At 35.3% G+C, this 72,089-nt stretch overlaps 2 protein-coding genes and 1 long non-coding RNA gene across 4 annotated transcripts; all 3 read right to left on the reverse strand.

Moving 5' to 3' along the window:
• Positions 1-35,338: 35,338 nt before the first annotated feature.
• On the reverse strand, positions 35,339-38,954 carry LOC122600003 (patatin-like protein 2). The gene is made up of 7 exons (XM_043772633.1): positions 38,609-38,954; positions 38,284-38,465; positions 36,973-37,150; positions 36,706-36,864; positions 36,202-36,507; positions 35,700-35,872; positions 35,339-35,585 (listed from the first exon to the last, which is right to left on the reverse strand). Exons 1-7 carry the CDS (start codon positions 38,738-38,740, stop codon positions 35,456-35,458), a joined length of 1,260 nt encoding a protein of 419 aa, XP_043628568.1. The 5' UTR covers positions 38,741-38,954; the 3' UTR covers positions 35,339-35,455.
• Positions 38,955-45,865: 6,911 nt separating this feature from the next.
• LOC122598873 lies at positions 45,866-48,090 on the reverse strand. 2 transcript variants are annotated; one of them, XR_006323766.1, is made up of 4 exons: positions 47,696-48,090; positions 47,527-47,604; positions 46,462-46,504; positions 45,866-46,010 (listed from the first exon to the last, which is right to left on the reverse strand). It is a non-coding gene; the product is annotated as an uncharacterized LOC122598873 (long non-coding RNA). The 2 variants fall into 2 exon arrangements; XR_006323765.1 differs by lacking the exon at positions 46,462-46,504.
• An 8,810-nt stretch (positions 48,091-56,900) lies between these two features.
• On the reverse strand, positions 56,901-59,784 carry LOC122600900 (arginine decarboxylase-like). Its single transcript, XM_043773678.1, has 3 exons — positions 59,604-59,784; positions 58,349-58,903; positions 56,901-58,057 (listed from the first exon to the last, which is right to left on the reverse strand). Exons 1-3 carry the CDS (start codon positions 59,643-59,645, stop codon positions 57,041-57,043), a joined length of 1,614 nt encoding a protein of 537 aa, XP_043629613.1. The 5' UTR covers positions 59,646-59,784; the 3' UTR covers positions 56,901-57,040.
• Between the last annotated feature and the right edge of the window lie 12,305 nt (positions 59,785-72,089).

Here is a 72,089-nt window from a genome sequence, read left to right on the forward strand (position 1 = left end):
GCGACGATAGTGGTAGCGGTGACTGTGTGGTAGCAGCGGCTGTGGTAGCCGTGGTGGCAGCGACAGGTGACAACGATGGCGGTGGTGATGGCGGCAGCTGGGGTGTGACCACTGTCATCTGAATGTATTTTATCGATGTACTTTTCCTATCGTCTTTAGTTCATTCCGTTCATGTACACTACTTTATAACTAGAATATGTATTTTAAGAGTGTGAAAGTCATTAGTCCGTAAGGCATTATTAACGGAATAAGTGGACTTATGTTTTGTTCGAGCTTTATGAGCATTTAGACTTTAGAAAAGTTTCGCATGGACTCGATAACAGGAGGAATACTAATTGTCTTGTGGAAATGTCAAAATAAATAAAATACTTAAAATTAAACCAATTAAAGATTTAATAAGTAAATATAGACAAATTTATATCCGTTAGAAAGCTATTGAAAAGTTACATTTAAAAATGTCAACGAAATGTTTTAACGGGTCTCGAGCTTCTTTAAAAAGTCGGGTCAAATGGGTTTTTTAGAAAGTCAACTAAATTTGAAAGGCTAGGAAAGGGCAACAAAACCCTCCTAACCCTAATCCTAACCCTCATTTCTCTTCTCCCTCTCCTCTCTTTGGCCGCCCCTCTCTCTTTCTCTAGTATTCCGGCCAGCTGCCACCATCCACCACCGTAAACCGCCGCCGGCCACCACGAACCACCATTACTTTCCATCATTTTCTTTACTTTTCTTTTAGATCTTGGTAAGTTATGGTTGTTCTTCATCAAAAATCCGTTTTTATTGTATTTATATATATTTTCGGATTATATGAATATATATATTTAAGAACCCGAAGTTTTTATAAGAATATATATATAAATCGGCTTTTGTTTATATAAATACAGATTGAGTCCGAAAATTTTTATTTTTCTATATATATTTTCGGGTATATAAGTAAATATGTATATATATATCCGAAAACCTTTGAATCCGATTACTTGACCGAAAATACATATATTTCGGGTATATAAGTTTAGATCCGAAAATATAAACCCGAAATCTTGTCATATCCGAAATCTTTTGATCGGAAAAGCTTCATATTGTTGGTATGATTCTTGTTCATGTTGTTATAAACCGAAAAATGTATAGATCCGTGAATATTAAGAAATTTTCAAGTGTTTTTGGTTGTTCTTGGGTAGATCTAGCTTAGATGCGGTTGTAAAAGTGATTGGAATTACGTATTGTGTTTGGATCTAGACTTGTTCTTGAGTTTTGGTTCGGTCAACGCCGGTCAACCGTCGGTCAACGCTGGTCAAACCGGCCAGAATTTATCTTTTGGTTCAAAATTTGGTTTTTGGTATCATTTGGATTTTTGATTGTTCAAAGTTAAGGGTTTGGATATTAGTTGGACTTTTCGTCAAAATTGTATTAAGATTTAATTTATTAAAATTAGATTTTGGTCATGTTTGTGTTTATTTGGACTTTTGATGGTCAAAATGGGTTAATGATTTTAGAAGGTCAAAATTAGGACAAGTAAAGTCAAAATCAGAATTTTTGGTCAAAGTTAATTTTGGTTTGGTTATTTAGTGTCGTGCTTATAATTGAATCCAAAATTGTCGTAATATCAAAGTGATATGGACTTATGTATATATATATACAAATATTAATGGACTTAAAAGGATTATATAATAATAAATAAATAATGACTTATCGGACTTAACAAATTCCATAAAGACTTTCCATACGAGGACTTGACGTGATATAAACACTAAATTTGACATTATTAAATTAAATATTTCTTTTGAACAATTTTCAAGAGCAATAAGACTATTAAAAATATTATGACATTTGACAAGACATAATGACATTTCATAAGACACTAGTATGACACATGGACTTGTGCAATTAAGTAAGTACTTACGGAGTGACTTGTGAACAATGTAAGACTTTTTGACATATAGTGATCTTATTTCAGGTATATCTGACTGTTCGTGTTCTTGTTCGTTGATCTAGGGTACTTATACTTGTGCTGCTTTCAGGTGAGTTTCGTAGCCCCGCTTTTTACAAGTTTTGGGGTGGAAAGTATACTTAACTTTAAAACAGTTTTGCCGATTTCTGTTTATGTTCAATATTGAGCCTGTACGTATAGAGTTACTTATGCCATTTGACGTGCTTTGATCTTGTTGGTATGTGTGTGATTATGTGTTTGTTTGATGTGCTTTGGACGTGCTTATTGTATGAGTTGAGACTTGGAATTAAGACTTGAGACTTGGACTAAGGCAGGTACCGTAAGACCGGACTTTGAGACTTTGGGTCTCGTGACTTTGAGACTTGTGACATTGAGACTTGTGACATTGAGACTTGAGACTATTGACTGGCTATGGCGTAACTCTGCTCATTATATATTGAACAGATACTTATTTTAACTTAAAATAATCGACAAAAGACTTATTTTTTTGGCTAGACTTTTTGACATAAAACCTACGAACTCACCAACCTTTGTGTTGACACGTTTTAGTATACTTTTCAAGTACTCAGGCTAATCAGGGATAAAGACTGCTATGCTAGGCTTGGACTTCAAAGATTAGTGCACCTTCATTTATTGTCAAACTTTAAGGCTAAATGGCTTGGATTATTTCTTTATGGACTTGGTTGTAATAAATTATTTTAGTACTATTATGACTTTGAACTCATGTTTTTGGAATATATTATTATATTCTATTTTATTTAGTAGTATTTATGTAATATCATGTCGTGTTGTACTTTTCATGACACCTCATGTTTCCGCCAACGGTGAAGTGTTACAGAATGGTATCAGAGCCATGGTTGTAGAGAATTAGGTGGAAAAGCCTAGACTTAAACCTAAAAACCCCGTATAGCATTTACCATAGGAAACATAGATGCATTCTAGACGTGCTAACGTCACTTATATTTTGAGTTCAAGTTCTATTGAGACTTATTATCCCTGTGCTTATTTTGTCTATGGCTGTCATTTGGTGACTGTGTACTTGTGGTGACTATGTGCTTTTGGTGTTATTGTGATTATTTATGTGTATTAGAGCAAGATGAAGTGATAATCATAGAAAAGCCTGATCAACAGTTCTATGATTACCGCCATGCATTGCGACAGTTGTAACAACCGTCTTAGAAATGTTCTAAATAAGTTCTTTGGAACGTACTTTCGCCACTAGAACGGCTATAGAGTTCAATTTATTTAAGTTCTTGAAGTGCTTTAGACCTAAATTATGTGCTTATATGAAGGTCAATTTGATCTTATTATATGACGAGTTTATGATTAAGTACGATAAAATATTAGAGTTCGGTTCGTAAACGTTCGTGTTCATAAAAGTTCCAGTTCAAAATGTTCGCAAATAGTCCTTGCATTTATTGAGTTCATTTATTATGGGAATGTATAAATAGAAGGAGATGGAAACCCTAGAGAGAGAAAGAATTGCTATTCATTTTCTTCCATCTTTCACTTCTCTCACTAAAACACACACTCCAAACACCTAAAAACACACACAAAAGCATCTCTTGATTTTGGATTGTTAAATCAAAATCGTTTGTACTTTTAGCATCCTTGTCATAATCAAAACATACTTCTTAAATCAAATCTCAAGTAACAACAACATTTGATGAGTTTTTGATCAAATTAAAAGTGTACTTTTTCAAGTTCATGTTCTTGATGATTTGGTCCAATTTGGAATGAAAAATCGTGTTAATAGTTAATGGGTTTGTGTCTAAATGTGTTTAATAACATTTGTGTGAACAAATTTGGGTCATAACATGCTTTAATCTACAAAACCCATTTTTGAAAATGAAGGTAAAACTTGTTATTGAGTGCCACGACTTGGTCATGTTATAAATGGTCTTGAAATCATTAAAAGTGTTGTTGGTTAATGTTATTGTGCATATACGTGCTAGTGCTATGTCCAAACAAGCCCGGAAATCGATCTAGACGTTCGTTGGTGTACTTGAGCTTGTTCAAGCTCGTGTGGAGGCTAGAACGGTCCTGAAGGGACGATCTTGGCCCCAAGATCGTCCTAGGGCAGCTCTCCTTGGTACCTTGTGCTTGCTTGTTTGATCTTGTGTGGTGTTGTGATGTTGTTGGTACACTTATTGGGTAACTAATCCTTTGGATCGGTTTCGCTCAAATACTCGTACTTGAACTAGAAATTGATCTTGTACCTTTGCTCTTGTGTTGATCATTGGGACGATCTTGACTTGACAATTGAAACGATCTTGAACTTTGTCTTGTGAAACGATCTTGAGCTAGGAACTATAAAACGATCTTGTACATGAAACATCTAGGACGACCTTGCACTTGAACACCCAAAACGATCTTGACCCTGAACAGACGAAACGATCTTCACCCTGAACAGATGGAACGATCTTGAACCCAGTCTCCCAAGACGATCTTGACCTAGAACAAATGAAACGATCCTGATCTTGCACTACCCTAGAACGATCTTGTACTACAACTTAATATGCTTGAACTTAAAACGATCAAATCTTGTACATGATCTTAGACCTATCCTTAGCTTCAACACCATTTGATGAATCACATTCAAGACTATATTTTGGCAGTGAAGCTAGTTCCTAAAACGATCTAGAACGATGTGCATCGTACAAAACATTAAAGTCATGATCTATCGTAATCATTAAAGTACGAGTTCTATGAACAATTAAATTGAGTTCTTAAGGCAAAAGTTCATTATTAAAGACACATTCAACTCATTAACATTGTAATCACTTATGTGTGAGTTCAAAGACGTTCAGATCGAGTCCAGTTCAAGTACTTAAAGTTCATTCAAACTCTTTTTGAGTCAAAACGTTCAAAGATCATCAAGGACCAAATCATCAGTTCATCAAGGACATTTCAGTGATTAATTAATCACAAGAACTAATATACGTACTTATTTATGATCAATGACATGTACTTAGGCTTCCATCAAGACGTACTTGGAATTTGATAGATATAACCTATCTATCTCTATGCTTGTTCTCTGTGCTTATACTACTGTGCTTGTACCAGATCACTGGGAGTTCATTATTCCCCCTTTCGTACATTTTGTTCAAGTCCTTTTATCGGGGACTGAAAAGCATGAAAACTATTTTGTACTTGTACATATGTTCTTGAACTATTCTACGTACTACTATATGATCTTGAGATACTTACGAAATGATTCTTAACTATTTTACGAAGAGTATTTAGGTCTTGAATGGGCAGGATCCTTAAATACTTTCATATCTCTGTACTTGATCTTTAACATGTTCTAGTTCGTACTTGTACTTGTTCAGTTCTTGTTCACTGCTATCAATTAATATCCCACAGTTCAGGGATTGAACCGTAGGTAATTATGGACAGCGCTATTTAGGGTAGGCCCACCCTCATTCTCCATAGTTCTGGAGGATGCATATTACTTGTTCTTGTTCTGACCTAGATCTTACTTGACATACTTGAACTTTATGAGCATATCTTTACATTACAGTTCAGTTCTGGCCAATCAGGTTAGCAGTGACAATATATATTCACAGTTCATTATATGTTCTTGTTCTATTCTTACTATTACGAAGTACTTATACTAAACGTGCAGATCTTATGACCTAGTTATTACTATTACAAAGTACTTTGGTTCAATGTACAAACCTTGTGATCTTGTTCTTGTGATCTTGTTCTTATTATACATATATACTTATATGTAAACTAAAACGTACTATATGTGAATCTCACCAACTACTTTCGTAGTTAACCTTTTGAACTTACATGCTTTTCAGGCTAGGCTAAGTAGATCTTTAGCATAGGAGTCTTCCCTTTTAAGCTCATCCTTTTGGCGATTGTTCGAGCGTTCAAGATCAGGAGCTGTGAAGATCTTTCCTTTGCTTGTTCAGTTCAGACTTGGTATTTAAAGACAATTTGTTCTGTCTTTTGTTCATTGACTATTCTGGGCATATCCCATGTTCTGTAATAACTATCGTATTTCTGTTCTCTTTTAATGATATTGGCTGTGTTGGAACTTATATTGTGTGCAATTGTGCTTATCTGTGCATCCCGTATATTCCGCTTTAGCGGGGTGTTACAACAGTTATTGACATTAGTGATTGCACTTGTAGTGAGAGTGTGGTAGCTACCCTGGGTTGCTTAATGGGTGTTGGTTAGGTGGAGGGTTAGCCGCTGGTACACCCTGTATACATACCCGACCAATACCTAGAGAGCATACCAGTACCGTGATCCGACCTTACATTAGATGTACTAGGGGTGTGGAGGGTTAGCCGCTGGTACACCCTGTATACATACACCACTAGTGCAACGGATGTAGGTGTTAGATTCGGACCACATTTTTACTGCGATTTAGGGTTATATATTATTAGTATATACATATGTATTGCATTGACATGAATTTTGTGACTAGTTTAAGTTCTAGATAGCATCCCTTAGACCATAAGACGAGAGAGCTTGTTGAGTGTAACATGTGACATAGACGTTGACATTTTCGAGCCTTTCATCGCGTGTGACGTTCTAGAGATATACTAACGTGTGTGGAATAATGGTAAGATGAGAGCTACTGCGAACGGAGACGATTATCGCGGTTATTCAAGTCATCAATGTTGTCCTGACACAAAATACACGAATTGCGACGAAGGAAGGACCAACTTGTAATGAAACAGAGGATGCGCATTATGAGGAGGCAGTGAACATGGAGACTAGTGAATACTATGCAGACGCTGATGAGAGAATTCGTAATGGAAATGCACTAAAAGAGCCTAGAAGTGGTGAAAGATGTTTTACTTACAAAAACTTCAAGGATTGTTGTGTGCAAGATTATGACGACAAAGGTGGAGCAGTCGAGTTTATTCAATGGTTAGATAGATGGAAGTTGTGATTGGCATTAGTGGGTGTACTCCTGTTCAGAGGGTTATGTGACAAATTTTGTTACTTGGGATGCGCTGTCTTGGTGGAATGGTCAGTGTCGAGCCAGAGGCTGAGTAGTGGCCGAAGCGATGCCATGTTAAAATTTTAAGGAGTTGTTGACGAGAAAATTCTGTATGGCAACTGAACTGATAAGATTATAGCGAGAACTTTTGGAGCATAAGATAATTGGTGCTGATCATGTTGGTTACGCTACACGTTTCAATGAGTTGTTAAGGCTCGTTTCATATTTGGTTAATCCCGAGAACAAAGGAATCGAGAAAGTATCATCGTAGGTTGATCCCACAGGTTAGGTCGACTATGCCTGTTGTTTGTCCGCTTACCTTAGAATAAGCTGTAATGAGATCTGAGGCTGTGACTGATGAGTTGGTTTAGTGTGTTGGGCGACAGGTTCAAGTGGAAGTTTATCCTAATCAATTATAGATTATTGGACCCGTCAAAATAGAGGCGATCAAGTTCAAGCTGCTAGAGGTCGTACTTACGTACTAAATACAACAGAGACTCGTAACGATTCGATTGTGCTACAGGGAGCTTCTTCTGAATGATCTTTATGCTACTGTTCTTTTGACTCGAGGGCTGATTATAGTTTTGTCATGACTAGTTTTGTTTCCATATTGAATATTAGACCGAGTCTTACATATATATATTTTTTGACGCACAAATGGTTAACTAAGAGCTAGTTAGACTAGACCGGGTCATTCGTTGTGCACATTAGTTCTTATTGACTATGCTCTCGTTATTGACTTAGTACTGATGTGTGAAATCGAGTTTAATAATTTATAACAAGATCTACCGTTTACTGTCTACCACATACTTACGGGCAGTGTACCCGTTCATATGTAATATAGTTAATGGGTAAGACCAGGATCGAACACAAGGACTAAATGTTGTACATAGGTTGTAAAAATGTATATCAAGAGAAAGTTTGGTTTGTGACCAAGTTGTCACTTTGCGTTTCAGAAGGCTAATTAATCGACAAGTAAAATAAATTAAATACTCGACCGGTGTCAATCGAGAGTATGCGAAAATAGTTTGAGTTGTAACAAATAATTAAAAAGCCATCTATGTCGAATCCGCTACACAAGAAGTTTAGGTTGCATATGGTTTAAGCTCAAAATTCAATATTGTTGGTGACAATAATCGTGACAAGACTAAACACACCCGGCGTGCACTCCGGTTGTAAAATCGACTCAATCACCTAATCAATTTAACTCCTTGCAACAAGTGGTACCACCAACCTTATTACGCTTCCTTGAACTAACTAGTTTGTTTGACTACTTAAATAACAATTTTATCTTTGTGAAAGAAACGTGGTACCACCAACCGTTAAATTCACTTAACAAAGTTATTTCTATTAAACTTATATTCTTTACTATCATACCATGACCTAGCAAAAATTGTTCCTAGACAAACAACTAAAATAATACTTGCATTCAACTAGTACCACTATTGAAAAACACAAATATCACCAAGAACACAAATCTAAGTGGAAGAAATCACTTCATTAAGATCTTGACAGAATGTTAAGTAAAACCAACTTGAATTCAAAATACTATGCAACCATAACTAATTGTTTCACTTCATCTTCATAGATATATAAGGGTTTAGCTCCTCATAATGTTAAAAGCTAAAGATTGAAGTAGAAAGGAAGACATGATGTACCCAATATAGAGAACAAATACAAACCGAAGTTACAATCGAGCTACAATGAGTAACAATAGCTAAAATTAATCTTCAAGTCTTCAAAATGATGTTGGAGTAGTGAAAAACTCTTTTTTCAACCCTTTAAATTCGGCTGGAGTATAAGTATGTGAGCTAAAGTGTCCAGAGTAGGGTTTGGGTGGAGTGGTGGATGGTATTTATACCCAAGGAGAGAGAAAATGGTGATGTCAGTCAGAACTCGCGCCGCTATGGTCTTGGGTCGCGCCGCTAGCTCCTTCAGGCCAAAGTTCTGACTTCGAAAGTGCCCAACTCGCGCCGCTAGTCTTGACACTCGCACCGCTACTGGATTGAAAACCCTGTCTCGCGTCGCTAGATACCCTCCTCGCGTCGCTATCTCCTACAGGTTAAAGTTCTGTCTTAATTTTTCTCAGGTCGCGCCGCTAGGGACCCTCCTCGCGGCGCGAGGTCTTGCAGAATTTTGCCGTTTCAGCTTCATTCTTCTTCGGTTAGTGCATATGGACCATTTCTGAGCTGTTTTCTACCATATGGGGCAATATACCCGCTGTAGGCCTGAAACAACTAGCAAATACCATAACGTACCACAAAACAAGTATAAATGGCTATAAAACTAGTACAAAACGTCTAATTCGGTATGGGGAAACATGTTCAATTTGAGGCTTATCAAACCTCCCCACACTTAAACCTTGCTTGTCCTCAAGCAAGCATGCACTTAAACAATCAAAGACTCAAATTGTCAAAAGAGAATATAGTTGAGAGAGAAATTTCCTACCAAGCGGCGTTGAATACCAAAAGCAAATGCATTTAAAAACTAATGAGCGAAGTTTTAGACGAAATCAGAAAATTCTACTAATCTGAAGCAAAACCATCTTTCGGTTACAATTAAAATCCTTCCTATGCTCGTGCTTACCTCTTTAACATTTCTGTCGTTCCAATTGACCTTAAGCTCGTTCTTATTAAGCTTATAATCCACTAGCAAGCTTCAAAATTATTATTGGCAACATAAGCAATATTCCACAATGATTATTGGTATATTTGTCCACTTAAACACCCACGCTCTTGGTTTTCCATAATGTTTTCATTACGGTATACTTGTGAGCCCCTCGACAAAACATACTCCTACGGTCTAGAATTGCAACTCTATCCACATATTAGGTGATCGTACGAAAGTGCACTTTAAGCGTTCGGCCAGCGGTTCGCTACGGATACGTGAGTATCGTTAAGAGACATACACCAGAACTCAAGGTTGGGTTGCATATCCAGAGACCATGCTCTAAACACTAACACATACGAGAACAAAATGTTTTTATAATTTAATACCCGTGAGTTTCTATGAGACCCGTGTAGCGAACTTTCGGACCTTTTGGACCTACTTATTCGAATCTCAAAGCCCACATTAGCATTAGACCATTAAAAAAATTGTTTTGCACGTGTTCCCGCATATGCCACCCGTTTTGATGCCGCAGCACCCCAGGCACCCCGATATAAAAACCCAACATAATGACTAGAACCACAACCTATAACATAAGAATTAAGGGCCGGATTCTGCTTTTGACAACAGTCGGGCGCAGACCATATGTTAAGTCAAATCACCACAAGCATATTTAATACATTCCAAGCACTTTGTGCACACAAGTTGCAAATTTCGAATGGAAAACCTCAAGCGGTGCCTACCAATATATCATCTAGTGAAGCTATTATTCACATTTGATTTATCATTAAGGTACAATTAGCAAGCGACCTAGATTATATTGAAGTTCAGAATGAGCCTATTTCCCCTTGGAATGATGAAATGCCACAAGCACTAGAAAAGGAAAGCTAAAGGTAAACAATCTTAAGTTCTATCCTAGATTAGCAAAATCTTAAATTAACTTCATTTTTCGTCTTTGCGCAAAACTTAAAGCCTCAAAAATTTAAAAACATAACCAAAATGCTAATAAAGTAAGGAACTTTCAAAAATTTGTCATTTTTCCGATTTACCATTCCCCCTCCCCACATTTAAGTTGTACATTGTCCTCAATGGATGAATAACTAAGGTGAACAAAATTGGAAAAGAGGAAAAATTGCAAAATGTAGAAAGGAACAATGAAAAACCTCCGAGTGAAAGCATGGTATTGCCAAAGCAAAGGTGAAGCCAAAATTTAAATGGGTGCTGAACTGACTGCCAGCATAAACCCGCTTGTTTGTTCCAAAAATTCCAAAAGCGATTCCAGAGATGCAACTTGCAACCATACAATCACCTGGCAATCAAAATAACAAAATAACGAAATACTAGATAAACCATTCACAATGTCTCATCGCCTACACGGCGGAATTACAACCAAATCGAAACATAAAATGTAACTGTCTTATGAAATTCAGAAGGAAGAGAGAAGAATAAGAGAATCAGTTCTCATCCATGTCTTGATTTGAAGGGACACCATCTCCAGCATTAGGATCCGCCGGCTCACCAAATATACCCCTGTAAAAGTCAAAAGCATGCCCCGAGTAGCGCTCCCCACTCGTATGCCTATACGAGCCAAACTGGGGAATATCCGGAGCGTCTCCTGCTGTCTCACTAGTCCCGGCCGCACTCGAACTCGAACCCGGCCAACCTGGTTGCTGCGGAATGGGTTGACCAGGGTGTGGACAGAAGAAACCAAAGGTGGTGCTGGCAGGCATAAAGATGGGTGGAGGACTAAAATCCCGAGTAGGCGGTGGTGGTGGTTGAGTCTCTAGTCGAATCATATGATCAATATAAGGCTTCCAATACTCGTTCTGGTAACCCAAGCGGGTCACCTGGCTCCACATCGTCCGTGTCCCATCCACAAGCATATCCTGCATGTCTCGCACCTGCCTCTGCTCCATCAAGATCTGATCAAGCTTATTCCCCCAATCTGCAAAATCATAAGAAAGAGAAGGGTTAGGTGGTGGCTGCTGCGCCCGAGATGGTGAGTCCATCCTCGGTCTCTGTGCAAGTGGCTCCTGCTCCTCATCTGAATGTAAGTCACTCGGGTTGGTGGTCCTTATTATTTTCGCCTTTTTCATTTCCTTGATGTCCAAAAGGGTGGTCTCCACTCTAAGCGTAACCTCTGACCGACCCTCTGGAGTATCACAACCGAGCCTTTCCACCATCGTGGTTATAAAATGACCACATAAGTACCTATGCTCCTTACACCGATACATGTGTCTAGCCAAAATGTATGGAGCACAACAAAACCAACCAGAAGTGGGGAGCTCCTCGAACTGTCTGAGCAACCATAAATCATCCACAGTGACCTTATCAGTGGCGTTTGCCCTGTGGAGGAAGGAGTAGGTGATCATCTTATGAAGAATCTTCAACCTTTTGGACCGAATGTCCGACACTTTGCTTACCCCAGAATAAAACTTTTTATTCCCAGAAATGCTGAACCAATACGCGTCAAATGGCATGTTATCATCAAAGGAAGAAGTGTGAAATGAACTCCTATCCACAAACGGGTATACTGCTCCATCCTCAATTTCTGAAACCTCGAACATCCCACATAAATACCCAAACTCAACAACGGTACAGTGGCGCTGCCTACCCCCCAACCGAAAGTGGATTACCCGATCTTCCAAGAACTCGTCAATAGGTAGGTCTTGGACTTGGAGTGTAGAGTAAAACTCTTGGCACCATTCTTTAACCACTGTTTTCCTTAGTTCAAAAATTCGCTTCCACATAGGTATTCGCACCATCTCCTCCCTTGGTTCAGACCAAAACTCAGTTAACAGTCTTTGCTCAAAGTACTCCATAAGACCGGCTTCCCGAATCATATTCCAATCTATGGTCCTAGGAGAAACCAAATCAAAGTTTTGAATTTCACATAACTTATTCAAGTAGGCTTGACGCTCCCCTTTTGAAGAATTCGGGAACTTAAGCCAAGAATGGGTTGGTGTTCTTAGTGTCCTGAACACACTGCTTGGTTTCTCAGAAGGAGCATTGTAGCGTTCATCCACGTAATCAAACTGATAACCGCGGGGCCAAATGTTACCCTCATATCTCTCCGTACCTTGTTGTCTCTGTAAAATCAGCCAAAACATACAAAATAAGTTAAAAGAGACAACTTGGAAGCGATAATGAAAAGCTACGGAGAAGAAACGACGAAAACGGGCCAAACAGAACAACCTCGCGCCGCTAGTAACCTAGCTAGCGCCGCTAGTCTGTTCAGAGTTTTTTTTTTTTTTTTTTTTTTTTTTTTTTTTTTTTGGTGGGAATTAACTTTTAAACAATACTATAATCACAAATTTGAATTACAACGCTTAAAACTAACTAAATCTTAAAAATCCCCAATTTGAATTACTAAGAACCCGAATTAAGTTTTCCAAGATTTATTCAAAATTAGTTAGTTCTAAGTGGAATAAACAACAATGTAAGTAATATTATACAACATACTAACAATATTTAAGAGAAAATTAGAGAAATAATTAAAACCCTAATTAATTGAAATAAATTTAAAGAGAAAAGGATGAGAAACTTACTCTTGACATGATGATGATGATGGAAGAGAAAGAGCGAAGATCTTGAGAAGTAGAAAAAGAAATCACAAATTAAGTGTGTGTGTGTGTGAGCCGTGTGAGTGATTTTGGAGAAGAAAAAAAAAAAATTTTGAGAGGGAAAAAGAGAGGGTGAAAAGAAACAATCGGGCCCTGTGGCTTTTTTTTTTTTTTTTAAGTGGAAGAAACTTACCTGGACCACCTCGCGCCGCGACCTGAGTGGCTCGCGCCGCGAGCTCACTCGACCAAACTTTCTGTCCCCAAAAACCCCATATCGCGCCGCTAGATAGGAGATTCGCGCCGCGAGTTCTGTTCATGCGTCCCAGTAGCGCCGCGATTTTTTTTCTTGCGCCGCGATCTTCTTCATCAAGATTTTCTGTCCAAAATTCTCAATTCTAGCGCCACGAGTCCCCTACCTCGCGCCACGATCTTCTGTTTGACAGACTTTTGACCATTTAACACGTCACACACCAGCTCATTCACAATCGATTTTCACCTGTAAATCTCAACGGGAAACATAAAAAAAAAACCTAAACTACTGACAACAACAAAAATTTAAAAACTCACGGGTTGCCTCCCGCGAAGCGCTTTCATTTTTTTAACGAGTCATTAGCTTGACTCGATCAAACCTCATTCTTCAAGCGAAAAGTGGGAGCTCCTCGATCAAGGCTCCCTCCCCAACTTCTTCTTCATTATACAACTTCAAACGATGCCCGTTCACAATGAAAGAGCTTCAATTCTCTCGGTATAATTCAACATATCCGGATGGGTACACATGCTTGATAACAAACGGGCCATTCCACCTAGATGTGAGCTTTGGTTGGTGGATTTTGAACTTGGAGAGAAACAACAACACCTTATCTCCCGCTTTGAAATCCTTCCTCTTAAGCTTCTTATCGTGCCAAACCTTAGTCCTCTCCTTGTACATCAACGAGTTGTCATACGCACCATGCCTAAGCTCATCTAGTTCATGGAGTTGTAATAACCTTAACTCACCGGCCTCTACTAAATCCATATTGCAACTCCTCAATGCCCAAAATGCTTTGTGCTCGATCTCTACCGGTAGATGACAAGTTTTTCCATAGAGTAGCCTATACGGGGTTGTGCCAATTGGAGTCTTGAAAGCGGTTCTAAATGCCCATAAGGCATCATCAAGCTTCTTTGACCAAGACTTTGGATTTCCATCAACCGTTTTCTCTAAGATTCTCTTCAAAGCCCGGTTCGTGTTCTCAACTTGCCCACTAGTTTGTGGGTGATAAGAAGTTGAGAAACGATGAGTGACCCCATATCTCTTCAAGACCTTTTCTAATTGACGGTTGGCAAAATGTGTGCCCCGGTCACTAATCAACGCCCTTGGCATACCAAACCGGCTAAACAAGCCCTTCAAAAAGTCAATCACCACCTTGCCATCATTAGTGGGTAATGCTTTTGCTTCCGCCCACTTGGAAACATAGTCAACCGCAACCAATATATAAAGACACTTATTCGATGGTGGGAATGGACCCATGAAGTCGATTCCCCACACATCAAAGACTTCACAAACTTGAATCGATTGTTGTGGCATTTCGTCTCTCTTGGTGATTGTTCCTTGCCTTTGACAAGCATCACAGGTTTCCACTAGTGTTTGAGCTTCTTTGAAAATGGTGGGCCAATAGAAACCCGCATCAAACACCTTTTTCCCGTTACCGATGCTCCATAATGTCCACCGGTAGGACCATAGTGACACTCATCCAAAATCTTTCTAGTTTCACCACCCCAAGCACATCTCCTTATCATGCCATCCGCACACACCCTAAACAAATACGGTTCCTCCCAAAAGTAATGCTTGATTCCCGAAAAGAACTTCTTTCTTTGTTGAGAACTCCATCCCTTGGGCAAAATTCCTGCACATAAGTAATTAGCAATATCGGCATACCAAGGTGCCTCTTCATCCTCAACCTGCATCAAAAACTCATCGGGAAAAGAATCGTTAATCTCATGCTCCTTCAACTCCTCAAGGTGAGGGTTTTCGAGCCTACTCAAGTGGTCGGCGGCAACATTTTCAGCCCCACTTTTGTCTTTGATTTCTATATCAAATTCTTGCAAAAGCAAGACCCAACGAAGCAAACGGGGTTTAGCATCTTGCTTGTTGAACAAATACTTCAAGGCTGAATGATCGGTGAACACAATGGTTTTATTCAATACCAAGTAAGGTCTAAACTTATCAAAGGCATAAACCACCGCCAACAATTCCTTCTCGGTTACAGTGTAGTTTTGTTGGGCGGAGTTTAGGGTTTTGCTAGCAAAGTAGATTGGTCGAAAGTGCTTCTCATCCCTTTGGCCAAGAACGGCCCCCAAAGCATAATCACTAGCATCGCACATAAGTTCAAAGGGTAAAGACCAATTCGGTGAAGTCATTATTGGAGCATTTGTCAATTTGTCTTTCAAAAGAGAAAAAGCGTTTAAACATTCATCGTTAAACTCAAAATCAACATCTTTTTCCAACAATCTAGGCATAGGCCTTGTAATTTTCGAAAAATCTTTGATAAATCGCCGGTAAAACCCGGCATGACCTAGAAAACTTCTTACCGACTTCACATTGGTGGGTGGAGGTAATTTAGTCATGACATCAATTTTGGCTTTGTCAACCTCAAGACCCGCCCTTGACACCTTGTGACCCAAAACTATACCCTCTTTGACCATAAAATGGCATTTTTCCCAATTAAGCACCAAATGTGCTTTTTCACACCTATCAAGCATTTTATCCAAATTACTCAAACAACTATCAAAAGACTCACCAAAAACCGAAAAATCATCCATGAAGACCTCTATGGAAGTTTCTATCATATCTTGGAAAATGGCCAACATGCATCTTTGAAAAGTACCCGGTGCATTGCATAAGCCAAAAGGCATGCGACTATAGGCATAGGTTCCAAAAGGACAAGTAAAAGTGGTTTTCTCTTGATCATTAGGATCAATTGGGATTTGAAAATAACCAGAAAAACCATCTAGAAAACAAAAGTACTCATTACCCGCCAACCTTTCAAGCATTTGGTCCATAAAGGGTAAAGGAAAATGGTCCTTTTTGGTTGCCTCATTCAATCTACGATCGTCAATGCAAACTCTCCAACCGGTGACCGTTCTAGTTGGAACCAACTCATTTTTCTCATTAGTCACCACGGTCATACCTCCTTTCTTTGGTACACAATGTACCGGACTAACCCATGGACTATCCGATATAGGAAAAATGATACCCGCATCAAGAAGTTTAACAATTTCCTTTTTTACGACATCTTTCATGTTTGGGTTAAGCCTTCTTTGCCTTTGAATCACCGGTTTTACATTTTCAAAGAAATTTATCTTGTGTTTGCAAAAATCGGGACTAATTCCGGGTATATCAGAAGTCTTCCAAGCAAAGGCCTTTTTATGGGCCTTTAGAATGGTCATGAGTTTGGTCTTTTCCTCATCCGAAAGTGATGAGGAAATAACAACGGGGAGTAGAGATGTACCTTCCAAGTAAGCATATTCTAGATGATCGGGCAATGGCTTGAGTTCCAGATCCGTTGGAGGATTATCAAGCGAAGTAGGTAGCTTACCACTCGGGATTGCCTCAATTTCTTCAAACTCCTCTTCATCCAATGGAGTTTCATCCATGCTAATAGCCAAGATCTCCGCAATCTCTTCCACTTGGTCACTAGCAACATCCGCTTTACCAATGCTAGCCCATCGTTCATCTCTTGTGCCATCTTCAATACCTACGAGCTCCAACATCTCAACTTCGACCGCATCATCTATCACATCAATCTTAAAACAAGTATCATCAGAGGAATAAGAATGTTTCAAAGCTTTTTCAATTTTAAACACTATTCTATCATCCCCGACACCCAAGGAAATTTCCTTGTCCTTCACCCGAATGATAGCATCTGCGGTGTACAAGAATGGTCGGCCCAAAATGAGGGGCACCTTGGTGTCCTCTTCCATCTCTAAAATTACAAAATCCACAAGAAAAACAAATTGGCCCACTTGCACTTGTAAGTTTTCAACCACCCCCATCAGGTATTGGAACGAATGATCCGCAAGGCGGATGCTCATTTTAGTGGGCCTTAATCGCCCTAATGAAAGCTTTGTAAAAACTGAATATGGCATCAAGTTGATGCTAGCCCCAAGGTCGGCTAAAGCTTTGCAAGATAATTTAGTACCAAAAGAACACGCAATGAGAAAACTCCCTGGATCGGCAAGCTTTGGTGGAAGCTTGTTTTTAATCACCGCCGAGCATTCTTCATTCATGAAGGTTGCTTTTGCTTCATCTAGCTTCTTCTTGTCCGTTACTAGCTCCTTGATGAATTTGGCATAGTTAGGCATGCCCGAAATGAGGTCAACTAGTGGGACATTGATTGTCACCGTCTTGATCATGTCAAAGAATTTGTTGTATTGGTCTTGAAGCTTTTCCTTCCTCAAGCGTTGAGGAAATGGAACCTTGGGCTTGTATGGCTTGACTTCGGGTTCCTTGATTGATGTAGCTTTAGGAACCGAAGTTGTCACACCCGGTGGTGACTCCATCTCCACTTCATCATCAAATTCTTCATCGAAATTTTCTACACTAGGAGAAGCATTAGAGACAAAAGAATTACCTTTAGGAGGAGCGGTTACTTTACCGGACCGTGTTGTTATTGCATTTACGGTCTCATTTCGGTGTTGGGGTCCTTTGTACTTGTCATCCCCACTTCTCCACGACCCTCCTTGGCTTTGATTTGGGTTTTGTTGGGTGTCACTTGGGAGTGTACCCGGCTGCCTTTTAGAGTTCCCCATCCTATCCAACCTCTTTTCTAAATTAGATATCAAGGCATGGTTGTTCCGGTTGCTCTCATCGATCTTTACATGCAAACCCCCAATCTTATCATTCAAAAGTTTCGAATAGTTCTCCATTGAAGCATTTCGCTTCTCTTGGGCCTCCTCCCTTTTTTCTTGTTTATCCAAGAACTTGGCCATCATGGCCGCAAGAGATGGGGTGTCCTCCCCATTGTCATCAATCTTTGGAGGTGATGGTGGTTGTTGTTGTTGTTGAGGCGGTCCTTGGTTGTCATCTTTTTGCCACCTATTTTGAAAATTGCCACCACGATTGTTATAAAAAGAATTAGAAGAGTTTGAAGAGTTACCTTGGTGACGGCCTTGGTAGTTGCCACCACGTTGGAAAAGCGGTTGATATTGACCGGATCTTTGGTTGTGCACATAATTTACGTCTTCCCTAACCATTTGATCACATTCATCGGCGTCATGTGGTCCACCACAATGGACACACCCCCCGGCCATGATCTTAACATCACGCTCTAATCCTCCAAAATTGTTTTCCACCGTCGAAAACCTCTCATCCATGTGCCTTGAGAGCGCTCTGATCTCGCGGGAGGGGGAATGGTACGAGGTAAGTCCTCGATTTTGGTGTTAAAAAGGTCGGGTGGATTATTTTGTTGTCCGGCCATGTTGATGTTTGGTTTTGGTGATTCGGGTGGAGTAGGTGTTCTATCGGAAGTCGGTTCTTCTTTTTCAGAATAGTAACCCCACTCGGTACTTCCCGACTCGTAATAAGTCTCGTGCGGTATGCGGTCGGGTCTAGGTCTAGGAGTGGTGTCTATGTAGGTGGGTGCGGATGATGACGGGTGTGATGTTTGTGGTTTGGTGTGCTTTTTGAGTTTGTCGGGGTTAGATGTGGCCTTCACTAACGGTTTCCCCGAAGCTCTAGTGCTCATCCACTTCCTGAGAATAACCTGCGATCACAACACAACAAATGGAAACCTTAATAGCACCTGAGGTACAATGAAGCAAACTAAAATTAAAATAAAGCAAGTAACTTTTCCGTGCAAAGCACGAAAAAGGATCGATTCACAAAATTTCAACCACAAGTACGAAAAATTAGTCCCCGGCAGCGGCGCCAAAAACTTGATGTGTGAAATCGAGTTTAATAATTTATAACAAGATCTACCGTTTACTGTCTACCACACACTTACGGGCAGTGTACCCGTTCATATGTAATATAGTTAATGGGTAAGACCAGGATCGAACACAAGGACTAAATGTTGTACTTAGGTTGTAAAAATGTAAATCAAGAGAAAGTTTGGTTTGTGACCGAGTTGTCACTTTGCGTTTCAGAAGGCTAATTAATCGACAAGTAAAATAAATTAAATACTCGACCGGTGTCAATCGAGAGTATGCGAAAATAGTTTGAGTTGTAACAAATAATTAAAAAGCCATCTATGTCGAATCCGCTACACAAGAAGTTTAGGTTGCATATGGTTTAAGCTCAAAATTCAATATTGTTGGTGACAATAATCGTGACAAGACTAAACACACCCGGCGTGCACTCCGGTTGTAAAATCGACTCAATCACCTAATCAATTTAACTCCTTGCAACAAGTGGTACCACCAACCTTATTACGCTTCCTTGAACTAACTAGTTTGTTTGACTACTTAAATAACAATTTTATCTTTGTGAAAGAAACGTGGTACCACCAACCGTTAAATTCACTTAACAAAGTTATTTCTATTAAACTTATATTCTTTACTATCATACCATGACCTAGCAAAAATTGTTCCTAGACAAACAACTAAAATAATACTTGCATTCAACTAGTACCACTATTGAAAAACACAAATATCACCAAGAACACAAATCTAAGTGGAAGAAATCACTTCATTAAGATCTTGACAGAATGTTAAGTAAAACCAACTTGAATTCAAAATACTATGCAACCATAACTAATTGTTTCACTTCATCTTCATAGATATATAAGGGTTTAGCTCCTCATAATGTTAAAAGCTAAAGATTGAAGTAGAAAGGAAGACATGATGTACCCAATATAGAGAACAAATACAAACCGAAGTTACAATCGAGCTACAATGAGTAACAATAGCTAAAATTAATCTTCAAGTCTTCAAATGATGTTGGAGTAGTGAAAAACTCTTTTTTCAACCCTTTAAATTCGGCTGGAGTATAAGTATGTGAGCTAAAGTGTCCAGAGTAGGGTTTGGGTGGAGTGGTGGATGGTATTTATACCCAAGGAGAGAGAAAATGGTGATGTCAGTCAGAACTCGCGCCGCTATGGTCTTGGGTCGCGCCGCTAGCTCCTTCAGGCCAAAGTTCTGACTTCGAAAGTGCCCAACTCGCGCCGCTAGTCTTGACACTCGCACCGCTACTGGATTGAAAACCCTGTCTCGCGTCGCTAGATACCCTCCTCGCGTCGCTATCTCCTACAGGTTAAAGTTCTGTCTTAATTTTTCTCAGGTCGCGCCGCTAGGGACCCTCCTCGCGGCGCGAGGTCTTGCAGAATTTTGCCGTTTCAGCTTCGTTCTTCTTCGGTTAGTGCATATGGACCATTTCTGAGCTGTTTTCTACCATATGGGGCAATATACCCGCTGTAGGCCTGAAACAACTAGCAAATACCATAACGTACCACAAAACAAGTATAAATGGCTATAAAACTAGTACAAAACGTCTAATTCGGTATGGGGAAACATGTACAATTTGAGGCTTATCAGTACCTTTTTAAAAGGGGAGTTTTGACGTTATTGTTGATATGGACTGGATATCTTTGGTCGATGCAACGATACTATGTAGTACAAAAATTATTAGAATTCCCTTATAACTTTTGATTCAGAAGGTTAGGTTTCAAAAGGGTTGTAACTTTCACCATTTCCTTATCTTTTGCATGGTCTATGAGAAATCGACGCTAAAGTTTTTTTACATAACCCATTTTCCTATCCTTACCTAATGGCAAGATACTTTGAGTTCAGGGCGAGAAGTCTGAGTCTTTTGAGGGTCGCGTTATGAGTGCGTCTGTTAATGAGGTTAGCTTGACATATGTCCCCGTCGTTCGTGACTATCAGGATGTTTTCCTTGATGATTACCCGACTTACCTCCGTCTCGACAACCTGATTGTTGTATTTGTCTTGTTCCAAACGTAGCTCTTGTAGCAAACTTCCCTATAGACTAGCAACAACTGAATTATAAGAAGTGACTACACAATTAAAAGAGCTTCAGGTCAAGGAATTTATTAGACCTAGTCAGTCACCGTGGGGAGCACTGGTTTTATTCGTCAAAGAGAAGGATGGTTCATTTCGTATGTGTAACGACTATCGTGAGCTAAATGTATTGAAAATGAAGAATCGTTATCCCCTTCTTAGGATTGATGATCTATTCGACTAGCTCCAAGGTGCAAAGTGTTCCCATAGATAGACTTACGTTCAGGGTATCATCAATCACGTGTACATGAGGACGACATACCAAAAACAGCTTTTAGGACAAGATACGGACGATTCGAAATTACAGATGCCATTTGGATTAACTAACGCTCCGACAGTGTGCATGGAATTGACAAATGGAGTGTGCCGACCGTATTTGGACAAGTTTTGTTATTGTGTTTATCGACGACATTCTGAATTACTCAAAGATAAAAGAGGAACATACTAAACATTTGAGAAAGGTACTGGAATTGTTGATGGAAGGAAAAACTGTATTGAAAGTTCTCTAAATGTGAATTCTAGCTGAATGAGGTACACTTTATGAGACATGATGTGAGCAAGGATGGAATACATGTAGATCCTAGCAAGGTTAATTCAGTTAAGAATTAGAGAACGCCAAAGTCATCTACTGAGGTTAGACAGTTCCTTGGTCTGGCAGGTTATTATAAAAGGTTCATTGAAAAATTTTCTAAGATTACGCTGCCGCTAGCGCAATTGACGTAGAAAGATAAGCCGTATGTTTAAGACGAGAAACAAGAAAAAGCGTTTCAGATTTTGAAGGATAGGTTATGTAATGCGCCGATTTTGAGTGTGCTTGAAGGATCTGATGACTTTGTAGTATACTAAGCTGCATCGGGTTAAGGATTAGGTCGTGTGCTCATGCAAAGAGGCAATGTGATTGCGTATGCCTCGCGACAACTGAAGATCCATGAGAAGAATTACACAACTCTTGACTTAGAATTAGGAGCAGTGGTTTTTGCATTAAAGTGTTGGAGGCATTATTTGTATCGAACCAAGTGTGTAATCTATACGGATCATAAAAGTCTACAACATATCTTCACGCAACAAGATTTGAATATGAGAGAACATAGATGGCTTGAGTTATTCTGTGATTACAATTGTAACATTTGATATCAATAGGGGAAAGCCAACGTTGTGGTTGACGCTCTAAGTCGTAAGGAAAGAGTTAAGCCTAGACGAGTACGTGTTAGGAGTATCACAGTGCAAGGAAGTGTTAGATATCAGGTCATGGGAGCACAGACAGTGGTTGTTGGCGATGAAGAACTTCTTAAGAAGGATATGTGAAGTATGGAACAACATTTGGATAAAAGGGACCGATGATATACCTATACGGAGCTCTAGCTCCGTACCCGAAGTAGAAGCAAAATACGAAGTTATCTTCGTACAAGTAAACCCATAACGGAGCCTACCCTCTGATTAATATGATTATCCCGGAGCTCCAAAGGTAACAAATACCCAGCTCCGAGGAAATACACAAGAAAGATCAGACGAAGATCTATTCCACAACTATCTTATTAAAGATATATACTAAAGCTACGATATACTCGGACATAATTAGGTAACAAGATTACCACAAATCTCCTCAAGAAGGAAACAAGATATTTACAAAGGAGGAAGAGATTTACCCTAATTCTCTTACCCTCCTCTCTAAGTTATCCACCATCTATATAAATAGAGGAGGAACCTCACAGCATATTCATTCTAATCATCCTTAAACCCTAAAGTCGAGCACAAATCGACTTATTAACCCTAACAACTTATTCGACTTCCGAATAAGTCTTTTACATAGTTCCAAAATCCTAACATACGGTTTATTCATCCTCCGAGTAAATCCTAAGTCAAACGAATCGACTTAGCCATCAAAACATCCGGCGTAAAGCGATCTCTCCGACCCTCTGACCGTAAGGGAATCGCCGTTCAACACCCACAACCCAACTCACACCTCCGGTTGAGTCATAGTGCGATTATTTGATCAAACAAATTGGCGCCATCCGTGGGACCCTTTGTCCTCAAAACCGAACCTAGCCACGATCAGAATAAGAGCATTATGTCAAACTCAGATTCCCTAACGGAAAAGCACGGGTCGAAGACAACTCATGGTGACAACGAAGACAGTGACAAGGACCTCCCCGCTGCGATTGTCAGCTTTGCCGGTGGTCAGGAAGGTGATCTCGCGCCTTCTCTCGAGCAAGCGCCAGCCCGGTCAACATACGCTGAAGTACGCCGTCAGGTAGGGTTGGAGGGAGCAAGGAAACCATGCTTACCTCAAAGCAAGCAACAGGTTGATAAACGATATCACAAAATCTTCCAAATGTCAGAGGCGTTGGGCGATGCACACGTCGTCACAACATGGGCGGCCGAAAGAACACCGGAGGCGCAAAGGCATCCATGGGAGAACCATGGACCTGGTCAGGAAAACCAGAGCCCAAGGGAGCAGGATCCCCAGGTCTATATATCCGAACTCAAAAACTCGGTTAATCGGACAAGGGAAGCCTAGCTACGCCAGAATATCGGGACGGTCCGTCAGGAGCGCTACATGCGGAAAAAGCGACAAGCGAAGGGAGCGCTTTGCCGGTGGCACGCACACAAAACATACCCGTACCTGAGCTACCTAACAAAGGAAGCGCTGCATCTGGTCCGAAGCTGGAAGGCCTACTCCATGGCATGGCGACATTGGAATGCCAGGAAAAGCCGGTGACAACCTCGAAGGGCCCGCCGGTTGGAGCGCTTGTGTCACATCAGCAAAACATTATCCAGACCTGATACGTGTCAAAACCGCGAAACCAGGTCCGTAATGAGCTCGCCCAGCAGCCCCCGACCATCAAAAATGGGGGGTTCGGGGAAAAGCTGTTAAGTCAAGGATGGGGTAAAGAGCTCGACATCCCACCCCGTCCTGAATGGGGGTTAGCCAAAGCAGCAAGCCTGCAACATCAAAACCTCCCTACCAGGGAACGTAAGCGGATGAAGCCAGAGTTGGACGTTTCGTGCCCGGGCCGACACAATTTTTCCCGGGGACCCTCGGACATAGGCATAAGCAAAAAGTCCAGCGGGTTGATAAAAGAAGAAACGGAGACGGTGCTCCCGTATGTAAATGCCTCAACGCCCTAAAAGTCCAGAAGGACAGAGTCGGGCAAAAGGAGGAATACTTCTGAACACATGGAAGGACCTCCGGGCCCGACATTTCAGGGAAATACATCACCTACAAGGATGTTGGAGGAACCCAAAGGAAAGATGTCCACATTAATAGATAAGGAGATTACCGAAGCTTATGTACAGGCAAAGTATGACGTGTTACGCGCGATCATAAGACGGCTAAGGGAAACAGGTCAAGTATACGAACCAGAGCCCGTTTCCCCAGCTCAGGAAAGATGTCACCCTGCGTCAGGAAACCTCCAAGAAGAAAATGCCCCTTCATCTAAAACAAATAATGCAGACTACCTGGCTATAGAAACAATACCAGATATCCTGACAAAAGAGGAAGAAGCGCAAGTCGGAGGGATACGCTATAACGGCGAAGGAGACCCAACCAACTTCCTAAGCCGCTTTTCCAGGATTGCAACAATACGAAGATGGGATCCAAGGACGATTTGGCGGGCCTTCTTCTAGTCTCTAACTGAGAAAGCAAAGGAGTGGAGTGAAAATTTAAGGACCTCTTGAGACATTGGAGACATTGAAGCTAAATTTGTGTCACGATTCGGCATATCAAGAAATCGTAGAAAGACACACCTAGTAGCACACGACATAAAACGATACAAAGAAGAAACAATTAAGCAATTTATGGCCAGGTACACAGCGGAAACCCAAGAGATAAGTGGGCTACCCGAAACCCAAAGAATATCAGGACTGATCCATGGACTTCGGACACCAACGCTAGTCGAAACTCTGACGGAAAATTTACCAGAGACATACAACGAGCTTGTAATGAGGGCCCACGCTTGGGTCGACAAAAATCAAGACACAGCCAACAGTGAAGGCACTAGGGGGAAGAAGATAATATTAATGAAACTCAAAAAGTCACCAAAACAAATTCTCGCAACAGAAGCGGTGGCATAAACATTCCCTACCCCACCTAGACTAATAACCAAGAAAAAGGATCAGAGCAAGTATTGTGACTTCCACAAAGATCATGGACACAACACGGACTCATGCTGAAACCTGCTGCGTGCTATAGAGGACGCGATAGCAGCAGGAAAATTCAGGCATCTGGAAAGGAGCATAAGCAAAGAAGGCATAATTTAACGCCAACAGGCGATCTTGCGGGAATACTGGACTGAATTAAAAATCAGACACAATGTTCAAGAAAGAGCTTCCCGCAAGATGGAGAACAAGTGCATTCAAAGGACCTAGCCTCCAGCTAATAGCATAAGCAAAACCGAGGCCAGAAGCACTAAGCTCCTACAAAAAGTAAAACCTCCGTATGCAAGACTAAGGGAATTCCCGGACCACAGGAAGCAACGATGGAAAGCTAAAGAAGTACGGACCTTACTACGTAAAGGCCCTCCGCACTTTGTTTTTCGAAAAATTACTTTCTAACTATATCGATCAGAACACCATGCGCAAATTATACATGTATATTAAAAGACTTTATGAGGAGTTCAGGGGACGCCCGATAACACTCCCATAAAGCAATGTCATAAGACGACTGGCATAAAATGATTTAGTTAGAAGGCGACTGTCATAAGACAATACACGAGCTTCAAACACATATTGTAATAGCTTGGTCCATGGACAAAGCCTTAGCAACAAAAAGATTAATAAGGCAAGTCCAAATAAGGCCTTAAGGAATAAGTCTTGAAAAGGTTATGCCAGTAGATAGCCTGATCAGCATCTTGAAAAGGCATATACCATTAGATAAATCCGTAAACAAACAAATAAGGCTAAAATTCACGAAGGTTATTGGAGGTACAAGTCAAAGAAAAGGAGGACAGAAAAATCGAACAAATAAAATGTTTGGAATAAAGTTTAAACACTTCAGACATTCGGAACTTGCATCAGCTGAGAGGGAGGAGCATCAGGATCTGCAGATAGGGAACACAAATATTGAGAATTAATGTCCTCGAGATCACTCATGGCCTTGTTGAGAGGACCTGCGGTATCCCACACAACTTCAGAACCATGCAGGGATATACGCCCTTCCGCAGCAAGAACACGGATAAGCTCCGACTCGGCATCAACCCTATTTGCATTATAGAGGCTTGAAATCCTTGCACCCACCTCGGGCCCATTCAGATATGCTTTGCAGACATGCGGGATCACCTCAGTAATGAGCTGCCTATATTATCCTCCCAGATCAGCAAGGGCAGCACGGTCATTCACAAGCATCGCATCCTTTGCAGCCAAATCCTCTCTCAGCAGAACAACTTCCTCTTTCTTCGAGCGATCTCCCACACGAACAGCTTCAAGTTCAGCACTCAATCCGCTCAGCCTAACCTCCAAATCAGAAACCTTGAACTCCAAAGATACATTCTCTGCTTTCAATTCTTTAATCTGCTGCACCGACGGACCTCCTTCCTCCAGAATCTCGCAAAGCTTCGAATCCAGTACGCTCCCAACGATCGTCGCGCAAAAGGACGATTGGTTGAAAAACCTGGATAGCTGCAATACATCGAGATTCCCCAGTTTCGTAGCCCATTCAGAAGGGACAATGGAGCTAAGGCTATGGTGGCAAGCCAACCAGTCAGGAGCTTGGGTCAACGGGTTAAAACCTGCACGAAAAATCAAAGGAGGGATAAAGAACAAGAAGATCAGTATAAAGCAAAATCTAAAAATATCATCAGTGAAGAAAGCTACCCGAACCCTCCTTAGATTTCCTCGCCCTCTTTGCGGAGGAAGGGACATCAGACCTCCTCGAGGAATTCTTTTTCCTACTTATCAAACGTGCAGCAACGGTACCCTGCTCATCATCAGGTTGATCATCTCGTTCCCTACTGGAAGGGCAGTCAGAGATTTCAACAATATGAGGACGGGTTGGAACAGCTTCGCGGGAAATGGCCTCGCCCGCCTGGCATATGGCCTCTAGCCCTGCCCGGTCACTAGCTAGTGGACCGCTACCCCCACCAGAGGTCCCTGACCTCGAAGCATTTAGAGAAGAAGCAGGCTTCACAATCAACTGAGCGAGAAATGATTGCCTGTTTATCATTTGTTTGAAAGCCATCCTACAACGATATGATAGGGAATGACTAACTTTAAACAACACTAGGGAGCAGGGACAGCTGAATAAATTCAAAAAAAGAGGGAAATACAAGATATATCAAAGCAGAAAAAACAGAGATCTATATGCGAGACATCGATAAATAAAGAGGCAAAATAGATCAATAAAGGTTGCGGATTATCAAAAATAACCCGCAATTAGGGTTTTAGGGACGATAGATTCAGGTCAAGACAAATTCAATTACGGCCACATACCTCAAAGCAGCTAGGCAGTCATATGGAAAAAGAAATGGGAAACTCGTCGGAAATCGCGGCCGCCGAAAAAACGAAAAGGTATTATTTCTTTTTTTTTAATATTTATGAGGAGTAAAAAGTATTTCGGCAACAGCCACTACTTAAAACCCAAAACCGTTGAATACGTATACAATACGTATCCCATGGTTGTCGGCCCAATAAGCGTAAGTTGTTTAAGATGGCCTCCAATAGGGATGACCTACGGAATGGAATTAGCAGTTGAGTCTAATGCGACATCCTACAGATAGTATCTCCCATTAGACTGGGGGGCTTGATGATATACCCATACGGAGCTCTAGCTCCGTACCCGAAGCAGAAGTAGAATACGAAGTTATCTTCGTACAAGTAAACCCATAACGGAGCCTAACCTCTGATTAATATGATTATCCCGGAGCTCCGAAGGTAACAAATACCCAGCTCCGAGGAAATACACAAGAAAGATCAGAGGAAGATCTATTCCACAATTATCTTATTAAAGATATATACTAAAGCTCCGATATACTCTGACATAATTAGGTAACAAGATTACCACAAATCTCCTCAAGAAGGAAACAAGATATTTACAAAGGAGGAAAAGATTTACCCTAATTCTCTTACCCTCCTCTCCAAGTTATCCACCCTCTATATAAATAGAGGAGGAACCTCATGGCATATTCATTCTAATCATCCTTAAACCCTTAAGTTGAGCACAAATTGACTTATAAACCCTAACAACTTATTCGACTTCCGAATAAGTCTTTTACATAGTTCCAAAATCCTAACATACGGTTTATTCATCCTCTGAGTAAATCCTTAGTCGAACGAATCGACTTAGCCATCAAACCATCTGGCGTAAAGCGGTCTCTCCGACCCTCTGACCGTAAGGGAATCGTCGTTCAACACCCACAACCCAACTCACACCTCAGGTTGAGTCATAGTGCGATTATTTGATCAAACAGGGACGATGGTGGCTTGTATTTTGGGACAGACTATGGGTTCCTTTCACTGGTGAGTTGAGAACATTGATCATGAACGAAGCTCATAATTCAATGTATTCGGTACATCCGGGTGCTGACAAGATGTGCTATGACTTGCGTGAGTTTTTATTGGTGGCATGACATGAAGAAGGATGTCACTGAGTTTGTAAGTCGATGCCTGACATGTTTATGGGTGAAAGTGGAATATCAGAATTCTGCTGGATTAATCAGACAACCAGAAATTCCTGAATGGAAGTGGGAATGTGTGACTATGGGTTTTATCACAAAACTGCTTAGAATAAAAGAGTCATGATACAATATGTTTGGAGCGAGAAACGAATGTGTGACTATAGGTGATTATTGATAGACTAACAAAGTTTGCTCATTCTTTGGTCATTTACGAGAAAGATCTCACATGGAAATTGGTAAACGAAGTATGTGAAGGAAGTCGCGTCGAAGCATGGTGTACCGGTCTCAGTTCTTTCGGACAGAGATACTCGCTTCACTTCTCAATTTTGGCAAGGGTTTCAGAAGGCCTTTTGGACTAGACCAGACATGAATACGACATACCATCATCAAACAGATGGTCAGAGTAAGCATACCATCCAGACTTTAGAAGACACATTGAGAGCGTGTGTTTTAGATTTTAGAGGTAACTGGGATGACCATCTACATTTGATAGAATTTTCTTACAACTATAATTAGCACGCGAGTATTAATATGACACCTTTCAAGGCATTATATAGACAAAAGTGTAGATTGCCTGTCGCGCGGGCTGACTTTGGTGATAGACAGTTGGTTGGATCTGAATTTATTGAAGAGACCATTGAGTAAATAATGCAGATTAAAGAGCGACTTAGACTAGCACGCGAACGTCAAAAGTAATTTACTGACGTCAGACGTAGACCTTTAGAATTCAATATCGGAGATCGTGTACTTCTTAAGGGTTCCTCGTGGAAAGGTGTGGTCAGATTTGTCAAGAGTGGAAAGCTCGGACCATGATATATCAGACCTTTTGAGATACTGGAAAGAGGTGGCGAGGTAACTTATCGATTAAGAACTTCGGAAGAGCTTAAGGGAGTTCACGACGTATCTCATGCGTCACATCTACGAAAATGTTTAGTCGAGAAGGAGCATCATGTGCCTATGGACGAAATCCGGATTGATGATAAGTTGAACTTCGTGGAAGAACCTTTAGATATTTTGGACCACAAAGTGCGGAAACTAAAGAAAACCAAGTATACACTTGTCAAGGGTCATTGGATTTTAAAGCGAGGGTCTGAGTATATTTGGGAACGGGAAGATCGATTTAAGATAAAATAACCCCAAATTGTTTAATGGGACTAGTGCGAGTTGAATTTCGGGACGAAATTCTTTTAACGGAGTAATGTTGTGACAACTGTCATCTGACCGTATTTTATCGATGTACTTTTCCTATCGTCTTTAGTTCATTATGTTCATGTACGCTACTTTATAACTAGAATATGTATTTTAAGGGTGTGAAAGTCATTAGTCTGTAAGGCATTATTAACGGAATAAGTGGACTTATGTTTTGTTCGAGCTTTATGAGCATTTAGACTTTAGATAAGTTTCACGTGGACTCGAGAACAGGAGGAATACTAGTTGTCTTGTGAAAATGTCAAAATAAATAAAATACTTAAAATTAAACCAATTAAAGATTTAATAAGTAAATATAGACATATTTATATCCGTAAGAAAGCTATTGAAAAGTTACATTTAAAAATGTCAACGAAATGTTTTAACGGGTTTCAAGCTTCTTTAAAAGGTCGGGTCAAATGGGTTTTTCGGAAAGTCAACTAAATTTGAAAGGCTTGGAAAAGGCAACAAAACCCTCCTAACCCTCATTTCTCACACACACAACCCTTTCTCTTCTCCCTCTCCTCTATTTGGCCGCCACTCTCTCTTTCTCTAGTATTTCGGCCGGCTCCCACCATCCACCACCGTAAACCGCCGCCGGCCACCACGAACCACCATTACTTTCCATCATTTTCTTTACTTTTCTTTTAGATCTTGGTAAGTTATGGTTGTTCTTCATCAAAAATCCGTTTTTATTGTATTTATATATATTTTCGGATTATATGAATATATACATTTAAGAACCCGAAATTTTTACAAGTATATATATATAAATCGGCTTTTGTTTATATAAATATAGATTGAGTCCGAAAATTTTTATTTTATATATATTTTCTGGTATATAAGTAAATACGTATATATATATATCCGAAAACCTTTGAATCCGATTACTTGACCGAAAATACATATATTTCGGGCATATACGTTTAGATCCGAAAAGATGGGTCTGAAATCTTTTGAATCTATGATGAATGAGCCGAAATCCTTCAAGATTCAAAAATATAAACCCGAAATCTTGTCATATCCGAAATCTTTTGATCCGAAAAGCTTCATATTGTTGGTATGATTCTTGTTCATGTTGTTATAAACCGAAAAATGTATAGATCCGTGAATATTATGAGATTTTCAAGTGTTTTTGGTTGTTTTGGGTAGATCTAGCTTAGATGCGGGTTGTAAAAGTGATTGAAATTACGTATTGTGTTTGGATCTAGACTTGTTCTTGAGTTTTGGTTCGGTCAACGCCGGTCAACCGTTGGTCAACGCTGGTCAAACCTGCCGGAATTTATCTTTTGGTTCAAAATATGGTTTTTGGTATCATTTGGATTTTTGATTGTTCAAAGTTAAGGGTTTGGATATTAGTTGGACTTTTCGTCAAAATTGTATTAAGATTTGATTTATTAAAATTAGATTTTGGTCATTTTTGTGTTTATTTGGACTTTTGATGGTCAAAATGGGTTAAAGATTTTAGAAGGTCAAAATTAGGACAAGTAAAGTCAAAATCAGAATTTTTGGTCAAAGTTAATTTTGGGTTGGTTATTTAATGTCGTGCTTATAATTGAATCCAAAATTGTCGTAATATCAAAATGATCTGGACTTATGTATATATATATATAAAGACAAATATTAATGGACTTAAAAGGATTATATAATACATTATATAATAATAATAAAATAATGACTTATCGGACTTAACAAATTCCATAAAGACTTTCCATACGAGGACTTGACGTGATATAAACACTAAATTTGACATTATTAAATTAAATATTTCTTTTGAACAATTTTCAAGAGCAATAAGACTATTAAAAATATTATGACATTTGACAAGACATAATGGCATTTCATAAGACACTAGTATGACACATGGACTTGTGCAATTAAGTAGGTACTTACGGAGTGACTTGTGAACAATGTAAGACTTTTAGACAGATAGTGAGCTTATTTCAGGTGTATCTGACTGTTTATGTTCTTGTTCATTGATCTAGGGTACTTATACTTGTGCTGCTTTCAGGTGAGTTTCGTAGCCCCGCTTTTTACAAGTTTGGGGTGGAAAGTATACTTAATTTTCAAACAGTTTTGTTGATTTCTGTTTATGTTCAATATTGAGCCTGTACGTATAGAGTTACTTATGCCATTTGACGTGCTTTGATCTTGTTGGTATGTGTGTGATTATGTGTTTGTTTGATATGCTTTGGACGTGCTTATTGTATGAGTTGAGACTTGGACTTAAGACTTGAGACTTGGACTAAGGCAGGTACCGTAAGACCAGACTTTGAGACTTTGGGTCTCGTGACTTTGAGACTTGTGACATTGAGACTTGTGACATTGAGACTTGAGACTATTGACTGGCTATAGCGTAACTCTGCTCATTATATATTGAACAAATACTTATTTTGACTTAAAATAATAGACAAAAGACTTATTTCTTTGGCTAGACTTTTTGACATAAAACCTACGAACTCACCAACCTTTGTGTTGACACGTTTTAGTATACTTTTCAAGTACTCAGGTTAATCAGGGATAAAGACTGCTCTGCTAGGCTTGGACTTCGGAGATTAGTGCTCCTTCATTTATTGTTAGACTTTAAGGCTAAATGCCTTGGATTATTTCTCTATGGACTTGATTGTAATAAACTATTTTAGTACTATTATGACATTGAACTCATGTTTTGGGAATATATTATTATATTCTATTTCATTTAGCATTATATATGTAATACCATGCCGTGCTGTACTTTTCATGACACCTCATGTTTCCGCTAACGGTGGGGTGTTACATGGGGCGGCGGTGGGGGTGACAATGGTGGTGAATATATAAAAATAATTGATGTTAAATGGAGTATTATAGTTATTTTAAGAGCTGATAGATCTTATTGTAAATTATTTCACTAAATGTATTATAGATATATTCGGTGAAAATGTTTAACTGAATGAATAAAAGAAAGATTTATTTGAATAGTAAAAAGTTATAATTTGAAAAAAAAAGTGATATTAGACCGGTTTGCGATGTTATTAATATTAGATGTAAATTTATTAGGTTCATAATTTGTGATGAAAAAAAAAAAATGTTGTTAGCTGCTTGCTACAACCATTATTTCGACTGTCAGGATGAAGTTATCTAGGATCAGATTCAAGAGGACAGCTAGAGTGGCCTGATGGGTGGTCGATGGTTCTAAACTATATCAATCCACTTGTCTTAGATCCCATGAAGCGTGACGAGGTTAAATGGCTAGAAATCGATGGCAATGCAAAAGAGTTTTCTGTTGTCTTGGAATGATATTATCCACGAGGTTATGAAGATGGTGAATAAAAGAACTACAACTAGCGTGGTTACTAAATTGTTGTTAGCTGCTTCTGTTTATTTCACGTGGCAAGAGAGAAACACGAGACTGTTTTCTAACAAGAGATCTTTCGACCAGCTTGCTACAACTGTCAGGATGAAGCTATCTACGATCAGATTCAAAAGGACAACTAGAGTGGAGGATCTTCGCATTGCTTGGAATCTTCCTCTGGCTCAAATTAGTTAACATAGTCATGTTGTATATTTAGTATAACGTCCTGTATTTAGTTTTCCAATATGTTTTGGTGTTTTTTTTGGATGTTGAACTTAACGTGCATGAGTTGTATGTCAATCTAGTACTCAGCTAGATTGTCTGTTCTTCATTGATTGTATAAAATTCGAACTAGTGGTGACGACCTTTTATCGAAAAACAAAAAATAATTGTAAATTAAAGTCAACATTAAACATAAAAGTCAATTTTAAAAATCACAAGTTGTGATTCGTTGATTACTTAATAGATTAGTTGTGTATGTTATTTAAATCTGGTTCATATCTTGTAAAAGTGCGTAAGTAGTCCTAAGTCGTAACCATGCAAGTCCATTGATGTGGGTTGGGCCAGGTTCTATCACGAATATATATCCATGTGTGGGCTTTTTATTTGTATTTTGAGTTAAGCCGAGCTCAAATCATCGAGCCCATTGGCCATTGCTACAAACTTGGACTATTATTATTAGATTAATTAATTATTCTAGTTCAATATCAAATTGAAACTAAAGACTTAGGGTCTGTTTTTTTTAATAATTAAGTGACTGTGAATGAATTAATTAAGTGACTGAATAGATAACTGATGTTTGTACGAATTAAGTCAATACAGTTGTTTTTTGTTTATTAAGTTAAACATTTTTGATAACTAATTAATGCATTAAGTATTTTTGATTAAGTCACGACTTTTCAATTGAGAGACTAAACAAACACTATCTTAGTCTGGCTCTAGTCGAGTCTTCGAATTGATGATTGAGTCAAGCACGCTCAAGCTTAATAGTATATCAATTCGACTCGATTAATCGACTACCCTTATAGTCTGCGCACCGAAAAATAGTTCATTGTGTATTCGGTTGGTCATCACTCAGAAATACAAACAGTTGATGTTCTTGAAAGCCACCAACTACAGTTGGTTTTTTAAGAAACACGAAGAATCTATTGTTTTCATACAACTTGCATGTAATTTATATATTTTTTTGTGCAACTAGAATTTTGTAGGGATAAATGCACGTCAAAACTAAAAGAAATAAAGAATCATCTATATATCAAACTTAATTACCACTAATAGACTCCATCTTTCAATTGGTGAAAACTTTTACAAATAACTAAAACAATCTTTTATTTTTATCTATTATTGGTAATTTTGGTAACACATTATTAGTTTTGACTTATAATTTAGACAATTTGTATTATTGGTAATTTCAATAGATGGATTTTATTTTAAGTAACGTGACCAATTGAGCAGTATACGATGACACAAATTTCAAAACACCAATAACACAAATTTCGAAACACTATAATGACATCCAATTGAGTTATTAGTTAGATAAAAAAAAATACGGTGTTCGAATGCAAAGGTTTTTTTTTTAACAACGAGTTAGTAGTTAACATTCGAAACACCACAATGACATCCAATTGAGCAGTATACGGTGCTCGAACCACACATGTCTGGGATAAAACTCAGGACTCTCAAAAATCCTCCCTAATAATCCACTCCTACAAATATAAGAAGTGAGATTCGAATTATAGTGGATTTCTACAAAGTCAAAGACCTTACTAATGAGCCACCAACGCATTGAAAAAGTTGATTTTTATTTTATGCATTTATACCAATTTCTATACTTTATAATAAAGATGAAATACACATGGGAGTTGGAGCCTTCCAATACCTTTCAACAAACAACGTACTACTCTAAAGAAGAAATCTTATATTTTGTTAGAGCAATAATATTCTTGCTTTATGATCATGAAATTCATTCAACATAATTCATCTTGATGCCTTAAAACCCATGAAAGGCTTCTAATTTAACACATATCTTAGAATAAAAGAGACGTCTTTTTAAATAGTGGCAAACATTTAACCAAACATACCCTTTTAAAAAGATAGGAAATGTCACTAAAAGCATAAATAAAAGTAGTCATGAGAAACACACCAAAACATAAAACTTATTTATTTATAATGAAAGTCTAGATCAAAGCAATCTTTTCATTACTTTTGTCACCACTTCATTTAGTTTAATTTCATGATGAATACAATCTCTTTTTATGCAATGCTTAGTTTCTCAAGTGCCATAGGCTTCATTTCTGACAGGAAGTGTAGATCAGCTGGTTTAGATACTCGTGGCGATCTAACATCACGAAGACGCTTCTCATGAGAAAGTTTTCTGGCAAATCTGTACACGAAAACATACTCTTAACGACATAAGTAATACAACAAGTGAAATATTTTTGATATTTTAGGTTAACTGAACACTGATTAATGGGTACATATCTATATACACACATACTCGGTGAGAGCCTGCTTGTTCGTTTCGTCCTTGTATGGGACGAATCTGCCAGTCTCCAAGTTAACAGTTGAAACTTGTTTTTCAAGCAATTCTTCACCAGCTTTAGACAAATACGCCAAATTTTCCTTTGTAGCTTTATCAAGTGTAGACATTGTCCTTTCTAATCCATCTTCCTGTTTTTTATAAAACTTCTTAATTGAAACTTTCAACAATGACTTTAGCCAAAGGCGGTACAAGAAAAAAAATCACGAAGGGGCAAAATTAAAAAGTCCGTGAAAAAAAAAAGTATAAAAAGGGTCAAAATGTTAAAAACTTACAGAAAATATTAAAAAATCCATGAAAAATTAAAAAATACATGACAAAATCTAGATTTTGAGGGGGCATTGGCCCTCTTTGCCTCCATGTGGTACCACCCCTTATTCTAGCTAAACATATAGATATAGATTATGGGAAGTGATAAACTCACATGAACTTTTATTCATTCATAACAATTGCTGCATACCTGGATGCGTAGGTAATTTGCTTGAACATTAAGGGCTTTGAAAATGACGGAAAGATGGATATCAACCATATCAGTGCTAGCTTGAGTGAATATATCAAGCAAGGGTGTAGAGCCACTGCCATTGAACCACCATCCGAAAAATCCCCATTTTGAAGCCTCGTTTGCATTATATTTTCCTGTGACTTTACATTCACCAGTTCCTATAGATATGATCAGATATCTACGATACTCTAGGGATTTAGGTAAGGGAAAGTCTTGATTTTTACGAATGAGGTTCTTGGCGATTTCACCCATTGCAATCAAAGTCTGTTAAAGAAGAAAAAGAAAGTACTGAGATATGAGCTATTTATTTTACTATTTATGTGATTAAATAGAAGGTGGTTTCTAAAAAGTACGGAGTAAGACATTTATAGGACATTACTAATTAAGAGAATTAGGCCAAAGTTGGTTTCCATTTTCTTAAGTTAACCCTTAATTTTTAACCCAAACATTAAGTATTCTTACTGGATTATTTGCTGCTACACCACCATCAACTAGATTAAATTCATGCTCCTCTCCTTCATGTTCTGTCTTAAATTGATGTGGTGGAAGATAAGTTGGTGCAGCCGATGTTGCTATGCAAATATCCGACAACAAGGCATTCAAATAAGGTTTTTCGTTCATCTACATATTAACATGAAAAAAAAAAAGACAGAGCAGACAATTATTTGTATAAATCTTAGGACAAATAACAATATTGTATCGTGACCAAGAAAGTTACATAACCAGAACCTCATAAGTGGAAAAGATTGTTGGCTGGAGTGTCCTGATATCAAAGGTAGGAATAGCGACATTAGTTAACGTATCTCCTAATCTGATATCTCCAAGCTTATCCCTTATGGAGTCATGGAGGTGCTTCCCATTATATAATGGGCCACTTAGGTTCCTTATTAGCTTCGTGACCACATTGCTGTTGTTCGAAAAATAAAAAATATGTCAATGTTTTGAGTAAGTAAGGATCCATAAAGTAAACTAATGGTAACAATGCAGTGAAACAAAAACCAGTGCAGAGAAATATGAAAAAAGAAAAAAGTAGAAAGAGATCGAAGCAAAGATAATGCTGTACTTTGAATGTCATGGATTAAAATGTTTTAATTCTCTTTCGAGCATTTGGAAAAGAAACAAACTGCAATATATAACAGTAAAAGTATTACTGTAATTAGTAATCGAATCTTTTACAAAAAGGTCTAATGGGTAAGTTTCTTCTATAGTAGCCTGTCCTGTCTTTCTTCAGTTTCTTGTACCTTACTTTTGTTGATATATAACCTGACTTGGACTAAATACGGGTACAACAGCGACTAGGCACTAGAATTTTGTCACAATGGTTTTGTTATCCTAATCTTTTTACAGTTTTTACCTCAATATATTTATAGGAAAATTCTGCATTGATCCTGTGCACTGCTGATAGGGCGGTGACATAAATAAGCTAGAAGCCTAATTAACATGATTGTGATGCAAGGATATTGTTGCTGAATTAAAACTAAATCTTTCATTTATTTTAGCTATTACCATCTGATAGAGATAGAGACAGAGTGTCTATCCCATATACTATAGAATCAGAATTTAGCCCCATTAATTTACCTAAGACAACTATGTTCTCTGCAAGTAAGATGCCACCTTGAGCCCTTGTAACGCTTTTTCATTGATTCCATTCTATTTATAACTCAGGTTAATTAAGATACTTACTCTAGTCTCAGTTTTGACTAAATACAGGCTGTAGCTAAATTACATCAAATACTTGTACACTTACCATAAATTCAAAGGGCCGGCTTTTGATATGGAATCTACAGTTTTTTTTTTATGCACGTTAACAACAACCTTAGAATTGTATTTAGCATTGTATCGAAGAGCTACCCGATGAGAACACAAAACAGGACTAGTTTAGATATGAGAATGGTGATCAGAGCTATTTATGCCCCTATTACCTGTGTCTCATTAAATTTGGTGTTCTACGCCTGATCCTCACCCTATATACATATACATACACGTGTGTATGTGTGCGTTAGTATTTCAAAATTTGAATTTCATGAAATTAATTATTACCAATCTTGAGGGAAGATCTTGGGGCATTGTTGGAGGTAGTACTCTTTGATGTCTCTAGCAGCGAACAAAGGGCGGTTGTTCTCATTTGGAGATGCTAGCATCGCAGTAATGAGGCCACCAGTACTTGTCCCGGAAATTATGTCAAAATAGTCTGCTATTCTTGCATTCTCACCATCTAATTTCTAAACATCAGACCGTAATTCATATATAAGTAACCAGGGTTGTAAACAATAAAATTAAAACAAGACTAGAGATACCTAAGAAAATAATACTCAACGCCAACTGTAGTTATATATCTTCAAAAAAGCATGTCATGCACTCATACCTGAAGCTCAGTCTCAAGATATTCGAGAATTATAGCCGGGATAAGACCTCTAATTCCACCACCATCGATGCTAAGAACCGTGATCAAATCCCCATATACAGGGGGCTGTACAATCGACTTTTGCCTCTGCATCTCGTAACCGCTGCTGATATTATTTTGTGTAGATTTGTATACTTTTGTCAGTGACAGATGATCATCTGTTTTTGCAACTGGTGAGTATTCTACTCTGGTGGCATTCTTATTTATAGGCCCATGGTCAACTTTACTAGAACCATACCACCTTTTTAAGGTTCTTAAAGTTATGTTTACTTTATTATATTGAAAGGTGCTAAAATTTAGCTTTCCCATCCCAGAAATGTATGATTAATTATCGAACAAGGTGAAAAAGAAAGAGTAAGTTTTGTGTTGATATTTCTGCACATGAAATGTACTTTAACTTATAGGATTTAGGATGGATATGGATATATAGGCGTATAAAAGGAATATTATAACAGCTGTTTGGTATAGTACATACAGATTAAGAGCTGTGTTGTGCTTTAGATGCTCGTCGGTTTTGACATATAAGGTGAGTAATGGTTCTTTTCGTGTTCCATCTGATCCACTAAAGATAGCTGGAAAGGGAATTGAATCTGTAGGGAATTTTTTCGGAAGTAGTAGAAAGTCACAAATGATTAATGCTCGTAAGTAGTTTGTTTTAAAAAGGAAATCATATCCAAACGAATGATCTGTCCATTTTGATTTAATCTTTTCCGGAAAGATAACAGAGAACCATGCCAGAATAAGCCATCATTAGGTTTTAAAACATACATTCTGCTTTCAAGAATATAAGTTAAATATACACGTTATATATTTAGCCTGACTCGAGATTTTGCTTCTTTAAGTTGTTGCCACTTCAGAATTGGCATATTCCTAGTAACTTTCTCAAAAGTGTCTAAAGGTCTAAGTTTTTTTTCCTTCATCCTTTTAGTTAACAGAAAGCTAATTATCAGAGTTGTAATGTATGTTTAAACTGTAACCACTTAATTTCATATAATAAAAAACTTAATGCTTCAGCATCACAATAGGACACTAAAGTAGACCCATAATTTCGAATGGGCCTAAAAAGACGAACGGGCCGAAAACTAGCCCACAAACAAAGTTCAACAAATTAGAAATAAAAACTTAAAGATCCAAAAAAACTCATAAAATACAGCGTTCTTGGATTCGAAAGATGACCAAGTCTCCTTCGATCAGGTCCTTTCCACGGCGTTCTCCTTGTTTCAACCTTTGTTTTGACTGGTCTCACCCCCAAAACGAAGTCTCGTAGCCCAAGTTACAGTCATTTAAGTAAAGGGTGTTTACAGTTCACTCATGCGATCTTGGAGCCTCCAGAATCAACGTATATAACTAGACATGTAGCCCAAAAATTATGAAAACCATTATTTGCAAGTAGCATCAGCCTAACCATGGTTCTTGTATCATTTCCGCGTTCTTCCTCTCTGCGCATATGGGTCTTTGTTGAAGAATACCAGATATTAGCTAGCTAGCTAGCTACTTAAAACATTCTTCAAACCGCGTTTTTAACAGCTCATTGTCATGATCACTTCTATCTTAATTATCTTGATCACTTCGAGTTTGAGGCCATTTCCCATTAGTCTCGTAAAAGATTAAACCATATTACTAAACTGATCAGGCTAAGTTGGGTCTTCTCGATCAATATCAATCCATGCATATGTGGTCAACAACTTTTTACCAAGTTAAAAAAGTCAATGATGAATTGATGATGGAAGACTTCCTAGTTAGTTCTTGAGATTATGCTATAATTTGTTTATGGAACAAATGCTTAGAGCCTAATTAAACCATTGAATATACATTACTAATGCTTAACCCATTGCATGATTATTCAACTTTAGTGCAACACAAATTTCTATCCTTGACCAAATTGACATTACATTTAAACATGCATCATCATCATATAAAACTAATTAAACAAATAAGCAATAAGCACATTTTGTTATTAAAGATTATGCTTGACAATATTGCACCATCTTCACCATATACAACTGTTATTCTTCTTCCAAGTTGAAAGTGCCTCCAGATGGTTTTACGATCGGTAGGAAACTTGCATTGAACTCTATTCAAGCAGACACAATGATGTAGACTATAATTTCACTCGCATTGAACTTGTTAAACTACTTCTTGATTCACATTGAACGAGACAAATTAACATAAATTGAACTTGTTGATTCACACGCATATCAGAATGACGATTCTTCTACTTATCATTGATTCAACAGCGGCGATTATTCACTCAAACACAGATTTGGTGATTTAGGAGAAAGAAAAAAGTATATTAACGAAAATTTAATGTTCACTATGGTATCTTAAACTAGATCCATAATTTCGAAAACAGGGCGAAAAGTTAAAATAAAATCGTTATGTTGCTACTGTACAATGTAACAATTAATTAAACATTTCTAAAGTCTTACATATTATTTATCGACAAGATATTTTGAACGAACGAAGTATTATTTGATGATATTTTGCAAGGAAAATTAAATTATTTGTTTAGTCTATTCGTCAATGTTTCGTGAAGCACGTTGCATGCAAACCATCAACAAATGGCTTTTTCTTAAAAAGAACTACTTTAATAAAAATCAAAGAAAAGCATAAGCTATTATTTGATGCTTTTTTGAATTGGATGCAAGTTAGTGGTGATGAAAACGAAATGGATGGATCCAGCATATATTGTGGAATCCAAGCCAGCAATATATTTGCTCACTACAATAATAGTCAGTCATCATCTAAGATTGATAATCCTTCGGTTACCATTTAACTATCCAATTTTAACTTTTGTTAAGTCAATCTTTTATAATTTTGACTATAAATAGATTTATTTATACAATATAAAAATACATTTAAAATTCAAACTATCAATATATTTTACATCAGTTATTGTATTACACACGAAACAATTTTACAGTCAAAGTTACGATAAAAAGACTTTAAAAATCAAAATAAGACATTTAAATTAGAAGAGAGAAAATAATATTTAATTTTATTATATAAATTAACTTATGACTGATATGACTGATATAGTGATGTGGCTTCGTATCAAGATACTATTTATATAAGACGAAGTTAGTATGACTCATAGTGACTTAGTCAAATTTTGATTTAATATAGGTTGAATAACCTATTAGTCTATTACACAGAGTCTATTACACACAAAAGTACTCCTCGTCCCATATTAGGTGTCATAGTTTGACATTTTGAGTTTTTTTTTTTTTTCAACTTTGACCATAAATATTTTTATTTGTGTTATATAAAACTTGATATAATATACGATTATATGAGTTGATTGAGTTTAAATGTACTTTTCATTGATATAAATTTTATCAACTATTCAACTAATATATAACACAAATAAAGATATTTATGATCAAAGTCAAAAGAAAAAGACTTGAGTCAAAATAGAACAATTAAAATAGGAGGAGAGAATAATTAATTTGAATTGGCTAAATTTTATCAACATGAAAGAAAAGAATAAGGCCCAAATGAAAAAGTCATTAGTCAGATATCGCTGCAACTTCTTCCCTTGCCCACATCCGCATATATACATGGTCATAGAATGACGATCACTAACAAATGATTTGGCCATAGTACAAGAACTTACTGTCGGTTTTTTTTGCATTTGCAAGGTCGTGGATATTGATAGGGTAATGAGCTTTCATATACGTGACTAAGTGACTTTGCCCCGAGACTTATTTGAAATTTTATAAAAGCATCACGGAGCGATGATAAAAATATAAAGTGATGAGAAAGTAATGAGGTACTTTTGGCATGTGGCTATGTTTGACAAGAGTTTTTCATCAACTTTAGCTTTTAATTTGAATGAAAAAGTTCTCTTATATTAAAAGCTTTTGTTTGGTAAAATCTCTAATACAAAACGTCAACTTAACAAGCGTTTTAAAATGGGCTGTAGCTTTTAATGTCTAAATTTACAAAAATATCCTAAAGCTCACGGATAAACCTCCATCAATAGTTCAATAGTATTGAATCAATACCCACCACTACAAATCATATTGCATTTGTTCACATTTTAGGTGAATATGAACAAATTAAAAATTTTGCCACCTTTTTAGTGTGCATAAATATATTGAATTAAAAGTGTATAGAAATTTATCCACACTAAAAAGTGTGTATAAATAAAAGTTCATACTTTTTAGTGTGAACTTTCATAGTTAGTTTGTCACACCTTATTTGTTCACGATAACTTTTTTATTTACCGTGGACAAATGGAGTGTGACAAAATAATTATGAAAGTTCACACTAAAAAGTGTGAACTTTTATTTCTACACACTGTTTAGTGTGGAGAAATTTCCACACACTTTTAATTCAATATATTTATGCACACTAAAAAGCGTGGCAAAATTTTTAATTTGTTCACATTCACCTAAAAGTGTGAACAAATGCAATATGATTTGTAGTGCACGTACAAATTGTTAATCACCCATCCTTCTGCTTCATCAATCTTTGTCTTCCTTTCAGTTTATGTAACACCCGTCATTTAAAAAACATGGATTTCAAAAAACTTTGCCAAACGACGTTTAAAAAGTAGCGGAAAAGGATCACTTAAAACTGCCCCATCCGTAATCGGATGGTACCTTTATAAAACGGTGTTACTAACATGCATCATCAAAACAATATAAATGAAATCCAAGTTATGGCACCAACATAAATGCTATCATTATTACATGTTCATAAATCATAAATGAAAGTAGCCAAAACGTAAGGCTAAGGGAAGTCTAAGCATTCAACAATCTATGCTAGTCTTCTTTATTACTTCTACCCATCTCACCGAGCTAATCCTTTCCTAGCTCAAGCTTGCTTATCCTGAAGGCACAACATTTTCAAATAACAAGTGTTAGCTAATAAATTAGCTAAGTAAGATAACATAATTTGAAAACATTTGCCGATTCATAATATATTAACAAAACATGTCATAAATGTTAATATCACATACATATCACATCACAAGATAAACATAACACAATAGGATCATCATATTCCTAATGTGCCTAGCATTTCTTTCTTATCTTTCTTTCTTTACTTTGTTTCTTTGCCTAGACGTAGGCTAAGTGACTTACGCCACTTACATAGGGATGTGGGGTTTGTGTGCAGGTGGTCGTAGACCATACATGGAGTCCTCACACCCGACATGATGGGTAAACCTTTCGGTGGTCCATCGGCATCGTTAAGGAATTGACAAAGTCATTTCCAACTGAATAAACCGTTTATGTCTTTACGCAATGGTGGTTAGTTACTCCACCCGGAATACTCAAACGTAACTATGCCACGGGAGGTATCATGATTCCCAAACCACGTGACCATGTACGCCCTAGCTCCGAGGAACTAGCACGGGTTAAGCTTAACACAACATCTTGAATATGCTCGAGACTTCTTAATTATATTAGCTTAGGCTACAGTTTCACCTAAACTAATCACATACATCATCTTTTACTTTAGGGCCCTTATTCGTGCACGTGTCATGGCAATCCTATTTACATGTCTAGTGACTAGGTGTTCAAGCCATGCATAACATCATACATTTAAATCATTCATATCTTACCATACATCATAGATGGTAATCAATATACCATAAAACCTCCCATATAATCCCATAATCATACAAGTATGCAATTATATTCATTTGGGGGTTTTAACTTATAAAAACTATATTTTGTTGTACCCTCAGGTGACGAAAAATGTTATCTTACCTCAATAAGAATGCAATAACAAAGTGTTACACCAATTAAGACTCAACAGTGAATACTCAAACCTTCAGAACCTACGATGTACAAAAGAGTCCAATTAATTGCTAATTTACTCACTATCATTGTCTTTTCATGAGGACCCAATATCATGCTTTTATTAGTAAATACGTTTAATTTAAGGTGTTAAATATTCAATAACATTTAGTTCAATAATAACAATTTCAATCTCGAACCACAAGATTTAAAAATGACAATTTCAATCTTGAACCATAAAGATCAAAAGTTACAATTTCAATCTCACAAGATTTAAAACACAATTTCAATCTTGCAAGGACCAAATATGTCAATTCGAAACTGCAGGGATCAAAACTGTCAATTTCAAAACTGTAGGGATCAAAACTATCACTTTTCAAACTATAGGGATCAAAATTGTCACTTTCAAAACTACAGGGATCAAAACTGTCATTTTTGAAACTACAGGGACCGTTTATGTCAAATCAGAAACTTCAGGGATCAAAACTGTCACTTTTTGAAACTGCAGGGACCAAAACCGAAAAATATGCTAACAGTGACGTCAGCATGACGTCAGCGACATGACGTCAGCATGACGTCAGCAGATGGGACGTGCAGATTGATCGGGAAAAAAACTTTCCGTCGCTAGATCGTCGCTACATAGAACATAAACTTTAAAACGCGATTGCGACTTCGTTACTTAACCGTTTTAGACGATTCTTTTTGCAAAATTCATGTTTCTCAGTAGAGAATCTAATTCCAGAAGAAAATCCCATTTTAAAAGGTTTCCTCTTCGGGTTTTATTAAAACTATTCGGAAACCATATACGTATAAACTTCAAATCACGATTGCCGCTTCGTTACTCAACGGATTTAGATGATTATTTTTGCAAAACTCATCAATTTCAGAAAATAAGATATCACTGAAAACAAATCTCATTTAAATCGCTTTTATCACTGGATCTCACAAAAAAGGTATTAAAAACGTTACAAATCGTATTGAAATCCATATGTATGAATCAAGATCATACCAAATTATTTTACAGAACTAAAAGATATTAAAAATGAACCATATTACAGTAATCATCTATGCTTGTATGACCGTCATCATTGAGATCTCAAAATATACCCGAAAACGTTAATTTTCGGTATGGAAATCACTAGACACAAGCAAAGATCATTGTAATGGACATAATCATATGAAAATAAATTGCTTACTGATTTCCAGGAGTTCAAGATCAAAATATGGGAGAATAGGGTGGAAAAATAAGAGAGAATGAGAAAACCTAATGATAATAGGTTATAAAATGATAAGAATGGATTAAAAGGAACTTATTAGACTTGTTACCCTAATGGACCAGCCATTAAGCTTTAATTTTCGTTCATGATGGTTGGGTGTCACACCCCGCCAAATCATTTTGGCGAGTTATGACTACAAAGGATCATAACACAAATTGTACAAGAGAACGACCACTAAATGTGTCGTTTTTATTCATTAATACCAACGTTTCAAGACATAACCTTACAGTAAAGTAGCTAAGAAATACATAAGAGTTCTTATTTATTATCTAGTACATGACTCTTGAATACTTGAGACTCCTACTCCGCTCCATGAAATTCCATAACACTAGTTACCTGAGAAATACATGCTAAAACGTCAACATAAAGTTGGTGAGTCATAGGTTTATCATATCAACATAGTTTATGGATCACAAGGTTTTTATATACATAATATATATACTATAGCACTGAGCTCCCAATACCGAAGCTTAACGATGTTACATTTACCCCATGCGTAGTACTTTCATCCTCAAGTACTATGAATCAAATATCATGCACCCGTTTGATCATGCCGATCAAGTTAGCGCTACTAACTCGGGTGGGGGTGTCAAACCCAATAGATCTATTCACAAATATTCGCGCTTAAGTCCATAATTGACGGTATTGAAATAGGGGATTTAATAGGATGAGAAACAACTCAGGCAATATATAGTAATAAAGTACTTGTGTCCAATCTTAAAATAAATAAAAGTGCATGTATTCTCACCCAAAAAAATAAAATATTTAAAAGGGACTATGAATTCACCTTAACAATGAGGGCAAAAGAAGTAATCCGAGTTAGATGTGTCCTAAAGCAATCATAAGGATTTATTAATTATAAGGTCACTCATAATATATTTATAGTTTATAAATTCATTAGTATTACGGTAAAAGTATTCATTGTCTCATATATATATATATGGTCTTGCATATACTTTATTTTAGTAACCATGGCTTGTACTAAAATTCCCTTTTTGTAATGACAGTAGTAAACCACATATAACATATGTCGTCCTATATAGAACTATAGATGGCATGCTCTTGTGACTTTAAGTTTAATTATTAATAGTGGTCTTATTAACCTTTGATGCTCAGTATTAGATATCAACGAAAGGCATTATTTGTATTCATCAAAATAAGACCCAATCTATATATTAATATATTTTTTTTTATTTCTTGCAGTATGTAGTAGCCGTAAAGGTCAACTGATGGGGAAAAGATTTGTACTCAGGATTTTTCCATTACATAACTAACTAGTTCCATGAACTATTAATTAACATTGTTCATCACTATGGTCATATATGTGTGGTAACCATTTTTATCTATAATTATTTTGCTAAATGTTCTTAGTATCCATTTGTTTAAAATATTTTACATCCTAGCATTGTACTTGACATGGTCATATAACATGTTCCTAGTATCCATTTTTATCTATAATTATTTTGCTAAATATTTTACATCCTAGTATTTTGCTAAAGTTTAACATTTGTTTCACTATGGTCATATAACATGTTTTTTTTTTTTTTTTTTTGACAACTATTGTACTTGACATGGCTATAAGATCGACAATCTTTTACCAACTAGAGTGTGTAGGACTAACAGTAACTTAAGCTGACACATTCACATTTCTATATACATGATTCTTGATTGTATGTGTTCATGGGTACAACACTACTTAGTGAAGGTCCTGCTTTGCTTACATGGTTTAACTATTACTTAGCATCACATGTTTTTAGTCCATTTTCCAGAAGTTTATTACTGGCATTGACAAAGCGATATCGTGACATAAACTTTCAGAATTAATACATCCGTACAGGGTCATAAGACTTACAGCAACGGGGGTGGAGAGAATGTAGGAGTGATTCTGAGACGAAAAGAGCTCCTGGAATATGGCGACCGAAAACGCGTACTGATGAATAAAGCAAACGGGTTCGAGTTCATTGACACATTTCGAAACACAGAAAGAGTCTAAAGGTGTAAGAGGAAAGAATGGTACTTACGAGAGTTAAATGTGATATTAAGAATAGAACCCGAAACCGTAATGGTGATCAACAAAAGATGACCCTAACTGGCTGAGGACCCGTGAGCATTGTGGTGGTGTTGAGTGATGAATTGTAATGAGTACCAGGCTGTTCTTGCTGCTTCAAAATAGTGATAAGCACAGATTCTGAATGAGTTTTGAGTGTTGAATGAGTAGAGGTGTTGTGCAATTTAGAGGTAAATACATGGTGTTATTTATAAAAGGTTGAGGATAGTTTGGAGGGGTGATGGAGGAGGGCAAAAACTGGTCTTAATAGTGACCCAAGAAGGGTGGCTCCTGGGTGGAAAAGTCATGTAACCATGGTGTCTCCCTGTAACCGATCAACTTAAGAGAAACAATGGGAAATGAGGTGCTTCATCTTGTAACATGTATAGAATATTTTGGTTAGTATGAGAAGGAAGAAATGTCGAGAATATAATCTGACAAGGTTGAGAATATTGGTAAAAAGATCATCTGGTTGGCATGCTTAGAAATCTCACGTGTTCTACATGTTATTTGTCTTATTGGATTTTAAACTCATCCTTATTTTTGCTATAATTGGTTTCTTTTATGTTGATGGTAAAATGAATGAACTAGAAATTCTTAGATTCTCATTCATGTTGATATTGATGATATATATATTCTATCATGCATCTTAAATTTTGATTTTATTATTTGATGATTGGTCTAAGGGTTGATTAAAAGTACCAAAAGTCATAATTTTGTTCATAAGAAATTGTCATTATTTTTTACAAAGAGATATGATAGTTAACCAAACTACATATTGATCTAAATAAAAGATAGTTTCTAAGAGATTGACTTAACAGTTGGTATTTTCTTTTAATGATTTAGTAAAATAAAATCTTATCATACCATATCTAACTGTTTAGAATATAATCTAGAGTATACGTTGACTTGGAAATTTGACGATTGCTGCATTGGGCTTGACTAAAACCCACTCAAACAAGTCCAAAAAAACATATTAGTCTAATAACTAAGGCCCGAAGCTAATACGTACACTACCGGAAGGCCAACTAACGTCTTAAGCACATAATGGTGAACCGACACACCATTTTAACATCACATAACTCTATAATATATCTACATATATGCACTTTAATTATCATTTAACAACTTATTAATCAACTAGCAATTAAAGAGACTAACGACGTTAAGGATCAACTAACGGTCAACGATAAGTCAAACTTAAAAAGTTTGGGATGTTACAGTTTACATATCCCTATTTTTATATCTTGATTATACTCTTTTTTTTTTTAGAATGCTCATGTAGCTGTATGTTTCGACACCCTCATGCATGAATATTAACCAAAGAAGCAAGCAAGCTTAAACATGACTATACTTATGGGTTTTTTCTTCTTTTTGATACGTACACAAGTACAGATCAATCGAACAAATCTTGAAACCTTTTACGGAAAAAAGGGTTTAAATTGATAGCAATATCGCCCGATTTCGAGTTCTTGTTCAAGAACACAATGGTTGAAACTTGGTTTTCGAAGTTAATTATAGATCATATTCATCCTGGTTTGCTCCCGATAGGCCAAAACTTGTCAAATTTAGTGAGGCGAAATATATTTTTCAGTACGTAGTTGTATATGATAGATGTTATTGAATATGGGTTCAATCACATCATAAGATATTATGCGATTTATCATATATGATTGATGCAGCATAGCGAGAACATGAATAAATTGTGAAAGGGTTGCAATTCGATCTGTTTTAAGATTCTTGAATGATAGTGTATGTATGTATGTACTTCATTGGGTTTAATCGTTTAATAATAATTTTATCTGTTTGTATATATGGTGACATTTTCATTTTGTTATATTTTTGTGTCCTTTTTGTCATTTTAGCTTCTAGTTACAACTTTTGTGCCAAAAGTTACTAATGAATTAAAGCATTTGTTAACCGCTTTGATAAAAAGTTACAGCTTATAGTTACAACTACTAGCTACAGTTACCAGCTACTGTTAGTTTTGCCAATTATACCGATGCTGATGTGATAACAACTAGTAATTGACAACGTCACCATCGAGAGCAAAGTAATGAGGTACTTTTTCGGTATTTTCGCTCATCCCTAATAGCAACATTACTTGTAATTTAATCAGAGTGATTAGCATGTTTATTATACAAATTCACAATTTTGCATAGATTTTGTGAAAAGCATGGATTAATTATGGATGATCAGGATCCATTATTTTACTTTTAATTATGGGGAAAGGTTAGGTAAAGCATGCAGTACCTATCTTAAGTAAAGTAGGGGGTGATTATGTAAAGTTCAGGGGAGTTTATGTAAAATTCAGGGGAGGGTCATGTATGTTTATTAAATTCAAAGGTTTAATATGTAACTTTTTTTAATGTGGCAGTACCTAAGCTTAGGTAAAGTCTACAGTACGGATCATTTTCCCTTTAATTATATATCTTTTAGTTTAAAAATAATAATTTGATGTGTGGTATACGAGGATATATATAATATTTTATGTTTTAGAAAGGATATGCATGAATTCCTTTGGAAATAACCTCACCAGTCACCAATAATTTTTGTAAGTCTATCATATGTGTGTCTATATTCTATATCAGTATACATCTTTTGAAACAACTAAAACTCATGAATTGAGCTAGTGTGTAAAATATGAAGTGTGTGTTTTTGAGAGAAAATAAAATAAGAAATTATATTAGAATGAAATATGGTGGAAAAGGTTACAAGTCTTATATATATATATATGACAAACTTTCTGTTCTAACCCTATTGTTCTAACAAATTACAAATAGACATTATTATTTTAATATCTAACATCTTTCTTTTACCTTTTTATTTATATTATTTTTAGAGTTAATTGCAGGATTCGTCCCTTGATAAGTCATAATTGGATATATAGTTGATGGTCTAAAAATGATTATATTAATTAATTTTTTTGTGAATAGACCTACTTTGGTATATGTTTTGTAAATTTTAAGTTTAAACTAAAATACATAAAAGATGGTTAAAAAGCGTGATCGAATAAAGTTACATTGGTAGAGTATGGTCGTGTCACAAAGAAAATGGCTGATGGTGGATCAGATTCTTGGAGGACCTGTTTTTGTTTTAGTCGTGCAAATGGAAGACAAGAAAAGACAAAGACTTATGACACTTGAAGAGTTTTGTGTTGATTTCTATTTGGGCCGTAAATTACCATATCAGCCCAACATTCCATAGTCTTTTATTTTAGGCGGATCAAAAAGCCCATCTCAAATCTTGATTCGTGAATTTGTGTTGTCGGCTAAATAAGTCCTCACGTGGGGTTCAAAAAATTGGGAGGCTATATATGTAATTGTTAGTCTAATTTTTGGGAGACTTCATTAATTATCGAACAAGAGGCTGCGGACGAATTGGAGACATATCTTTTGGCAGCAATTAATTCGAGAGTAGGTTGATACATATCTTTTTGTTTCGGACGAACAGAAGGACAAAGAGTAACATCACCAATATTCGATCATCATGCAAAGATTTTCTTTATCAAGCTTTGGTGACTTGAAGATACCGATGTACGTCTCCCGATAAACAATTGTTAATTAATTTATTTGATGAACTTTTACTTTCAGTCGCGTAAACATTATTTTTTTTATATTAAAAATCATATGACTGATTGAGTATTTTATTCACTATTATTTGATTTGAATTTTCGTAAGACAATTTATTGCGAGTTAATGATTTGTGTCAAGTCCACCTAGTTTAGGGATTAAGACAGGTCATATAATTAACATAAGTTGTGCCCAAAACTGCTCTTATCAAGTAATAAAATTATGTCTATGTAATTTAGAATAAATACTCGGTAAAGTTTATTAAGTATATTATACTACTTTTGGGATTCGAGAGGGATGCACTTTTTATCATTGTTTACAACTTCTCTTTTTAATTTTGTCTTGTTTTATTATCTTTAAGTCTAGTAATTTAGTTAATTAAAATTAAGTTTTTCTTATTATTTTCAAAACCAATCGAAAATTGTTAAAACTTGACTATAACCACAGACGCTCCTCGTGGGAACGATACCCACTTACCCTATCTAGTATAAGGTAATTAGATTTATTTTTGATTGATACTTCAACGTCGATCATCCCTATGGTTTGTTCACTTTCGTGGTTTACATCCCTCTTCAAAAATTTTAGTAAAATTGGTTCAAAACTTCACACTTTTGTTAAAACACATCACGTGTCCCTCACATGAGGGCACTTTGGCCTTTTTCCCTATTTGTTCTTCTTCTCCAGTTGTTCTTCTTCAAATCTTATATTTATCCAAAAAATTTTCTTCAATAAAAAACTCAGATCTTTATCATCATCTCTATTTCATTATCAACAAGATATAAATATGGATCTTCAAAATCATAACAATTTTTTTCTTATCATAAAAACCTAAAATCACATCTGAATATAAAAAATTGAAAAAGATAAAATGAACAACTTGCAAATATAAATTATATATCATATACATCATCATTATCTCCGTAATCATTATCAAACCTAGAACATAAGACCCACCCGAATTGTATAGATTGATAGGCAAAAATAAAAATAAAAAAGTAAAAAACCTCACTAGAACGTGGGCAAACAAAATACCCATAATCCCATACCACTAGTGTTTATGTTTAAAAAAACAAGAAGCATAGGAACCATCGAACCATTTTTGGTTTTGTTTTATTTTTAGTGAGATAGATAGATCGATCTTATTAGTTGTGATGATGGTGATGACGGGAATGGTGGTGGTGGTGGTGTACGAAGACATGCAACTTCGGATTCACGAGGAAGATGACATCCTTTAAGAAATCGTTAGAGATTTATAGATTTTTTACTATTATTTGTTTGTTTGGTTTCTTATGATGAGATCTATTATATTAATAAAGGAAGATTGTGATGGCATAAGATTTTTTAAAATTTGTATTAACACACATCCCCTTAATTTAATTATAGCATCATCATATTTTTCTATTTAAAATTCAAAATATACTTTTTTAATAGATTTTTTTTTCAAATATGCATCATTAATATAGATTTTTATTAAATGTCCATATTATTATTTAAGATTTTAATCACCTTATTTTTTCGTACAATAGGCCGAAACTATGGTATGTTTTTTTTTTCCGATAACTTTTTTTTTGCGAACCGAATGTGTTTTAACGTGTGTCCACAACTATACAACTTTTGTTTCCATTTATTTTTGTTTTTCGACAACATATTGTAAAGCTACCGGGTATCATTTGGTTTATTTGCAAAACGTCTATCAATTAACCCGGGTTGAAACCGGGTTGATTAGCTAGTTAAGGTTAGAAATACAATTTTGTTACCTATTTTTTGATTTTCCATATTTTATACGGTTTTTTTTTTGAACCATTTTAAATGGATGAACCACAAGAACTCTTTTATCGCTAATAACATATAAGGGTAGTTTTGTAATTCATTAATAATACATTAAAAAGACTTATTGTTTAAGATTTTACATTCCATGATTTTAGCTAACAAACTAGATTTTAGACCCGTGTCTAAAACTTGACACGGTTTTTATGATATTATTAATATTATATATATTCATATATTTAGCTACTAATACATAAAAAAAATAAAAATCGGGGTTTTTAATATATTTGTATACATGATATTAAAAAGTTGAGTATGAAACTATGAAAAGCTACATTTTTTTCTCCCTTTGGGGAAGTAAAGAATTTAATGAAGTTAAATATTTTTTATTAATTAAGTTAGAATTGATCCAAAATAAAGATAAGAGTTCCGTTTTGTTATTTTAACCCTTTTGGAATTAAATACTTTTAATTAGTTAAATTAATTTATTTAAAGATTTAAATGATGACATCATCAAAAGTCAATTTGATAATATTGAGCGATGTGATTGGTTAATAAGTCATTAGTTCAACTGTCTTATAGTATATATATATATTTTTTAAATTTGGGATACACCTTGTTGGAACTGACGTCCTCATTTCTAATTTTAAATAGAAACATTTTTAGCTTATGTTTTCATTTTTTTATTTTATTTATTTTGATACGTAAATATTTGTGCTTACACTTTACGCTTGAAATCCATCTATTTCCATGAGCTAAAAGCGTAGTAATGCAAATTAGCTTTTTAATGAAACGATTTTATTTATATCTAGTATCATTTAAAAAAAATAAAAATAATAGGCACTTCATTTTTATTTTTTTTTGCTATTTTAATTATCTTTATCAATCTTTATTTTGATACATTCATACAAATTGCAATAGTTGAATTTGAGACAATGAATAAATCTATATCAAGAGCATATAATTATTATAATTTACGTTAAATAATATTGAAATATTTTACTATTGTTGTTCGGGTATGAACAAGTGGCGTCAAAAATATTATATGAGCAACTATGAAATACAAACCAATCATATGAACATACTGCACAAATACAAATCATGCATATATGAATAAATATATGAATAAAAATGTGCATGTAAAAATCATTCACATATGAATATATGTAATATTAATTATAGCTTGATGCCTTGATGTGTTCATATACAAAAAATTTATTTACATATGACATTCACATATAAACATATTAAGTTATAACTTAATTTGAACAGGTAAACATAGAATATTTATATATGAACACTAAGAATTCACATCTAAACAAAAATAAGTATATATATATATATATATATACTAAGAATTGGTTAATTTGTACGTATAAGAATTAACCGTTGAAAACTAAAAACGTATATGTTTTATTTTTTTCTCACATATGAATACATAAAAAAAAGTTTTATAGACCTATTTTAAAATATTAGGAAAACAAAGAAATAGTTTAGTCGAAAGTAATAAGAAATTGGCAAGTTCAAAAATTAAATGTTTAATGATTTGCTCATGCCTCATGCTGCGCCACTTACTCGGAGCGCCACTTACTCGGAGTTTTGTTTTCCTTTTTGAAATTTGTATTCCTATTATGCCCCTCCGACGATTTTAAACATTCACTTATTCAATATTCTCTATAATATTACAAAAATGTCATTATTAATTATACACTATTAATTAATTTAATGATTTTAAATAGTTCTTATGGTTCTTCTATTTAAAATGGTTCTCATTTGAACCTATCCCTATATATATATAGATGGAAGAGGAAGCAGTTATGGAGCTGAGCAAAAATACGAAAATACCTCTCATGTTGCACATGTGATCTCATTTAACTGATTAAAATTGATGGCGTCACTCTTAGGGATGTAACATGCAACAAATCCAAGTACTTTGGACCAATTTCGCTAAAAGCTTTTAGCAGAGATATAAACCACGAAAGTGAGCAAACCCCAGGACGAATCCTGCAATTAACTCTTTTTTTATTTTCATTCAGTTTGATTATAAATTAAATACAGTAACAAAAGTTAAAAACTAGCTAGTACATAGTTGAAGAAACTGAAGGAAAGTTATGTGGAATAGATGATTGTTTTTATTATCGTAATTCGTTTATTTATTTATGTTTCATTCTTTTGTCTTCTACCAGTAATAGTTATGTGTATTATGATTTCATCTATGGTATCTGTACGTCTTCAACGCAAAAGTTTAGTCTCAAAAGACTTACAAGAATTAATCATTAGAGTTTCGGTCAAAACAAGGCTAAAAAGATGCTAGTAAACAATCTTTAAATGACTCAAACCTTCGGTCAAAATAAGGCTAAAAACATGTTGGTATTTCTAACTGCCATAATAAAATGTTCTCCTGCTTCCACCATTCGTCTCGTTAAGTTTATCAAATAAGACACTCAAGTATAAAAACAAAAAGTTTAAAGGTTGAATTTGGGTACTGATTATCACTAGCATGGATGATAATCCGGTTTCTGAATAGCATCTTCCATGGTTGTCATTACTCATTAGTACATTGAAACCTTTAAACTGACAATTAGATTGGTGTCCGCACAATGCAGCGGCAATAACAGGCAGCGGTGATGATATGGTTATTAATGTAAAAGTAATTTCATTGCGGTCAGAAATGTGATGAATTGTTGCGGTGGGATATGAAAGAGCGGAGGAGTGGGACAGATTTTAAGTTAGGGTATGTGTCATTTCAGGTTCTTAAAATTAAAAAGGAGGAGAGACAGTTTCTTTTACAAGGGAATATAGACTAATAGCATTCAAGTAATTAAAGTTAGCAGAAAAATTGAAAACCACGATTAATTTCTTAATCCATACTCCTTTATAAAATAAACTACCTCTCCCCCATTTTCAACTTTCCATCTTTAAAATACCATTAACTTTCAACACATTTTCAACTCATACACTACATCTACCCATAATATCCCTAAAATATTTTCCACTCTATCTATTCAAACTATCACTCTCATTTATTCATTAATATAACTATTTTCGCCTAATATAATGATCTGAATGAAATTGTTCACAACATACATCTCTTAACCCTTAAAATAACTACACAACCTCTTTTACATCAATTATTTATACATTAATAACGACACCGTTATTGTCACTGCCACTACCACCCATCACCGCCGCATTACGTGGGTACCCATTCGTATTTATCAATGCCTCACTAAGTCACTAGTAGATTTCAATGTAAGCCATAAGGCGTTGTATTTAGTTAGTTACTGATGAGAGTGACTGTTGGGAACGTGGCATATAAGCCCATGAAGAGTTTTCGGCCCAAATTGTTATTCAGTGGATCAGTTTGGCCCAGATTTTTTAATAGAGTATCATCTTATCTCTGATTCTCTAAGTTAGAGAATTGAGTTTCCAATGCTAGGCTGCTAACCAAACTATTGGAATTTTTAGGGTGGTGAACTTTGGAGTTTATTTTTGAGTTTATGTGAAGTTTTTTGTAACATAAATTTATTTCAAAATTTTCCCTATAGAGTGGAGTGACTGTATTATCCAGAAATGTCTCCCTTTGAGCACTGTCCTAAAAGCAGAACAACTGTGAAAAAGACGAATGAAAAAGACTTTGACAGCCAAACTAGGATACTTAAAATGGGAGGAAGGGTCAAACGCACATCCAAACTCTATCTTCAACTTGTTTAACACCTGATTATCATTTTCAGTTATTGGATATCACATAATTGTTTGAAACACAAATCTGAACACTACTAACTAGGTTGTACTCATTGAAAATGCACTTAGATGGATTTTGACTCCCAATAGGCACAGTTCCAGTGAAAGTACCAATCTCCTTTTTACCTTATTATCTTTTATTTTAAGAGTTAATTTAACCCGTTATGGATAAAAAAATGTTTACCCAAATCATAATTGAATAGGTTCTCCAAGAAAATTACGAACGTCGCTGTAACTCATGCCGGATTAACGCAAATAACAATAGTGGAAAGACCAGGATCAGCAGCTCCACTAACAAAACCACCGTTCTGTAATACTTCAACCACATAACTTAATGCTTCTTCGGTAATCACTTCCCCGGGTATAAGTAGCGGAATTCCAGGTGGATATGGACATACTAACTCCCCACAAACTTTCCCGATACCATCTTTGCAACTCACGCTTGTTTTACTAGCAAAGAAAGCTTCTCGAGGGCTCAATATCATACCACTAGTAGCAGTGGTTCCAAGAAAAGCTTTTATATGTACATCATTTGATCCTTTTTCATTTGCACGAATTAAAGAGTCGTAAGTCTCTGATATATGCCTTAAACCCGACACGAGCCTCATAACATCATCTCTAGTGGTACCTAGATTTATTGCAAAAGTAAGAGAACGGGTACCCGAAAGCTCTGCAATCACTCCCTCTTCATATAATATTTCATTAGCTACAAAGCCAGAAATACCAAGCTTCCACACCCCTATTGTAATTCTTAAAGGATCATCACAATTTAGGACGGTAATTCCAGGAATCTTTTCTATAAAATTCTTTGCTTCCATGGCTATTTCAACTGCTTTATTGAAGATGGTTTTTGGGTTACCGCTTAATTGAGCCCTTGCAGCATCTAAAGAAGCTAAAAGTAGATAACTTGCACTTGTGCTTTGAAGGCTTTGTAGGCATTGACATAGTCGTTCTCTATCCACGAGCTTTCCTGACATGTGTAGCATGGATGATTGGGTAAGAGAGCTTAATATCTTGTGCGTTGACTGTATAGAAATGTCAACCCCTTGGTTCAGAGCTGACTGCGGAAATTTTTCATGAAATCCTAAGTGTGCGCCGTGAGCCTCATCCACAATGATGGGAATGTTGTGAGAATGACATAACAAGGAAATCTTTTCGAGATTGCTGCAGATACCGTGATAAGTTGGAGATGTGATAAGAATCGCTGATGCTTTTAGACCTTGATCATCTAATTCTTGGATTGCTTCCTCCACCTGCCATGCATCAAAGAAAATGATCACTTTAAGAATTACATAAATCATCTTGTTTTGCACAATAGTAATTGCAAAAAGTGGATGTTTGATACATAATTCATATGGTTTGAAAGTCAAAATTTGACAACATTTTGATGGTCTTATGAATAACAGGACATGATAATTTTTTATCATCCGGCTCAAGTAAGAATAAAAAGAACCAAATGAATCCATATCCATCCATAACTTACATTTCAAGATATTTTGCCTATAGATGAATAATTTAGTTCTCTTCAATAAATTGTCGCTAACTTGTGAAGGAGTGATGCTACCAACAATGTCCCAGTCAGAATCATATTCCGAGGTGATGTATTTTGGTATAGCCCCAGACAATACCATAGAAGAAAATGTTGATTTGTGAGCGTTTCGTGGAAGAATTAAGATATCTCCAGGTGAACAAGTAGCCATTATTGACGCTTGAATCCCACACGTTGTACCGCCAACAAGGAACCATGTTTGCGTAGCTCCAAACAACTCAGCTGCTTTCTTTTGTGCATTCCAAATCGGGCCTTCAAGTGCAAATAGGCTCCCAATCTCTGGAGGCATAGAAATGTCATGAAGGAAAGGCTGTACTCCAATCACATCAGACAACGATGATGGTGCTGCCCGGCCCCTGTTGTGGCCAGGAAACTGGAAAGTGGCCACTTTTTGTTGGGCTAAAGCTTTTAGGATAGTAACTAGTTGGGGTTGTTTATGGTTTTCAGAATTTTTAGAATCTGAGATAGTCATGTTATTCATAGCAGTGTTTGCGTTGTTCGGTAGCCCCATCTTCTCATCTTTCTTCCCTGTCATTTTGTAGTTCCTTTCCTACAAATGATATCAGCATTGTGATATTAAACAATCATCATCTTCAATATATAGATGACAAAATGTGCAAGTTGGATAACGAGGTTAAGTAGTCGATACTGGCATAACACTATTTCTGAATCGGCATATGTCACCCCTATAGCCCTCATGTACGTTGACACTCTAGGCCGGACAAAGGCCTATACGGGTGATAATCATGATGTTGTAGACCGGGGTGATGATCATGATGTTGTAGACCGGACAAAGGCCTATACGGGTCGCCCATATAGGACACCCCTTTAGACATGGTGATTTGAATAATGGGTAAGGTTGCAATGGGCTTTTCAATTTCTTCTGTTCCTTGGTGTGTTTCTTGAGACCCTAAAGGAGTCGTCCCTACGGGTCTCGTCGCTCCTATAGGTCCGGTCCCAATAGCAATTTTATGGTCACAATTTTTATGCATCTACACACCTTAAGTTGACAAATTTCTATTTGCCAACTCTTCCCATTATTTGACCAGTTTATCTTTAGATAAGCATAATTTGAATCGAACTATTATGTAAAACTTGCATTGAAAACTAATTTCATCTATGTACATTTCAACCAAAAGAAATGAAAAATTCTAAGTAGTGCAGCTTTATATATATATTATTCTTTTGAAGTTTCATATGAAGTGTTGCAAGTTTTTTAGAATTGAAATTTTTTTAAAAGATAATCTTACCTGAGTACTGCAAGCTCTTTTTGTGGTGCTGGTGCTACACATTAACGTTCTGCAACAATAAATTTAAAGAAATGGTTTAATATATGAATGGTAGATGATGCAATAATAGTTATTACTCGTATTATTGATTGCATATGGTAAAGAAAAACATGGGTTTGAGTCCTTTGATTATTGCACTGACAGAACCCATATCAAGAAGAGGAACTATCATTAATAATTCTCAACTCAAGTGGCTCTAATAATGGAGGAGTGAGTCATGGTGGCGTCATGGGTTCGAGTCCTATATATAACAAAAAATAATTTTCTGTCGCTTGAGGCCTAATACTCTGCTCTTCCACTGCATTATGTGGAGTCGTACCCTTGTTTTAGAACCATGACTAAATAAAAAATCGTGACATATAAGGTTTGTTAAATATGAAGAGGTTCAAAAAGTTGAGTGTTAAATTCAAGTTTAACATTTATCTATAAAACTTTAAATGTTTTAAACATTGTGAAGATCAAAATTGCAAATTGTTGATGTCACATGATAATATGATATGACAATATTGTGAATCTTTCTATGATCGGATAATTTGTGAAAATCCATTACATGTGCCAACAGTATTGTTAGTTGGATTAGTATCGTTATTTGGATCGACCAATCTTTTCGTTATGGATATTTCATTGGAATAGGCTTTTCACTTGATGATGACACGCGAAAAGGAAAATCAATATAAAATTCTATATATGAATTATTGCTTACCAGATTTAGATAAGCAAACGCCAAGGTTTGGCTGCATTTATATATCCTCGAATGTAAGAAACTTTAAACAAATGTTTATAGTAGGAAATAACTAAAGTTGTGTGTATTGTATGTAAATAACTTTGAAATAATGTTTATTGTATGTAAGAATTTCGTTTCAACCAATTAAAATCTGACAAGTGGCACCTGTATATGGTTGTCACGTATGTTTTTTTACATACAATAAACATTTTTTCGAGTTACTTACATACAATACACATAACTTTAGTTTTTTTCTACTATAAATATTCAGTCAAAGATAGTTACATTCCAGGAAACTAATCCCTATTACCTAAAAGTTTACACATAGTGTAGTGCTACTACTAAAAAACAAGGAATACTAAATATAGAATACTAAAAATTTCAATTTTAAGTAATTTGGTTTGGAATTAGGATTTGAAACTTTTCAAGGATAATTATATGAAGGTAATGAGTGGATTAATTATAGAAAGGATGAAAATTTAACATGTCTAGTAGGTAAAGTAAGGAACTTTCGTTAAAAAGGTAAAAATACAATTTAGCACAAAAATGAACAAAATCAAGCCATGATATGAATATGGATCTTTTACCAAGGTGATTTTGCTCTGATACAAATTAAAAACTAGGTAAATTATGATTTAAGGTTAAGTGTGTGTGAGAGAGAATGAGAGAAAGTAAGGAAAATGTGAAATTATATTATGAGTGGTAAAGTATTAAATGTGGTGGAGGATGGGTTTATATAGGCAAACAAATTTCACTAAACCCCTTCTTTAATTACATACAAGTAGTCCTTCTTAATTAGAATACAAACCCTTCCATACTTAATTAAGGACAAAACTATTACATAATAACAAAATACGCACTAACTATTTAATTTAATGCTAACAATTAAAGACTATATATTGTCACCTCTATAACCATTCTCTAACAGAATTATTCCATGACAAACCGTAGATTATACTTTGTTGTGTTCCTTAATTTGTTTATTTTGAAAATATTTTGCTTCGTTTCTAGGTGGGTCAGTAGCTTTGGGAAAGTTTGATGCATTGCATATTGGTCATCGTGAGCTTGCTATTCAAGCATCCACAGCAGGAACTCCATTCTTGCTATCATTTACTGGAATTAATGGCAGAAGTTCTTGGATCACACTCGATTTAACTGACTTTGGAATGTTATTATACTTTCTTGTCCCTTCCATTTTTGCTACCTTACATTCTGTTAAAGTGTATATATGTCTTTAAAGTAGCTGTATTTCATATATGATGGTAGGCAAAAATTACCGGCTTGGCTACAGAGCTTCCGGAGATGCATTAGAGCTATCAAGATTATGTGAAGACTATGGTATAGAGGCATATATTATAAACCCTGTTATGGACAAAAAACAGCTTTTAGAATGGAATATACATGGTTGTAACGTATAAACCAGCCTTCTAAGTAGGTTTTGTTTTAACTCAAATTCATTCGTTTATTGGGTTATATATTTAGTAACCAACACTATTTTCTTATTTGTACACATTGAACTATTTTCTGATTTTTATTACGTGTGTCTGTTGAACTATCATTTTTGCTACAACTGCTACCATTATATGGCTGTAAGGAAAAAAAAAAAAAAACTAGTTACAAAAGTTAGCAACTAGGTGATGGGCCGTTGCATTAACTTAACCAATAACCCAGAATCTGAACATAATGCTACATTTCACACATAATAGATATCTACAAGTACTCACCCATATAATACACATGATGCATTTCACATACTCCATCTTATTTTACCTACTCACCCACAAGCCCTTCGTTTATATATTAACTGACAAGAGATAACAATTACCTCCAATACTCCCTTGTATTTCACAAACTCAATTCGAAAAATATAATTCATCCATCATTGTTTTTCAAAAGTATAATTCATACATCATTGTTTCTTAAAACTTCACCTTCATCATCCATATTTAAGCAAAATAGCAACTATATTATACTGAATATGTTTTAGAGTTTGGTTTTTTCTACACTCACTTGTACAATGTGTTTGTTTTGCATTTTGCTTTTGGTTTTGAACAAACATAAATGGGATAAGTATCTTGGAATGTAACAAACTTTGAACGAATGTCTATAGTAGGAAATAACTAAAGTTGTGTGTATTGTATGTAAACAACTCGAAATAATATTAATTGCATGTAAGAAAATGTATTCAACCAATTAAAATCTAACAAGTGACACCTCTATATGGTTGTCACGTATGTTTTCTTACATACAATAAACATTTTTTTGAGCTGCTTAAATACAATACACACAACTTTAATTATTTCTAGTCCAAAGTTTGTTACATTTCAGGATATTTATCCATACATAAATTGAATCAAAGTTTCCGCCGTTCCAAAAAAATAAATAAATCAAAGTTTCTATTCATCGGTCATGATTTCTCCGTTTAAATGGTAAATTACCTTTACGTGCATTTTTATACTACTACTTTTGTTTTGTTTTTGATAAAGTATATTTCCTTTTGTTTATTTTTGATAATGTACTCGTATCTGTTAAAATACCATTACGCTTTATGTTTTCTTCTTTCTATTTGATGACAGAAAAGACAATGAGTCCTTGATGACGGCGGTGGGAGAGAAATGCTAAATGTTACTTTTTCAACCATTTAAGCCGGGAAACCTAAAAACTAATAAGATAAAGCTCGTATATTACCATGGTAAAGGAACAAAAGCACTAAGAAGTAACTGGGTGATGCGAGTAACATGGCGGCGCTGGCAATGCAACCACAATCTATCAGAAGAGCCGGGGGCAGTGAATTGGATTGTGTAGCCAGGAACTTAATTTGTACGGTTGATGAACATCTTGTTATGTGGTCTTGTTTCGTTATGGTATTTGTTAAATGTCAAATTAATTATTCTAACTTAAGGCGTTGTTTGCAGGATTCTCTTGACAAAGATGAATATGCGAAGGATATAGGCCCGATTCAGTAACACAATGAAGCCCATAGAAATTATATTGTTTGACCGTTTTTGCGGCAAAGCTCTTCACTCTGCGTTGTCTTCATCACTCTTTACCATACACCACCAAACGTTTTTTATAATATTATATACAATACAACCCTCTAAAACATATTTAGTGGTGTACGGTTAAAAATAAGTGTTATACAGATCATCATCCTTTATTAAGACGGTGTGTTTTACAGAGTATTTACCAAAATGATGTTTTTTAAAGGGCTTTTTTTACTAAAAACGAGGGCTTAAAACCCGTCCGTTGGACGGCGGGGATGAAGCAAAGTTATTTTCATGATAGAATTGTTTGGTTTTGTTTAAGAGTTAGATTATACCGAGTATATGTTTAGTTTGTCTACTAACAGGAGATGGTCGTCCAAAAACACAGTTTCACTATGCTTCCCTCAGATTTTGTTACCTTTCTCATTGATGATGTTAGTTTTTTCAAGAGTAAGATGCTATAAAAATTGCAAGGTCGTGGTGATGAAAGATTTGGTGCGTTGGCCTATTCATAGACTCCATCAAATAGGCAAACGTTAGGATGTACAACTGAAAGCATCTCAAAACTACCATGATCATCAGTTTTCATTAATAAGTTATTTTATATCATCAATAATCCACTCACATTCCTTCCAACGATTAAGCAACCTAAACACTTTCTCTATTAATGATTTTCAACTAATTAAAAATATAATATGCACACACACATTATAATATATCTGATAATAAATAAAGTACAGAATAACATGACCTACCGAATCCAGAAAATAAAAAAGAATTATATAACAATTTTTATATATTCATATATCGATATAGATACAAATGCATGATAATATGAAATAACTATAAATATATTTAATTTAATTTATTTTTTTGGTATTTATAGTCCCATTATACATGGACTAATTAACAAAATCTGTTTAACAGATAAATTGTCTATATGTGAAATTAGGAAGAAAGATTTTGGAATAAACATTTATTTATGAACAACAATGGTGATTAGACTTAGCGAAATTGCATCTTCATTATCGGTAGAGATCGACCACATCACCAACATAGTCAATCTGAGGGTATGACTGACGGTGGAAGTTCCACTACCATTCTTGAAGAAACCAGCTAAATGCTAAAGAAAACTCTCATGCCCACCTTATTGGCAAATACTTCCCAATATGCTAAAGATTAATACTCTTGGTTTTCCAGAACATCTTTTGCATGTCATTAACTTTCCTACACACATAATTTCCCTTCGAATTAACTTCCATGTGTATAAGCAATTAGTTAACTTCCTTTCACACATAATTGACTCTTGAAACTCATGTTATATCAGAGATTGCAACTAATTAATTTTCTTAGAGTTTTAAGACTCTTTTAACATGAGTAGTTTTTACATTACAATTTAGTAAGAGAAATGATGTAGTTTTAGAATTGATTTCAAAACTCAACTTCTATATTTGTCTATTTATACACGGACTAATTATCGACATTTGTTTAACAAATAAATTGTTTATATGTGTAATTAGGAAGAAAGATTTAGTAATAAAGATTAATACTCTTGGTTTTCTAAAACATTTTTTGCAAGTCATTAACTTTCCTACACACATAATTTTCCTTTGCATTGTAAGTAATTAACTTCGATGCATGTAGATAATTAAGTTCTCTACACATAATTGACTCTTACAACTTAGGAAGAAAGATTCTTACTTTTGGTTTTCCAAAACAGAATTTTCTCTTTGAATTAATTTCCATGCGTAACCCTTTGAATTATCAACCGAAATGGATATGTGAAAGGTCCACTTTGATCATATAAAAGAATCATGCATATATATGTAGTAAATATATGCATATTATACAAACACAATGAACTACCATTAATTCATCAAGTTTGGTTCATATAACCCAACTTTTATATATAAAAACTCACACATAGTTAGCTTTTGTAAGTCCTTTAATTTCTTACACACATAATAAGCTTTTGTTAGTAATTTAATATAAGTAGCTTTAAGTATAGAATTTATTAAGAAATATGATGTTGATTTAACATTGATTTCAAAACTCAACTTTTATATTATATATAGATATAGATGATGTATTTGATAAATTTTGTATCATTTTGATTAAAAAATCAACTTCGTAACTGTATTTCTTTCTTTTTTTTTGCTTTATTTTAATTGATTCTCATGGATTTAATTTTAAATTATATCCTTTATTAAATCAAACTCATGTGATAAATTTTGTATCATTTTATTTTGATTATGATTGTTAACCATATTATATTATATTATATGTGATACTAAAGTGCAAGCCTTTTTGCATGTTGTACAACTTTGATAAAATATATATCTAACATATTGAAAAGGAAAATAATTAATGTGTCTAATTTATATGTCTAAGATAAGCCTAAAAGAAAGATCAAGTCATGTGGCAAGAACAAAGGTAGAGACGATAAAAGAAAATGAGTGAAAAACATATGTCATGTAATGTATGGGATAGATTTATCTTTAAGCATATGAATTAGATATATATATTATAATCCAAAAAGAAAAATGAAGTAAAGATGGAATTAGATGGGATGGTTTGGATGCTCTCATTTGATTTGAGAAGTTTTTAATTCAAACCTTCTTTTAACACTTTAATTTTTAATTTTAATTTTGGACTTCTTTTTTGGTGTTTCTTTATAGGTTTTGTATTTTAACACTTTTCAAGAAAATTAATTTTGTTGTGTAACTATTTTTTTTGTAATATATATTTTGTAATTTTTTTTTATTTTTATAACTTTTGTAGCACTTATACCCTGTATTTTGTACTTCATAGATATGACATATGTTTTGTATTATTTGATTTTTGTATGTTTTGCTTAGTCTTTATATCTTTTTGATAATTTTCGTTGAAGTGTTTTCCCCACTTGATGTTGTTGTGGTTGTCGTATTGCGCTTAAAATGTAAAAAGAATATTCATGGAAATACGCGAGTTGACCTACCTACAGTTTATATAAACTTTTAAAATTTTGTTTTACATATTTATTATCTGGTTTCTTTTAAAAGAAAATTACATTTTTCGTCCCTGAACTTGACACGTTTTGCAGTTTTCGTCCTTAAAGTAAAAATAATAGCACTTTTCTTCCTTGAACTTGGCACTTTTTTCACTTTTCGTCCCCACGATAACGACTGTTAGTTTTTATCCGTTAAAGTTGGAACGTTCGTTAGTTTATTTTTCACTTTTCGTCCTTTTCATTTTTTTTCATTTTATTTTTTATTTGATAATTTCATAACCGTATAACGGTGTATAAACCGTATTTAAAAGAAGAGCAACAATGCAAGATACATATTACATTTTTTTTTATATTTCATAACTTTATACTTTTTTTAATGTTTTGTTTGATGTGTTCATAGAGTTTCGTGTTTTCTTTGTAGATACCGACTCTACTAATTCAATAGCTTTTTTTAAGATTCGTTGCCTACTCCTTTACGATTTTTACATCGTTGGGCAGTTATGAAATTATCAAAATGAAAATAAAGTGAACAAAATGGAAATGACGAAAAGTGAACAAAAAAACTAACGAACGTTGCAACTTTAACGGAGAAAAACTAACAGTCGTTATCGCGGGGACGAAAAGTGAAAAAGTGTCAGGTTCAGGGACGAAAAGTGCTATTTTCCACCTTAAGGACAAAAAGTGCAAAATGAGCCAAGTTCAAGAACGAAAAATGTAATTTACCCGTCTTTTAATTCTTTTTGTTGCAACTTTTTTGTTTCTTTTTCTTACTTTTGAATTTCTTTAATGTTATCCATACTATCTTATAAAGCATTTTTCCCTTTTTGAAAATCTCAATTCATGATTTGAAGTACCTAAAATACTTTTCTTATTTATTCACTAATTTAAACATCCTTAGCTAATATACCTATAATACCTTTAAATCTCAACCATTCATTTTCTTCTCTCTCCTTAAATCTCAACCACTCATTTTTTTTTCTCTCATTCATAAATTATTTTATTCATCTAATTCATTAAAAATCTTTTATCTAAAAAACCGTATATCAATAAATTATAAAAATTATATGGGTGTTCTTAAAATATCATGCTCTTTCATTAGAGATGTCATTTGATATATTTTCGACAAATTTTTAATTATGAGGGCAGAGCCCGTACGGATAAAGCATTTGGCTATCACACTTTATGACTTATCACCTCTTATAACTTATCATCCCTATAATCTCACCGTCGTAATACGCGAGCACTTTTCCTCGTAATAGATAACGGCAAACTAAGAAGATTTAAGCGACTTTAGGTAACTTATTTTATTTTTTATTTTTGTCATGGAACTATCATTTCTATTATGTTTATACTTTAATTTTGTAAAGACACGTAACATTATTAAACCATATTATGCATACTTCAATGGGAAAGTGAGAGACAATTATGAGAAATATAATGGAAATTAAAATGCTTGACTATATATCAAAACAATTCTTCAAAGTTTACTACAAATACTACAATTAGAATCTTGCGATTAAAAATAGCACATTGCGATTGATATTGTTGAATATCCGAGCATACTCAGTTGTTCCAACACCAAAAGGCAAAAAAGATAAACATGTACAATATTCAAAATGAGCTCTTTACCATCCCATAAATTAAGAATTCTATATGTAAAAAGATATATTTACATAACATACCATTTAAAATCAATTAAAATCTAGCTAAGAAGAAAGAATAGAGAAAGAAAGATAGTTGAGAAGTTGAGTTTTAAACTAAATGATACAAAACTTATCAAAAACAGCATTTAATAAAAAGAAAAAATGTTTTTTCTAAGAATAACATTATGGTAAATATTTTTTAAAAAACATCATTTTGGTAATTATTGTTTAAGAAAATACTATTAATGCTATATAAGTTTTTGGTCGAATCTCACGACTACCTCTATTTTATTTTCGTGACTAAAGCCCACATGATCAATTAAACCCCCAACCCAAACCGACCTGTCCGTATCCATTTCAATCAATGCCTCGGGTTAATATGTCATGCCACTTCGGGTTTCAGTTCTAGTCGGGCCGGATTTGAGCCCGATCTCATGCCTAATCTCGGTTATTTCCCTAATTGCTTTGTTGACTACTTTGATTCATTAAAGGTTTTTAGGGGTGAGCTTGGGTAAACCCAAACCAAAACATTCGGTTTTTGAAAACCAAAAATCATTGGAGCCGGTTTTTGTTCGATTCGGTTTATCGGTTTTTCGGGTCGGTTTTAAGTTTTTTTGTTTTTTTTTTGTTAAAGATGAATGATAAGTTAAATAAATTGCATATATTTTTTTTGTTAAAGATGAATCAATTAATATATAGTCTTAAATATATAAAGTAGTATATTTATATCACTGTCTTTACATGAATCAATTAAATATGTATGATGTGCATGTTTATCTATCCTTGCATCTTTTGACAACATGCCTACAAAACTAACAAAGCATCCCTATATTATATAAATCTCACTTCAAAATTTGTTAGTTATTGCCTATGTGGCATGCTTAAACATACAAGAAAGCCCAAAAATCATTATAATATTGCTCGTTGGAAGGTCTACGGATTAGTTACTTTTATAAGAAGTTAAAATTTTCGAAAACGGATTAGTTATGCTTTCAAGAAGTTCAAATTTTTGAAAATTTGAATATGTAACCGTTCGTGTATTGCTTGTGGTGGTTACTTCCTTGCATGTCTATGTCTATATAAGGCTACTTCCATTCAGTTTTAAGGCATTTCAAACGTAAATACATAACAGATCAATTTTAGCATGGTTTCACTAAACCATGTTTCAATTAGAAATTTGCGTCCAAATAATAAACCATGTACGATAATGGTTAGAATTTGCGGCTATGGAAGCAACCTCTATATGGAGATGTTAATAACATAGGTAGTATTGAGATGGTCCTGATGGACGAACATGTAAGTATTCATTGTTTGTGAATTTTTCATTTTTCATTAGATTACTTTTTAACATAACTTTCTTTCGAATTTTAACTAGCTTTTTAACATTCTAATGTATAAACATTTTCATTTTGACAGTTTGATAAAGTGGTTGTTGTTGCAACAATCGGTTTTATTCCAACCGACCAGCTATGGTATTCAATGGAATGTGTGAACTGTTCTCAAGAAGTTAAGTTGACCGATCTCTACATGGATGCAGTCGACATTATTGATGTTTTAAGGGACAACAAAATGTGGATTTGTTGTTCATGTAACAAGGAAGGAATTCTCATCAATCCTAGGTATATATTTATATTTCATATTAAAACTCTATAATCATTAAGTTGTGTGGTAAAATTGTATCTTTGTTTTTTTTTTTGGTAGGTTTAATGTGCAATTTAGGATTGTAGATGCCACTAGTGCTATTGGAGTTAAAATGAATGATCAACAAATTTCAAATCTTATACAAAGAACAGCCTATCAAATTTGTGATGAAAATTATGAGGTATTTGGTTTATTTTAGTGCTAAATAAGACTTTTCTATGCATTTTAAGTCATTAATTTTTTTTAAAATGGTCATTAGGAGTAATAGGAGTAAATTTACTTCGCTACATGCATGCTTGAACTAGTGTTAAAGAAATTATTTAAGGTTATAGCGCATCCACGTGGGTCTATATATCAAAGTGGCGGAAAATTCATAATACCTATCACATCCAGGTAACCAATATAATCCTTCTTATATGCGCCTACTATGGGCAATCAATTTTATAATTTCCCTCCGGTGTGCAATGTACGCGTTTTAAGCTCTCGTGTATCATTAATAAATCTCAAGGTATATCTAGCATTCTGCTTCTTTAAATTAATCAACTCATAAGAATATTTATATTATGTCCAACTCAGTTATATTTATTCATTGATACAATCTTAAAATAAAGTTTAAGAAAAATTATTTAGGGTTGTCCGTGCATCGCACGGGGTCTAAGCACTAGTTAATGTATAAATCATTAGATTATTGTCCCGCGTAATACGCGAGAGATCATATTTAATTAATGACATATTATCGTTTCATACTATCGTAAATTGATAAACATAGATAAAAGATTTTGAAATGGACTAATTAATAATATGATGCAAAAATGATTTAATTTATAAATAAACAAAGTTTCATTATACATTATTGCATTTACAATCAAAGTTGAAATATGTCTCTATACATTGAAAAGAAAACATAAATTTTTCAATAAGTAAAACTTAAAATTAATGTATCAAGTGATAGTTTAAAATTCAAGATAACCAAATTTGTTTAGCAGAATATAATTAAGAACTGAATATAGATTTGACTTCTTTTTAAGTCTTGTAACTATATTAGTCATTTTACAATCTTTCATGTAGTTTAATGCGTATATATATACACACGTAAAGAAAAATTAACAGAATTAAAAATAATCTTATCTAAAATATCAAAACATTATAGCAATATCTAAGAAATACACTTACATTTAATATTTATTTGATTACTGCTCAAGCGAGCTTATAAATACTATCTTTTTTTAACGGATAAATATCACTTTTTTTAAAAGGTAATTTATATGGAACGGCTAAATTATATAAAATTAATATTTTGGCAAGACACCGAAAACTATAAAGACTACATCATATATTTAAATGACTCGGACTAACTTGCCACAAAGGTTTTAAATTGAATTACATTCCTTAGTGTGTTTGGCTGCACAAAGAAGAGGGAATCTCATTCCATAGGAATGTAAACATTCCATTATTTGATGGAATCTCCATTCCTTGGGGATGGAGGAAGGAATTTCATTCCTTCCATCACTTGAATTTTCAAAAAATCAAAAACATTCCGTCAAATTCCATTCCTTCAAATTCCAATTCCTTTGAAAGATTCCATTCTTTCCCAATACCTTCTGTGAACCAAACGCGCCCTAAGTATAATAATGTGCATTGTAAGAAGCACAAGCAGTACCATGAATAATCGAATAAGAATCGACTCTCGACGGTGTTAGATCAGCCAATTATTGTAATTGTGGTTCGTGATGATAAGGGTTAGGATTTGGGGTTGTTGGGTAAAAAGAAAAATACTCCGGGAGACAGTGGTGACCGTATACATCAGCATGACTTGGTGGTTGCATTTTCGAAATTTATAGAATTCGTGGTGGTTTGTGGTGGTTTTAGAACGATGGAAGAAGGAAATACATAGTTTTTTTTTCTGAAATTTGGGGATGGGTTTTGTTATAACCTAAATCTAAATTGGTTAGAAAGTTGATAAAAGGAAATGGTTGACACCATTGACAGTTTTACTCCTTAAACTTCTTCTTTTATACAATAGTTGGTTTTTTTTTCACTTTTATTATTGACGGGTTACTAACTCATCCGATCATATTTACTTTCCATGATCTCACCTCAACCATTTCACCATCTAGACCGAGAGTTATTGGCTACTTTATAACTCGTATTGTTTAAGACATTATTTCAAGTACTTATTTTGAGCCGGTTTGATTTAGGTTAACTAACATTCTAGAAGAATTTTTCTTTAAATTATTGACTTGATGTATAAATATGATTGACTCTAACACCCCACCGTTGGCGGAAACATGAGGTGTCATGAAAAGTACAGTACGACATGGAATTACATAGATACTGCTAAATGAAATAGAATATAATAAATATATTCCCAAAGCATGAGTTCAAAGTCATAATTATGCTGGAACAACTCAATACAATAAGTCCATAAACAGTATAGTCCAAGGCATGTAGCCTTAAAGTCTGACA

The sequence above is a fragment of the Erigeron canadensis genome, chromosome 5, assembly GCF_010389155.1.
Source record: "Erigeron canadensis isolate Cc75 chromosome 5, C_canadensis_v1, whole genome shotgun sequence".
Lineage (NCBI taxonomy): Eukaryota > Viridiplantae > Streptophyta > Magnoliopsida > Asterales > Asteraceae > Erigeron > Erigeron canadensis.

What these genes read in the sequence shown, in the direction of transcription:
- LOC122600900 (XM_043773678.1), bottom strand. Translation starts at nt 59,645, where the DNA reads ATGTGTAGCACCAGCACCACAAAAAGAGCTTGCAGTACTCAG. An exon ending in AAAGAGCTTGCAGTACTCAG is followed by an intron (nt 58,904 to 59,603) that starts GTAAGATTATCT and finishes TATCATTTGTAG; the next exon opens with GAAAGGAACTACAAAATGAC. An exon ending in GTAGCATCACTCCTTCACAA is followed by an intron (nt 58,058 to 58,348) that starts GTTAGCGACAAT and finishes GATGCATGGCAG; the next exon opens with GTGGAGGAAGCAATCCAAGA.
- LOC122600003 (XM_043772633.1), bottom strand. Translation starts at nt 38,740, where the DNA reads ATGCAGAGGCAAAAGTCGATTGTACAGCCCCCTGTATATGGGGATTTG. An exon ending in ATCTTGAGACTGAGCTTCAG is followed by an intron (nt 38,466 to 38,608) that starts GTATGAGTGCAT and finishes TCTGATGTTTAG; the next exon opens with AAATTAGATGGTGAGAATGC. An exon ending in AAGATCTTCCCTCAAGATTG is followed by an intron (nt 37,151 to 38,283) that starts GTAATAATTAAT and finishes TTCGAACAACAG; the next exon opens with CAATGTGGTCACGAAGCTAA.